Source organism: Polypterus senegalus, chromosome 10, assembly GCF_016835505.1.
Source record: "Polypterus senegalus isolate Bchr_013 chromosome 10, ASM1683550v1, whole genome shotgun sequence".
Lineage (NCBI taxonomy): Eukaryota > Metazoa > Chordata > Cladistia > Polypteriformes > Polypteridae > Polypterus > Polypterus senegalus.
This window is the reverse complement of record NC_053163.1, coordinates 6440467-6501414: the sequence shown is the minus strand read 5'-3', so window position 1 is coordinate 6501414 and position 60948 is coordinate 6440467. Positions and strand designations below refer to the sequence as shown.

The following is a 60948-nucleotide window of genomic DNA, read 5'->3' as shown; positions in this document are numbered from 1 at the left end:
ATGTTCCCAATGGCTTATGGGTAGTTCAAGCACACACCACACAGTACTCTGCAGTTACTCTAATTCAAGCTAAGGTCAAATGAACATGGAGGCTCCACTGATGAACGATGCACCATCGTGAGATTTCTTTGGGCAGGGGATGTTAACTTGTGCAGATCAGTAATCTGTTTGGGTACCCATCTTGTGCAAACTTTACGGCACCCCAAGTCATCATGCACTATGGCAGGTGTGGATCCGTAGCTGATACCCAAATGTGCAGCAACAACGGAGAACATAATCTGATGAAGGCGCTTACCATGTCGATGTGAGCTTGTGTGCGTGATGCTGATGGTCGACCAGATCGAGCTTCATCAATTCTATTTGTTCTTCCTTCTTTAAACCTTTCTAGCCATTTATAAACTTGTCGTTCAAGTCCTTCTGTACTGAGCCAACATCCTTGGGTGAATTTCTTCAGGTTTCACTCCCTCTGCCCAAAGAACTCTCACTACAGCTCGTTGTTCAGCAGTGGTGCAACCCCACAAACAATCGTCCATGTTCATCTGACCTTGGCTTCATCTAGACTGTCGGCAGAGTGCTGCACTGTGGGTGTTCGGACTACCCATAAGCCATCGAGGATGTGTCATATTGTGTCCGCTTCTATCCGTTGCGGACACCATGTAATTTTCAAATTGCTTTTACTTTTTGATATACCTTTGTATTGTTGTACTATTATCTTATTAGACTTGTGGATATTTGTAAGCTCTCTCGATGAAAAGCACTACACAAGAATAAAATTAAACTGAAAACAGCTGAATTGATATTATGTATCTTTCTGTCTTGCCAGGTAGCTGGAACTGAAGACACGAGAACGTGAGACCTAAGAAGACACGCCAGCCTCAGAACCTGAAAGAAGACTTTAGCGGAAACACATTTATGTATTTATGGACCCATAGAAAACACGTTTGTGCCTAAACTTACAATTCAGCAGCAAAATCCAAAATCTTGGATGCTGGGAGAAGCGTATCACCATCTTAAATGCTGTGATGATGCGATGATCCACAGCCGTATGGCTGCCAAGCCACGTAATGGTAGAATACATTACAAGCAACATTACGGTATACAAATAAATAAATGTCATGATAAAAAATGAACAGAAAATTTTAAAAAGTAGTAAAAATGGGTGCAAAATGTCACATCGATCATAACTACAGTAAATAAACCCCCCAGTACAGCAGTAAACATCCATTGGTACCCCAAATTCAGACCACATCTACAAAATGTATGCATTGTACAATAAACATTTTTACATTTAGTTGCAAAGCTTAAAAGAATATACTTTATTTTTAGAGGAAAGCAAGTGACTGTTGAAAATTGTTAAGTCCTGGTGGGTTTCCGTTAAACTCTGTGACATACTGCAATGTAAGCTTTGGGACTCAATAAAGAACATCTCAAGGTTTATAAAACGTTCACACTGCGCAGGTCTATGGTGACAATTTCAGATGGGAATAATTCAGTTTGTTTGATATTACATAATAAAAAATAAACTACTTGTTACTATAAAAAAAACATAATTTGTAGAACTCTTATTTTGAGGTCTCTGCACCTTTAGTTCCCCTTTCAGCTTCCCATAAGTTTTCAATTTGATCTTTAAAAGTACATAAAACACTACAAGCATTCAGATTATTAAAAAAAACCAAAGCCTTTCAGATATGTTTATGTTGTTGCACATTCCATTTGGTCTTCCATATCCTAACACGCAGTATTTACATGCGTCACGTAGCTTATAGAAAAGTAAACTTTCCCTGCTGAATTAGAACATTAAAACAATCGAGACAAGAACAGGCCCTTCAGCCCACCAAAGCTCGCCGTTCCTGTCCACTTAATTCTTCTAAGATAACATCAAGTGGAGTTTTGAAGGTCCCTAAGGTCCTCCTGCCTACCACACTACTGGTCACGTATCCTAAGTGTCTGAGCTTCTCTGTGTCAAGAAAAACTTTAATGTTTGTGTGAAATTTCCTCTTTAGCCCAAAAATAAGCAGTAGAACACTCAAAGGACTCGTACAGACACTCTGGAGAATTTTGGGTGCCAAAAGATGGACAGATGAAAAGGTGGCGTACAAAATAATAGTCTAATAAATCAAAATCAAATGTTTGAAAAGTTCACAAGAGCCAACGAATAAACAAAATGAAATAAAAAGTCCCCACACTAACCTGATGACTGCAGTCCCTTACTAATTCTTCAAATGAATGTTTGTTTCAATAAAGATCTGATTCTAGAACACCAGAAGCTTTTACTGTCGGGACAAGAGTCATGACTGACATTATCACATGAATCCTGTGACAGGCTTAGAAAACCACGAATAATATCGGCCAAATCAAAATGGTGCCGACCAGCCAAAACACAGAATAGAAAATTTCACTATGATGACGTAACTGCCATAACATTAACATAAATAAGCATATTTAAATTCCAAAAATATGAAAACACTACTTAACCCAGACTAAAACAGGAGAAATTAATCCGTTAGGGTCTGTTTAGGAAAAAAAAAAAGTGTAGTCGGCAGGATTGTATGTTTCTTTAAAAAAAAAAGAGAGTCAAAGAACAAAGCATAAACTAATCAGATCTTTCAGAGAAGTGTATTTCCGATTTCACTAAAAATGCATTTGCCTTAACATCCCCAGACATTTCTTAATGGTGTATTTCCTTTATTTTTTGTCATTATATCTCTGGAGTGGTTATGATTTTTTTCAAGGTGGACTGAATTGTCAATAACGGTTTTATAAAATCTAGGAATACTTTAGAACACAGGCCATCTAACACGTGTTCATTTTATTTTTTGACATTACCTTTAAGAATACTTTCCCTAAAATATTGGAGTGATTATGAAACTTTTTATTAAATGCTGTTAAAAGCAATGCTCAAACACCAATAAGAGAGTAATTTAAAGTAAATCGATGTTCCTGTGTTATTAGCATGACTATATTAACTTCTGCCCAAATGGTTATTATCAACTGAGATGCCAGATGTCACAGAAAATAATTCATTCAAAAGATTTGTACACCAAATTGCCCTTTGGCCTGCCGTCTGTAGCGTTATCTTGTTAAGAACATCTCACGAGAGCTGGAATATTAGATAATTATACGAGTAGCCAGAGTGTCTCTAATAGCCATGTTGTAGTTTGGCCATCTTTGTTTTTCTCCTTTATGACAGCAAAACTTCAAACGACTTTGTAACAGCGGTGATGTAGAAAAGTCATTCACTGATTAAGGTTTCCTTGACTCACAAATGTACGTTCACGTCAGTCCCGTGGAAATCACGAAAGAGACAGCAGTCAAATAAAACCACTTGATAAGTGCGGCATACATTTACATTTGTAGTAATTATGGCTATTGCTCCACAACTGCTAATAACTTTGACTTCTCAAGTTTAGCTTCAGAACAATAAATGGAGGGACAGGCCACCGATTTGTGTACCCTTAACGTACAGCTCTGCGTGCCTGATTGTGACACCAATTTTTTTGCATTGAAGAGCTTGAATACAACATGCACCTTCATAGTCCATGCAACTAAACAACATTTTTTTTATCGATTTTAAAACAGATAAATGAAAAATAACCATTGGTCTGCATATTAGTCATGAGAATTATTCACATGAATTAAATTTTCCTCAGATGTGTAGAAATTCCCAGTTGAAGAACTTTATCTGGTAATGGTTATGAAATTCAGAAGCCATCTAGCTGGACAATGTGGAAGAGTCATTCATTTTCTGGCCAGACTCTGAGATCCACTAGTGTCCGCTCTAGTCTGATAGTTCACACAATTCGATTGCCATTTGAAGTGGTTGTGTCCAAAGAATACAACTGGTTTAATCTCCAGTGTAGGCCAGAGTCCTTCTTGCAGAACCACCAGCCAGTCTCCTCCAGCCAAGCCCCGTTTCCCCTCCTATTGTTGTAGCTGTCAACTATTCACCATTGAATGGATTGTTTTCAGTCATTTCTATATTCTCAAAGTGCAAGGAGCTTTGTTGGTCTGATTCTTCTTCACAATCCATATTATCTCTTTGCTCATGTTCATCAAATTTCTTACGCTTGAAAAAGCCACACTAAAACACAAAGAAGACCTAGTAAGGAAAGGCTCATGTCTCCTTACTCTAAGCATGTAGAAGCCAACTAGTAGGTCCATGTAAAGACCCCAGCCAGACGCCCTCTTTAGTCGATGAGAAATTAGAGCAGCAATGGTGCACTGATGAACCAAATGTCCTTACCTTATAGAAAACAACGATGAGAAGTAATAGAAACAGAAGACCGCAACCAACTCCCACACCATAAACAAAAATCAGGTTCGGCTCAATGGTCAGGTTTACATGCGTCGAGATCTGGGAAAACAAAAGAATATTAAACAGAATTCAGCACTGAGGTGTTAATAGGGAAGTTTCCATATGTTGCTTTGCACAGAAGACCAGAAAGAAAGAGAGAGAGACATGATGGCAGACCAATAGGAAACACCATGAAGTGCCCACCTCAGCAATGTGGTACCGACCCAGTCTTTTGGAATCCTGGAACAGAAAAGAGGCCCGACATCAACAATATGTCAATGTTCAAGTACACTGATGGAGCAATGCTAAACATACACAACTATGGTGAAATGAATTTCACTTTATTGGCCATATACACTTACATGCAGGAATTTAACTTGATGCAACTGGTTCTACATGCACACATACATATATAAATAATAACATACTGTAAGAATAAATATTCCTAAAACTCTGTGACTAGCTAACACCTCAACGGGACCCACACTTGTTCATATGATGTACTGCAGTGGAAAAAAAGCTGTTTTTAGAATGTATGGTTTTTGTCATAAGAGACCTCATCCTCAAGCCAGAAGTGTCCTGAAGAGTCCATGACCAGGATGGTTTTGACCAACTATGATCTTAGGTGAATGCCTGGCAGTCCTGGTGGCATGTAAGTCTTGCAGTTATGGCAACTGCCAGACAACCACCTTCTCTGCATTTCGCATGATACACTCCAGTCTGTCCTTGTCATAAGACCATGAGATTATTTACAGTAGATAGTGTTTGATTATGGATGCTCTCATCATCATTTCTTTGTAATTCCTCATCGTAACATTGAGAAATGGGCACGGTTAAGCTGAGAGAGTCCATTGTTACATAAGAGGCATCCTTCTCCATTCGAAACCCAATAGACCGCTGGGCTGAGGGAGTTATGCTATAGAATGCCCAGGAGAAGATGGGAGGCCACTTGACCAGATTGGCTTTCCGCTGGTCATACCTCAATGGTAAGATTAATGGAAATAAACTGGTGGGTTCCATCCATGTACCGCCAGTCGCATCTTTAATCTGAAGGTCGAAAGGGACGTCGGCTGGTTTATGGTGTGGAATAGATTGCAGAAGAACCCAGAAGAACAGGACACCACCAATAGTGCCATTTGTTAAAGTTAAAAAGGTGATTTAAAATGGATTCATTCAATGTTAAAAGCTGCAAAAAAATCTCGACTCCGCGTTGGGGTAAAAGCTTAAAATCTGCAGCACCTTGGCATATGGTGGATTTGAATAAATGTCTACCAGCAAAAATCAATCAAAGGCTCACTCAGAATTGACGTCCTCTGTATTTCTGTCTCTATTACATTCTGGGAAACAGCAACTCCATCAGCTAGAGAACATATCGCAGTTCATTCAATTCCTTCACGGCTTAACTCCAGCACTTCATTTTCATTTGTTCTTTTTATTTCTTTTGTTTTTCTCTTACTTTAAAAGATGCTTAACACGGATTGTTAATTGGTGCCGTGAACTTAATGATGATCTGCAGTGGGACAGCAGTGTGGGCTTTTTCATGAATGCTGGGCTGTGCATTGTGGTGTAATCCTGTCGTTTCAGATGTTTTACCACGTGTGGTCTGCACAGTACATGAAGTGCACACATCACTGAGTGTGTCACGCTGCCACCGTCTCGCTGCCCAAATCGTGCTTTGTAGATGACATCAACACCACAGTATAGCACTGAGAAGCAACACAAATAGTAAATAGCGAAACTCCCCGAAAAACGGGTATTTGGGTTTGGGAGTTTTTTTTGAAAGAAAGGAAATATTGTTCCCTAAAGATTTAGCAAACATTGCATAAATTCCAAATTGGACCCATACATTTCAGATGAAAATAAACTCGCTGAAAGTGGTTGAGGAAGAAATCAGCAGTAGCTGCTATCTTTGATGACATCCCACTTTTGCCTGATGCTCCTATTTAAACTTCATGGATGCTGATCAAATCATCTTCCACAGCATACTCCTTCTGCCTGATGGGAATTGTAGTCCCCACATTGGCATTTCCACAAGGCTGCAGATGAGATGAATATGGGGGAATGGGGAGTAGGGGGGATTATTAATATTAGATGACTTCCTTCCTGGATCAGTTGTGCAAATTTAACTGGTCAAGAAACAGCATAGTTTAGTGGATTTTATTTTTCCATAAGTTTCCATGCAGAGTTGATTTCCCTAGAATCACTGACATATCACTATACCCTAAAAGTAGCCCAGGTTTTGTGGCCTGGTTCCCGCCATGCATTCATCTCTCCACCCTGGTGTCCATGTTGTGAAACATCAGCACCTCCATTTATGTTCCATTTCTCTTTATGAGTTTGTAACTCTTTTGTTTTCCTTGTAAACAATTCTATATCTGATATGATCCCGTCACTCTTGACTTACCTCCGTGCCAATCTGAACATAGAGGCTCTGGTCATACGTGAGATAGGCCTTGCTCTGAACCTTCACATTCTTGGTCTCAGATGAAAAGCCCAGTTTCTGAAAGACAATGAAGTAGACGCTGAAGAAAGATCTCATGCTTGAAATCTACCGCTACTCTCGTACACCCTGATGTCAGAGCTTGACGTGTTACAAAAGTGAAGTCAAATAAAGTCCCCTGCTGAATCACCTTTGGGTGCGCTGACATTTTAAAATACGCCTCCCCTTCAAACGTGAAGTAGACAGGTGTTGATTGGTTGAGAGATTTGATTTCGCAGTGGTACACGATACATCGGGCTGCAGGACATTCCTGAAGGGTACCAGGAAAAAAGAATGATGTGTTTGGATGGAAATGATGACTTCCTGAGTGAGTCGGGCCACATCTAGAACACCACAACCTACCTGTTTCATCTCATCTGTTTTCTTCTCGACTTTCTTTGGGGAACAGTTTGCATTCTAAAAAAGCAACACAAGAAAAATGTGTCATTAAAGCATCCGTATCTCCACCCTAAATGAGATACCATAGTCACAAAGCTCTGGAAGTTCCTTCTCTTTCCTGTTCACTCACTAATATCTTGTCCATGTTACTTTTCCCTGTTGTCACAAACCAACACTTAAACACTGAATTGATTAGACTTAGAGATCCATACAAAAATGTTAAAAGAGTGTAGTCCATCATAGTTTGAGAAATATTTCTCCCACCTTGCACGACTGCGTGTGTCTCCATTTTTGCATGTAGCTATTTATATTTGTGGGTCCCACTCTTTAATATGCCCAGACTCTAAGAACATTAGTGTGACCAGCTACCATTTCAGAATTAGGAATTACCTTCGTGAAAGGCTCGCCCGAGTTCCATGTGAAGGTCTCATCTAACTCAGCTGGCAGGTAGAAGGTGATGTTGACGGGAAGCGCATATTGCCCGATGTTCTTCACCTAATAAAAGTGACACACGTCACAGGCCACATTCAAGACCTTCATTCATTCCTGAGCTTTACAAACTCTTACCTGATACTTGTGGGTGAGAATCATCTTCTCCTGCATATTTGTGAAGGACTTCATGAGCGTGGTAGAGTCTTCACTATAGTTCGAAAGAAGAGAAATGCACTTGACATAAGATCATATGACTCAACTAAATGGAAAAGACGGAGAGATGACAGCCAATCTTCAAAGAAACAAACAATGACTTGGAACCAAAATGTATGTGAAGATGATCTGCATATGGACACAAGGAGGACAGGCCCTCTAACACTGCAAACATGAAGGTAGATGCTGAGATTGTCTGCAAGATTTACTGTAGCTTTTGTGGTCATAATGGAGTAGAGCTCCCATAGTCTAAAAATGTAATTTGTGTTACTCAAGATATTTGTTTAATTTCCTGAATTATTAATTGTTATTGATACTTTTGATATTTCAAATCGTTACTGTGGTAATATCAACATGTTGCCATTTTGTAAAATTGTTTTTATAGGCGTGCTGCTCTTTTGTAGCCCATGAGGCTGATCGTTCCCAACTATGTGCGTCCTTTGTGAGGCAACACGTCCACATTATAAAAAATGTCCACAATAGTGAAGAACATCTGAACTTCATGAAATCCTAGGGAAGAAGAATCAAAGGTCAGAGCAGACTATACTTTCTGAGAAGATTGGCATCCTTCAACATCTGCAGTAAGATGCTGCAGATGTTCTACCAGACGGTTGTGGCGAGTACCCTCTTCTACGCGGTGGTGTGCTGGAGTGGCAGCATAAAGATGAAAGACGCCTCACGCCTGGACAAACTTGTTAAGAAGGCAGGCTCTATTGTAGGAGTAAAGTTGGACAGTTTAACATCTGTGGCAGAGCGACGGGCACTAAGCAAACTCCTGTCAATCATGAAGAGTCCACTGCATCCACTTAACAGTGTCATCTCCAGACAGAGGAGTAGCTTCAGTGACAGACTTTTGTCACCGTCCTGCTCCACTGACAGACTGAGGAGATCGTTCCTCCACCACACTATGCGACTCTTCAATTCCACCCGGGGGAGTAAATGCTAACATTAATTTTATTTTAATTTTTTTCATTTTTATTACTATTTAATTTAATATTGTTTCTTTGTATCAGTATACTGCTGCTGGATTATGTGAATTTCCCCTTGGGATTAATAAAGTATCTATCTATCTATCTATCTATCTATCTATCTATCTATCTATCTATCTATCTATCTATCGAATTGAGAGACCAGCGGTTAAGCAAATTATAAACTATGCAGGCAAACCATTTCTTGTTAAGAATTCCTATTTTGTTTTGTTTTTTATTAATGGTGTTAGAGGAAAACACTGACAAGCAAATAAAAATATTTTTGGAGGGGTTAAAAACAAAAATCAAAAAATACGAATAGGATTTTATTACCAAAAAAGACAAAAGAGGGCCAACGGCTACAGCCAACGTTTTTTTTTAAGCAAAATCCTAACCAGAATTCAAAATATAAACACAAGGACACACCGTGAAATCGTATCAAAAATCATATTGATGCTGGCAACCGCTATAGCGACTGGTAAACAATAGGGCTGCCGCTGTAAGAAACCACCGCAGAATGGGGTTGCGAACAATAAAAGAGGCTGGCAAAATGGTAGCAATGATAGTAATGATCCAAATAAACAAATACGGCACTTTGACGTTTGAATGGCAAACAACTCTGGTTGATCGCAGCTAGGACACTGATGTCATTGTTTTGCAGTGTAAGTGGTTTTGTAACCCTGGCATTGTCTTTCCATACAATGCGCTTGTTTCTTTTTAATTCTTTAATAAACATTTATAAATCTAAAGAATTTTGATTATTTTCTTCTGCGACCTGAGGTTTTATGTTTTTTCTCTCCTTCTTCATGGACATTTTTTTAACTTCTGGGTCAATTTTGGGTCATTGATTGAGTGCGGGGCTAGGCTGCCTGGGGTGGGCTCATGTGATAATTAAGATGGTTTATACGTCTACGTTTTGGTTATTGTATATATTTTTTTATTACGTAGATTCTAATTTTGAAGCTTTTCTAATTGTTTTGATTTTATTTTAAGAAAGTTTATTTTTTATCCCTGTTTTGTTCTCCTCATCATCTGAACACAAATGTTACATTAGTTACATATCAGTAAATGATGATGTAAATATGGAGGTGGCTCCATTTCACTTTATTCCTCGGTTGATTTCTTTAGTAATAGTTTCAAAACAAGTAGGCCATAGCGCCAGGTTTCATTTTTGTTTTTCTGAACTTCTTTCTGCCTTCAGCTACTAAATTCTGTCATGTCCTTTGTGTTTTGGTTGCCTGAGCGTCTCTCTCTATTTCAGAAATGTCCCTGGCTTTCTCTCAGTTCTGTTCCTGTCTCATATTTATCATTTTCTGTCTCACAGTAATCTGCAGACTTTGTGTCCATCACAATAGCCCAGACCTGTGAAGAAGGTATTTGTTTCGGAGGTCTGCAGTCCACTTTTGAACTTCTCGTGACATGAATCACAACACTAGGTGACCAGCTGGAATTAGACTGTCACACATGTGCGACTGGGGATCATCCTCAGGTCTTGACTCAATTAAAGTAAGCGATGCCACTCCGGGGTGAGAGGTGGCACTGTGGCTAACGACATCGTCTCTTTCCGCCACAGCTCTGAGTAGACATCCAGTAAGGACACCCAGCCCGGGCTGTGACACCCAGAGCAGGCCCCGTCCCTTCCAGTCAAAACGCTATAAAAAGGGACAGTGGTGTTTTATTCACGGCCAGGAGTCGATATCAATGAGCTCCCGTGCGAGATTCAGAACCCAATAATTAAAGCGGAGGACTCTTAGTGTGGGCTGATTTTGTGGTTGGCATCTTTGTGTTGCGTCATTGTGTACCATTTTGGTTTTTATTTTAAGATAATGAAATGGGGATACCAGGTTGTTGCCCCAATGATTCTTACTGCTTGATCACAACTAACCCTACTCCCAACGCTAAGGAGCCCACTGAAATAATTATGCCTACCAGCGCTTTAGTGTTACTTTTTTCGTGATGCCAGCTTTTTCAAACTTTGCTAATTGAATTAATTTAAGAATTGTTGTAGCTATGCACGTATATGCGCAAGTGTAATTTGCACAGCAATTTTCTGATACTCTGGTGAAATTCATAACTGCTGCTTACATTTCCACTCAACAGTCCATATTCCAAGCAAAAATGTCCTTCTTACCCCCTGATCATCACGTTGATAGCAAACTGAATGGGAAGGCTTATCGTCACAGACGTGTTTCCAGCAGACGCGTTCCTGTTGTCACTGTAAGAGACAATAACTTTGTTTGAGATACGGCATTTTTATTTTTCAATCCTTCAAACATTTTTCAAACTGGCTAATTCCGATACAGGATCTCAGGTGGAGGCGTATTCCCTCAGTAATTGGCACAAGTTAAGAAGACGCCCTGGACATGATAGAACTCTTCTGCACACACTCAAACTCTCTCAAACTGGACCAGTTTAGAATCTCCAGTCAAACCAGCGTGTGTGTGTCATTGGGGTGTGGAAGGTGACCAACATGGAGAAGAGAGAATGTGCCAACTTCTTAAGGGCAGTGCCAGTGCCAGAATTTGAACCGGGTCTCTGGAGGTGTGTGAGGCAGCACAGGGTGCCACCATGTCAGCCTCACCAGTGCTATCATTATAGGGAAGACAAGGAACCACAAAAGAACTCGGCTATACTTAGAATGGCTGGCAGATATCAGGAATATGTGAACACTGATTCTCACCTTGTGACGCGGATGTTCATTTCTATCATTTCATTCCATGCGCTGTCAAAGTTGATGTCAAACATGTTGAGGTACACGGCCTGGGAAGTGAGAACATCACAAAAACAGGGGTGAGAAACAATAAAGGCCCGTAAGAAATGGAATCACAGGAGCAAATACATGAGATACTATGAAGGAGAAGGAAAGGAAACACATGGACGAGCATGAGTCGGGCTGTTAGGCACGGATATACGATAAGTAAACATGGGTTCACTTAGTCGAAATTAAACTTGGTGGCAGTGTGACATAAGAATGAACGTTGGTGATGGAGGACGTTTTAATCTGTTAATGTAACTGTCATAACCTGGTGCAATCTTCATGGCTATGTGGCTAACCCTAACACCTAATCCTAACCCTAACCTTATTTTGGTGGCTTTTAATGTTCATTTCTTGATGTCTGTCTGTTTTTTGTTATTTTTTTGTCAAACTATACCCTCTTTTATTCATTTTTGACATTGTGAGGGCCAGCCCAGTTAGACACAGTAGGACGTCTTCAGTTGTGGAGGGGACCCTGTTGTATATTTTGGACGGACTAACGTGGGGTGGCAGAGACAGCAGGTTCCACTTGTGAGTGCTCTCATCTGGTGTCTGTCACCAAAGGACAGGCTAACCCATGGCTGTCACCAACAAGAAATCAACTCCCTTCATTTCACATCTTCACACCATGAAGCCCGGGACCTCCACTAGCAGATCTCTGATGAGCTACCAAAATATCACTAAGGGACCCTACTCATTTGTAATTTGTAATTACAAGCCAATATGTCTTACTTCAGTGCCATGCAATATTATGGACACTATAATAAGAATTCATTAGAAAAGTACCTGCATGAAAGTAATACTTTAAGTAACAGCCACATGGATTTATGGGAAGCCATCATATGTTATTTATTGGATCTCTGTAGTGAGTTTGTTGGCTTTAGAGATGCATCAAGAGGATGTCCAAACATTGAAATTTAGGTGGTAGTAAGAAATGTGAGGTGCAATGCTTGCATGGCCTGGGTGTTGAGCAGGTTCATGGAGTCCAGTGGCTGTGGGGCATCTGTTGGTGAAGAGAGCTTCACTGATCTTGACTTTGCTGGCAATACTGTGATCTTCGCAGAGTCAAAGGAGGCTCTGATCGGGGCTCTCGAGAGACTGAGTGAGGAGTCTGAGTGTCTGGGCTTGTGAGGGTCCTGATTAAAACCAAAGATCTAGGCCTTTAATGACCTCTTAGGCACGGCCATCGGCAGTGTGTCTGTCTGTGGAGAGAGTGTCGACCTCATCGAGAGGTTTACTTACCTCGGCAGTGACATTCATGTCTCTGGTGACTCTTCCTATGAAGTCAGTAGACGGATTGGGAGAGCATGAAGAGGGTCATGAGGTCCCTGGAAAGGGGTGTGTGACGCTCCCGATATCTATGCAAAAGGACGAAGGTCCAAGTCTTTAGAGTCCTATATGGTTGCGAGATATGAACGCTATCCAGTGACCAGAGATGAAGACTGGACTCCTTCAGTACTGTGTCTCTTCAGAGAATCCTTGAGTACCACTGGTTTGACTTTGTGTTGATCACAGAGCCCTAAATGAAGCACATTACCCGCATTGTGAGGGAGCTTAACCCATTCCTCGAGGGTGGTCTGGCTCGCAGGATCCTCATTGTTGAGGGTCTGAGTGGCTGGACCAGGCCAAGGGGATGCCCACGTAACGCCTGGCTACGGCAGACAGACGGTCATTTACATACAAACATACACACCTACATATTTAGGAGATTACTGACTTATTTGAAATGCATTCTCATTCTACACACCATCTCGTTTCTACAAATCGCCATCAGGCATTCCACTTACCATTGTCTTACCAGGGAAAACTTGGGGGCTGACTTTGCATATGGTCTCCCCAATGGTTTCAATGTTTCTCCCATCATGGCAGTTAGCATTTGCTTTCCTGTTGAACTTAATAAGGTGTAAAATCCTCGTTAGTAATTGTCTTATTCACAATATAAAAATCCATTATTTCACTCCCCATTGGCGGTCACTTCATTTATCTGGTATCACATAGCAAATAAATGAAAGGTGACTTTGCTATCCGCTTAATGTAAAGTAAGAGCCCTACCTGGATTAGCTCATTCTTAGCGAAGGACAGCGCCGGGGGGTAGAAGAAGGAGAGGGTGGTGTTGTAGGAATCATCACCAACGTTCTCCAGCAGGACTGTCACATTCAGGCGATGCTGAGCCCCCACAATCAGAGAGCGCACACTTTGGTGGAGAGACACAGACACAGGAAGGAAGTTTTAGATCAAGTTCAAGTTTAACGCTTTTGTCAGCCATACATGGTACATTTTAACTTGTGTGTCTCGTTCACATTGAAATCTGCACATTTCTTTCAGATATCTACTTTTATTTCTACTTAAATATCTGCAAAATTATATTGCAGCTGAGTCTAATATTAAAATGAAAAAGTACTGTGGTTTACTGCAGCCAAGACAACTTCTTCTTTTGGCTGCTCCCATTAGGAATTGCCACAGCAGATCATCTTTTTCCATATCTTCCTGTCCTCATCATCTTGTTCTGTCACACCCGTCACCTCATCTCTCTCACCACATTCATAAACCTCCTCTTAGGCCTTCCTCTTTTCCTCTTCCCTGGCAGCTCTATCCTTAGCATCCTTCTCCCAATATACCCCTCATCTCTCCTCTGCACACGTCCAAACCAATGCAATCTCACCTTTCTGACTTTGTCTCTCAACCGTCCCACCTGAGCTGACCCTCTAATGTCCTCATTTCTAATCCTGTCCATCCTCGTCACCCCAATGCAAATCTTAGCATCTTTAATTCTGTCACCTCCAGCTCTGTCTCCTGTGCCACCATCACCAACCCATATTAAACAGCTGGTCTCACTACCATCCTGTAGACCTTCCCTTTCACTCTTGCTCATACCCGTCTGTCACAAATCACTCCTGTCATTCTTCTCCACCCACTCCACCCTTCCTGCACTCTCTTCTTCACTTCTCTTCCACAATCCCCATTACTCCATACTGTTGATCCCGAGTATTTAATCTCATCCACCTTCGTCAACTCTACTCCCCTCATCCTCACCATTCCACTGACCTCCCTCTCATTCACACACACGTATTCTGTCATGGTGGTCCTACTGACCTTCATTCCTCTCCTCTCTAGAACACATTTCCACCTCTCCAGGGTCTCCTCAACCTGCTCCCTACTCTCGCTACAGATCACAATGTTGTCAGCAAACATCACAGTCCACGGGGACTCCTGTCTAATCTCGTCTGTCAGCCTCTCCATCACCATTGCAAATTAGAAAGGGCTCAGCAACGATCCCTGATGTAATCCCACCTTCGTCACTCCTACCACAGGCCTCACCATGGTCACACTTCTCTCGTACATATCCTGTACAACTGTTATGTACCTCTCTGCCACTCCCGACTTCCTCATACAATACCACAACTCCTCTCAGTCACCCTGTCATTTGCTTTCTCCAGGTCCACAAAGATGCAATACATCTCCTTCTGGCCTCCTCTCTACTTCTCTATCAACATCCTCCGAGCAAACATCGCATCTGTGGTGCTCTTTCTTGGCATGAAACCATCCTGCTGCTCACTAATCATCACCTCTCTTCTTAACCTACCTTCCACTACTCTTTCCTATGACGTCATGCTGTGGCTCATCAATTTTATCCCCCTGTTGTTACTACAGTCCTGCACACCCCCTTTATTCTTAAATATCGGCATAAGTACACTTCCAGCCAAGACAACATTATAATTAATCGGTGGCAAAAGTAATTTTGAAGCCCATTTTCAGCCTGTTTGTCTACTTACTTGGAGAAGCTGGCACTCAGCTGCAAGTCTGCAATGCAATTGATGTTCTTTCCACACCTATTCTCAAATAGAATCTGAAAGAACAGGACATACAGTATGTGCTGGGCTGAGCCTAAAATGTTGGAGATCAGACAACCATATCAGCTGGAAGTGAAGTCTCTGAACATCACTTCTGTTTCACAGAACACCCCATAATGAACATTATGAGCCGCTGTCATATGTAAACTAACCGGAGCTGTACTATTCCACCTGAGATAATCAAAACCATAAAGAATGTTAAGGATGTGGCATACCTGAATCACAACAGAGTGTTGGGTTATAAGACATTTTTAAAGGCTGACATAGCGTAGTCAGCAGGAAGAACTTCATAGAGATGTGTATTCAATTTGCTAGCTAAAAGCAGAAAGAGAAAAGTGAGACTGTTGCAGTATCGGTGGGGTCAATAAGCATTCCCATAAAAAAAATAATTCAACAATAAAGTACAGATAAAAACTACAGGCAAAGTACAAGGTGGCCTTCAAATAGTGTCCTGAAATTCTTAATTAAGTAATGAACACAAATTAAAATCTCCCGGTGAATCACTGAATTTCCAAATGAAACCCTCACCACATTCTGACCAGGTCTGGATGGATCTGTCCGAGTCTTTTCAGCTGCCTGTGGTCAAGTGGCCAGTTTATTAGGTACACTGTTCTAGCTTGGGGTATGGCCTACTTTTGTCTCCTAACGAAGCAGATATTCATTAAAACATAAATTGAACAAGATACTTCAAATATTCCTTATTGATTTGGGTCCACAGTGACGCAATAGCGTTAAGCTCTCATTCATACTACAAATCTCACAAATCAGTGACTTTCAAGGGCTCTCTACTGGAATGATATCTGCGGCCATTTGGTGTTAAGAGACCTAACATGCACAAATTAAACATTCCTCACATTATTGCACTACCACCCGCAGTCTGAAGTGTTGGCACAACTAAGGATAAATTCATGGGTTGGCACCAATTCTGGCCCTAACATCTACTTTGAAGTTGAAATTCATCAGACTAGCATTATTCTGACCTTCAGTCGTCCAGTTTGGTGTTTGTGGTCCCCGGCCGGCCTCCTCCAGATCGCGAGGGGGCGTCCGTCCTGGTTATGTTGGGGGCCACGGGTAGAGGGCTTGGAAGCCCAACCCTGTAGGGGCCGTGGCCACCGCCAGGCGGCGCCCAGGTGCCTGAGGAACCCTGGAGCCCAGCACTTCCGCCACACCAGGAAGTGCTGGGGGGAAGACGACAGGGGACACCCGGATGGCTTCCGGGTGCGCAGCCGGCACTTCCGCCACACTGGGGTGTGGCTAGGACTGATTGCCAGGAAGCAGCTGGAGCCCATCCGGGTTCCTATAAAAGGGGCCGCCTCCCTCCAGTCATTGGCAGAAGTCGGGTGGAAGAGGACGGAGCTGGAGCGAGGACTGGAGGCGGCCAGGAGAAAGAGAGGCACAGGACTGTGTGGCCTGGACTTGAGGGAATCGGTGCTGGAGGCACTGGGGTTGTGAGTGCACGAAAATAATTTGTATATAGTTGTAAATAAACAGTGTGTTGGGTGGAACTATGTTGTCCGTCTGTCTGTGTCCGGGCCAGCGTCCACATGTTGAAGTGCAATGTTGGTGTAACCTCACTAACAGATGTCTACTCTGCCATTGTCTTGTGCTGTTGTCTCCCATCATCTTCAGTTTCTAACAGAGCCACTGTGTGTTCAGTGGGGGTCCTTCTCCACATCTGTTGTACAGAGCTGAGTTTTTGTGGCCTTCATGGAAGCCTGAATATGTCTGGCCATTCTCCTCTTAATTAATTAATAATTCTTTGCATTTATATAGCACTTTTCTCACTACTCAAACCGCTCTTATTAACCATAGGCTTTTATTCATAAAAACTATTCTCTGATGTAACTAAACAAAGGTGATGGCCAGACCACAAGATCAACAGTGTTAAAAGGACCAGGAGATGGACATCACAAGGCATGCAAAAGTTATTAAACTGTGGGATCAAAACACATTTTTCACCAAAAACCAAAATTCTAATCAAAAGTCAAAGTGTAAGTCGTTGTTAGTGGTTCATCAATCTAAATGTCAACAGCAGGTCAAAGACGCAGGGAAATTATTCTGGGTCTGAGGAAATTGACCAGGAGTTCAGTTTTATGGAAGTCTTAGCCAGGAAGAGCAAAAACAATACCAAATCATCTTAGTTGAAAAGAAATGCCCTGGAGTGTAAAATCATCATAGTCTGAAATTGCAGAATGCTTACGTTATGTTGAGACAATGTTGACAATATGTCAGCAAAAGAGGAAGAGAAAGAGAGGGAGACCAAAGAGGAGGTGGATGGATAAAATAACAGAAGATCTGAAGGAAAAGGGGCTTGACAGGTGAGTAGAGGCAGGACCGAGCTGTTTGGTCAAACACATTGAAGTGGGAAAAGATGAAGAGGAAGAAGAAGATGAGGACTTCTTATATTAAGGTTTAATTTTGCTCAAGCAAACAAAGGATGACTTGCATTGAACTTCTCAGGTAATTCATGTTGACAGCATTTCTCTCGTATACAGTCTACTTTACAACTTTAATGCAGCTGTTCCAGTCAGTTTATATGTTAATGGTAAGCAGCGTGGATGCACACATCATTACAGCTGTTCAGTTAGTTTAGTGCCAAGGCGCCAAAAGGATCAACAACTTTAAGCAGAGTCAATTGTTTACAAGAACAGCTAGCCAATCAAATGCGTGCAACGTCGCGAGAGCCTCATGGACCAGACGTGATGTTATTTTGGAAGAATTAAGAATTTAGGAGATTGGACTGATGAGCTTTGTTCGGCTGAAAGGTCTGTGCCTGTCCAGACTGTTCAAATGTTGACAATGCTGATTTTTAGTAGGTTTTTCTAAGTGCATATTCAGACATTAGCTCTTTTATTTTCTGTTACACTTTCCTTTTATTGGTATTGTTATACTTTAATAAATACCACTCTGCTTTTACATGTCTGTACTTTGTCTTTATCTCTTGACTGACTGAAGTGAATACTGGTACACCAGGTGTGGGAAGATTGCTGCTTTCTTGCCCTCAGGGTTATCGAGGCTGAGAGGTCACATCTCAACAGAATAGCAAAGGCAATAGAAGTAAGACCCCGATGGTGGGTAAGTGGCGTATAACCAAAGGGACACGGAGCCTTTGTGTGCCTTGAAGACAGCCATACTTTTGGAAGTGCTGGTGATTGTGAATCCCCTTTTGGAGTACTGAGAAGTGACAGGCTGGAGGCCTCATTCTTACGTACTTATTTGGAGGGATATTACAGTGAGACTGGCACGAGGGCATTGCTTTTGTGTAATTGTGTGACTAGGATCTGAGTATGTGAGTGTGTGTGTGTGTGTGTGTGCACATGTGTGTTAATCGTAAGGTGCGGGAGTAGACTAAACTAGCTATGAACTTGGAAAGTCTTAACCAGTCCTAATACAAGAAGCAAATAAGAATCAAACTTGCTGAGAAACTGAAGGTTCACTGTAAAAATGATTTATGATGCTAAACTCCTTGAACGCTAACTACTGCAAATTATTTTCAGAAATTATTCACAAAAGGATAACAAACATGCCGAATGACACTGTATTTATACAGGTATCCTCATTGTTGACAATTGTCTAACTGTGACAATTGCTATCCAGTGGCAGCTTCCAAGTACATTCAAAATAGCAACACCCAAAATGGTGTCATAATAAACAAAAAAAACAAGATGGTGTCACGCCTGCATATCAGAGTCCTTTCCAGGTATGTGCTACCATCCCGAGGCAAGAGGGGGCGCTGCCACTGTTTTATCTTAATTTTTTCCTGCCAATTACAGAGAAACTACCCAGTGAGGGCAACTGACTCTGCCCCTCCCAGACCTCCCCGAAGGAGGCATCACTTCTGGCTCAAGTGATCTATGGAGGAGAGCGACGCTGCCTGCTCATAACTGCTGTTAGTGTGTTGCAGGGCTGCCATTTTGTTTCTTTATTGAATGCCATTTTTCACGTAAACGGGTGCAGCCGGTTTGGCACCCCAAAAATTTGTTGTTGTATCAGTCTGTCATTTACCACAATGGTAAAATAAAACAACTACCGTATTTACTCGTGTAAGACGCGCACCCTAATTTTTACAAAGAAAATCGTTTTGCACCGTGTACAACGTGTGTTGTGATTGTATAGGAAGCGTTTAGAGAGAGAGAGCGCGAGTGAGAGAGAGATAACAAGAGCAAGAGAGCGCGAGTGCGCGAACAACCGAGCAAGAGAGAGAGAGAGAGAGAGAGCGAGCGAGCCCAAGCAGAAGAAGTAAACATTACGGAATTACATTTCCTTGTGTATGACGTGCACCTGATTTTCTAATGCTAATTTTCGGAAAAAAATGTGCGCGTGGTACACGCGTAAATACGGTAATTTAAAATCCCTTTTGACATGCGCAATAAAGAAATATTTGAAAATTACAAATTTTTCAAAAATGTATTGCATTAAAATATATACATAAATATATAACAGTAACGATCACAGTAGATCACTTTGTACAGCATGCCGCACCAACTTATCGTACCAATGACATCAAACATTGCAGCCTTCCGGGACACAACCCTTAGCAACCCATCTTTGCATCATAGCAACCAGTGCCACAGAATGTCGACACGGAAAATTTCAAACCCTATCATTAAATAGAATGAGCCACCTTCCAATCAAAACATAACATGCAAACAGTAATCTCATCAGATTCTCAGAATCTCAAAACCTTGGAAAAGGTGGAAGTAAGCAAAAAAATATATATAGGGCAATCCTTGCCCTTCTTGCTGGCTATTGTATCATTACATCTGAAAAAATTGTAGACCTTGTCGATCTGGTACCTCGCTTAGCACTGTGGTCTCACTTGCTTGATTCAGGATCGCTGTCAGACGACCATCCGTGTTGAGAAGTTCATTCTGAGTGAAGTTCAACTTAATTTTGACAGGTGAGTAAGTGTCCTCCACACATTTCTGTAGAAAAAGAAAAGGATCAAAACAGTCATGCCACGCCGACTACGCCAAAGTGATTAACAGATCGCAAAATGACAACATTAGCACCATGTTTGGTGCCATTGTTAGTTAGCTGCTGGCTGACTGCTGAGCCTGACTACCCAGCTACTGCTTTATAAGTGACTATGTTTAGAGAATAAAATGAACAAGGAACAATAAAATGTAAAGATAGTGGAATATAGAATCAATTCATGTATTTCTATCTTATATAGCATCATTCACTGAAGATGGCAGAATGCACTTCAAGATGACAAACTGCCCTGAGTAGGCAATGTCAGGTCATTTTCTGTGATCCGATACACTTTCACATACTGTAGACAAAGTAAGAACACATACTGGCATCTGGACATCATATGGAAAACAGTGTTCTCCTACAGACATCTCTGTCACTTCAAGTAGCAGCCTTTTGTTGTTCCCAAAGAAAGCTCTGCTGCGCAGACGAAAACTGTCCAGCTCCAGCCAGTAGGAGATATTGATAGCATTGTCTATAAATATTGAGAAAGTAAAGAGGATTGAAAAGAGCAGACATTGAGAGCCCATCATCATTACGTGCTCAGAGAAGGAACAAGAATCAAACTATGTCTGTGATCCATCTGTCACGATATGCATTTCCAGCCGTTGCCGCTCTTTGGCCTGGTTTCTCAATGTTCATATATATGAAGAAGGTTTGATGAAAGGTTTTGGTTCAAAGAAATCATAGAAAACCCCAGGATGATGTGGTAGCGCACCAGCCTGAAAACTCCTTACCTGAATTCCTTCCGTTTGCTCGACACACCCTGAAGCAAACAGTCACATTCCCCACAGATTCCTCCTTGCCTTTGGAGAGGCAGTCAAAGCTGATTTTAGCCGTGACATTCAAGACTGGCCTGGAACTGAAGACATGAAGAATGCTATTTAAATCTTGTGCTGGCTCACACTCAGCTAGCTCTACATTTTCCAGTCACATTACATATTCCTGCTACATATCCGTCCATGTGTCCCATTCAAAGACTGCAAAATAACGTAACATTCTGAAACTTCTCCACCCTTGGATCGTCAGAGTGGCAAGGAGGTCACTGTTTGTGAATGGAGAAAGATCATCAAAGTGAAGAAGAAGGTCAGAGAAAAATATCACACAGTCGGCCCACCGTGAACCACTGCCATAATAAATAACAGGAAATCACTGACAATGTCAAACTAGTGGTTGAGAAGCACTGCATTATGGGGCATGCTCATGCACACACTCACACTGAAGGTGCTTTGTAGATCTGGTCCCTCGGTTAGCACTGTGGTCTCACTTGCTTGATTCAGTATCACAGATTAACCTGACACACGTTTTTGGGGATGTGGGAGCAAACCTGAGTACCTGAAGGAAAACCAAAGTAGGTCGTGTTGTTTGATTGACGTCTTCTCTGAGCTCATCGACCTCCAAAAAAGATATTAGCCTTATTTCATTTGTCTACGTTCTTTCTAAGTAGCATAATATGAGTGTTTCTATCTCCTGTCATTGTGTTAGTAGCATTATGTAATAAACTGTTTAATTTACTTTAGGGTTACGTTTGTGACATCATTGTGAACATTGCTGGTCACGTGGTTTGGACATTACACGGTGCCTATTTTTAACTCAACTGATTGGTCAATGAGTTAATCACTTAAAATTACTTACTTAGTCAACCGTCTAATCACTCGTTTAAAATATGTTAGCTGGTCCATGATCTGCACAACTGACCAACCAGTCACTCAGTTTGTTGATAGCCAAGTGACATACAAGGCAACCAATCCAACAATTTAAATTAATGAGTGTAGTCCTCAGATTCTGGGCATGGGAATTCTAATCGTGGTGGTGCCATGTCAGAACTTCAGACTTCTCTGACGTCAATATGGACTCTCTCACCTAACTAATAATGTCGCTCTCCCTTTTACTACCATCTAGCGACACCTGCAAGGTCAAAGGCCATCAGTCGAACACCGTCATATTTATCAAGAGCCTCAGAATGACTGCTAGGAATTTGTGTCCAACCCCAGAGTAGGACATGAGAAGCAGTTAATGAAGCGTCCTACGCCCACTGCCAGCGAGGAGTTGGAGTTCACATTTGAGAATTGATGATGTCACGATTTTATGGCATCAAAATGGCACTCACAATGAGGTTTTTTGATACTAAGGCTCTGCCATAAAGATAATATAATAATAATTATTATAATTTTTAAATTATAATTCTAAATAATTAATATTATTATGGCGGCACAGTGCTGAAGTGCCTTGCAGTAAGGAGACCCAGGTCCTCCCTGCATGGAGTCTGCACATTCTCCCCATGTCTGCGGAGGTTTCCTCACACAATCCTCAATTGCCCCTAGTGTGTGTGCTTGGTGTGTGGGTTGTGTGTGTGCATGTCCTGCAGTGGGTTGGCACCCTGCCCTGGATTTGTTCCTGCCTTGCACCTTGTGCTGGCTGGGATTGGCTTCAGCCGACCCCCATTTACTGCCTGCATTACAAAATACAATCCCAATAGATGTTGCACTAAAAACGCTAATGCTGAATACACTTAGATGGTAACATAGGTAGTCAAGAACAGTACAGTAACGAGCACCGAGGTGGAAAGGCAGAGACAGACACACCAAATGAAAGTTAAGCCCAATAACAAGCCTGTGTTTTTTTTTGTTTTTTTTTTAACAATGAATAAATAAAAATATATAAAATATTGGCAGAGTTTCTTTGCAGCCTTTGTCGATTTTCGTAAAGCATTCAACTCAGTTGATCGAGCTGCCCTGTGGGACATCCTGAGGGTTCACAGGATCCCCTCAAGGTTGCTGGATTTCAGAACCTCACAGGACCTCTGCATTTTTCCCAGTTGATTCTGGGGTCCGTCAGCGGTGTGTTCTGCTCCTACTCTGTTCAATGTTTGTATGGACTGGGTGTTGGGCAAGGTCGTGGGGTCCTGCGGCTTGGGCGCATCTGTTGGTGAAGAAAGATTCACGGACCTTGACTTTGCTAATGATGCTGTGATCTTCACGGAGTCAATGGAGGCTCTGGTCGGGAGAGACTGAGTGAGGAGTCTGAGTGTCTGGGCTTGCGAGCGTCTTGATAAAAACCAAAGAGTCAGGCCTTTAATGACCTCTTAGGTACGGCCAATCGCAGTGTGTCTGTCTGCGGAGAGAGTGTCGACCTCGTCATTGAGAGGTTTACTTACCTCGGCAGTGACATTCATGATTCTGGTGACTCTTCCTATGAAGTCAGTAGACTGATTGGGAGAGCATGGGGGGTCATGAGGTCACTGGAAAGGGGTGTGTGGCGCTCCTGATATCTATGCAAAAGGACGAAGGTTCGAGTCTTTAGAGTCCTGGTGCTTCCTGTCTTGCTATATGGTTGTGAGACATGGACGATATCCAGTGATCTGAGATGAAGACTGGACTCCTTTGGTGCTGTGTCTCTCCGGAAAATCCTTGGGTCCCGTTGGTTTGACATTGTGTTGCTCATGGAGTCCCAATTGAAGCACATGACCTGCACTGTGAGGGAGCGTCAGTTACGGCACTACGGCCATGTGGCGTGTTTCCCCGAGGATGATCCGGCTCGTTTAAGATCCTCATTGTTTGGGACCCGAGTGGCTGGACCAGGCCAAGGGGTCGCCCATGTAACACCTGGCTGCTGCAGATAAGAGGGTCATTGCCAACCGGGATCCCAAGTTGTTTCACCGTGTAGTGGGTGCGGCAACGAGATGTACCAGTGCATGCTCCCCAACCTGAACCTAAACCTGAATGAATGATCCACATCTGTACTTTCTGAAGAATCTCATTGCTGCTGTTATGGCTACAGGGAAATGCCTTGTAATGTAAAAGCTACTGAAACTAATATTCTGGCGCTGTTTCTGAAGTCACATCCTCTCTTCTGTCTCCCAGAGTCGTGTGTCAAGCCTCTCCGTGACGTGGCCTTCTGTTCTCTGGGAGTCTCTGTCTGCCTTCTTGAACGTTTCCGAGCTTGTAAAGTAGAAAGTTCAGATTGAGCATGAACACACACAAAAGGACATAGAAAACACTGCAGGGCCAATCGGTCCAGTGCCGAAGCCAGAAACACAAGCTGGCACCACACGGCATGCTGGCAATTTCACAAACTATGAAAAGTGAAATTTTCTGCATAACAAATTACATGGAGCATGTGATGGAAAATATGGACAACCACATGAGAAGACGAAGCTGTGCATTGTTATAAAAACCCTAATGATAACTAAACCACTGTGGGACCGTGAAATGCTAATTCAGTCCTCTGAAATGTCTGCTTACCATGGCAATGGCTGCCCCTCTAATGCGGTTATTGTGCACAGAATCAGGCAGGTCCTTAATTCAGAAATGCCACAGCTTAGTCACCTTCAGTGCCCAGTGTCACTTTTCTGATGCGTGCCAGAAGTTTCCCAGGTACTTTCCATGTAGCAAAAAAATTTCAAATCTGTTACCCTTCCGCCAACTCAAACCTCTAAATACCTAATTATATGACATCTTATGTTGTCTCCTCATGACGTAGTAGATCATCATAGGATTATCCAGCAGGCCATCTCAGCTCCCTTTTGTCACATATTTTGCTCTGCCATAAATCTATTTTATTATTTCCTACTCTCTCTCACTAAATGTGTTGGTTATAATCATGGAGGAAGGCCACCTTCTAACTATCTACTTACCTAAGCAAGACGACTGTGCCGAGGGATCCCACTGCAATATCAGTGAGTGCGTCTCCATTTATGTCCATTGCTCCGTGAATCGACTGTCCAAAGAACTGTAGGTCCGGGGACAGAAAACGTCCCTCGATTCGCTGAGAGACAAAAAGATTTGCATTGTGAGACACAGGAGAGGAGAGCAGCACTGCCTCTGACCCACGGACTGGCCAAGACTACGGGATTTAAGAGGTCCCTGCTGCCGCCCGATTCTGGTCTCACCGATCTGCTGCCATTTAACCCATTCAACTCAGTCCCATTTTTGGGAACCCAACAATAATACATTTTTTAAAAATCGTTAAATCATTCATTTATTCAATGCTATAATTAAAGCAAAGTGTTTAGCCAGGATACTATGCTGAGATGTTTTTCTTTCTTCCCTCAAAGATGAACAAATTGCTGCACCACTTCAACACGTCCCCAACCTTGACTCCCACGGCTTTCTTGAACGTCCTGATTCAATTGTGTACAATTTGACACAAAGACTATTATCTACTAAATGAGAGGGGCGGGGGGGTCTCAACTCTGAAATGACACCACATCCCACTTTCTATGTTTCAGACTTTTGGTTTTGGGTAAAGATATCTTTACCAACTATACACATGCAGACAGCTGTGCCCTTCAGAATGATACATAGGCCAGGGGTCTTCAATAATGAAAAGTTATGTCATGGATGCTTATTTGAAAACAGTAAAAGTGTAAAAAAAGAATCCCGTTTTTTGTACTGCTACAAAACAGTAAAACTAGACATAGCACTTGCAGATTTTTCACAACATTATTTTTTCTGGGTGATACCAGGCTACACTTTTAAAATGTTCGAAGCTTATTCCAACACCTATAGAAGTACGAATAACATTCAAAGTGCATTTAGTAAAAACGTTACTAAATTTTGCAACGTATTCTGCGGTCATAAATGCGTACGACGTCAAAGATTCTCCTGCTGCAAAAAATCTGAAAGAGAAATGTCCGACCTTTATTTTAAGGAGTAGAACATAAATCTTGAGTGAAGGATAATGACGTCACAGCCAGTTAAATCAAAGGAGCATAAAAAAAGACAAAAATAAAGCAGAGTTTAAAGGGTTAAGGTTGAATGCCACCTGTTATGCAAGTTGTCAGAATTAGGACCACCCATCTCTTCACTTAATGTTTATAATTTAGTCATTCGGGCTGGTGGTACATCCTGTTACTGACCTGTGAGTACCGGGAGTTCATCCCAGTCGCTGAACCATGGAAAATGTACACACTGCCTCTGTTGTCATCTTCTAGCGGGGCACCAATGGCGATGTCCATCAGTCCGTCCTCAAACGGGCCGACTGAAACCCAGTTTCTCCACTCACGTTGAAAAGAAGCTGTGAGCAAAGGTAACCAGAGACAGAATTACTCAACATGGAACACAAAGTTATGGAAAGTCAGACACATCAATATGAGAAATGAGGGATTCGGCAAAGTTGCATTTTTCATAAATAAGGAGATACCACAGGAAACCTCAGGTTTAATCTGAAGGACAGAGGAGTGTTTAGTTTAGACCTTGTATGTTGTCAGAATCATCTCTTATGGAAAGGATCGATGATCAGCCTAAAGGAGGAAATGATTGGCCCTTTAAAGAAATGAAAGATAAAGGAATTATCATCAGGGACTAAATGGCCGACTAAATTAGTCTACTTACTGTAGCGATGGCAGCCTCTCCCAAGTGGTACACATAGACCATGCCTTCTGTTTCAGGCTTGTAATAGTTTGGCGCTCCCACTAGCAGTATGTCGGTGAAGCCGTCACTGTTCACGTCCACTGCGCACACTTCACCTCCAAAGTATGAGCCGATCTGGGAGTGGGAATAAAAACTCTACATTAACTTCTATGACAAGTATAAAAAATAAAGTTAACTGGATTAAGCTGTTAAAGGACAGTAAACAACAGTTAAAAACTCTTAGAGGGTATCTCATCAACCTTCCATTGCAGAACACAAGTAACAGAGCCTGAGGCATTGGTAACATGATGATGGTGTAATGAAATGGCTAAAGGTTACAGGAATAAAGCTCTTCATTAGAGCACAGTGTGGCCAGTGGCATTTGTAGGGATTCCGGGGGTTTAGCCCCAATCTCATGCCTGTAGCCCCTTATATTTGAAAGCCCTTAACCCTTCCTGTTCAAATGCATGTAGGCCTATAGCCCCTGATGATCCATGTGGCCAGTCCTGGTTTCTCCCATTTAGCACCCAGAAAATGGCCACCAACCGCATGAAAAGTTCAATGGGGAGTACACATAAATACAAACAAAATAAATAAACTGTCAATTAACTGGTAGGTGGAATCCTTATTGTTTACCTGATCTCCAATAAGATTCTGTACTCTCTCCCAGTCTTTCCCAGAGTTGTAAAAGATGTCCACTCTGCCCTTGTGCTTGTCTCTTGGAGCTCCAGCTATGACCAGGGACGCCTTCCCAAGATGGCCTACGGCTATGGAGTATCCTGCAATACAGAAGATATGCAGACACGCTAAGACACTGAGGCCAAACACGTCTGGGTTTCCAGCCACCAATGGCCACTTAAATGCACCATTAAAACCTCCTTAGTTCCTGTAATCTAATGTATAATCCATAATGTGACGTCCGCAGAATTAGTGCTGTCCCATGATGAAGAACGAAGGGGGCAGAGGAGGACTGTGTGTAAGTTGAGACTGAGGGTGAAGCCCCAGCTCACTCACGACCAGTCGTTTTTGAGAAGTGGAAAAAAACATCATAACACCTGCTGAATCACTTCAATTGACAATCCTCCATACTAATATTATGGTTTTAGTAATTTATTTGACTATTGCTTTGACATCATTTTAATGTCTTTGTTTATAACAATAATAATAATTCTTTACATTTATGTAGCATTTTCTCAATTCTCACATCAACCACCATTAATGTGTAGAATCCACCTGGATGATACGACGGCAGCCATTTTTGTGCCGGTACGCTCATCACAGATTAGCTGTTAGGTGGCAAAGTGGTGAGAGAGATGTAGCCAATCAGGGACAGGGGATGACTAGGGGACCAGAATGACTAGGCCATGGAGGGCGCTTTAGCCAGGACATCAGGGTACCCGCTGCTTTTTATGAAGGATGCCCAGGGATCTTTTAAGACCACAGAGAGTCAGGACCCCGTTTTTACTTCCAATTCGAAGGATGGCGCCACGTTTACAGCACAGGTTCCCCATCACTGCGCTGAGACATTAGGATCCACATTCAGACCACAGGGTAGGCACACCCTGCTGGCCTCACCAACACCTCTTCCAGAAACAATGAATGTGCTTAGCTTCAGGTGGATGACCTCTTCTGAAGACCATGTGCTATGGCTGCAAATATGTTTATGATAATAACTGGTCACATGGGCATTGTTGTTTTACTGATGATTCACTTGGCGTTTTGTCTCCATGTTCTGGCTTTAACATTCTGTCTATCTGGACAGGCCTGTTTCACACTCAAAACTAGATCCAACAATTTAAAAGTTAAACAGGAGGAAAGCAAAGATCAAAAGTGAACACAGAAAGTCCTAACCAAAAATATTTGAGAAAGAAGCATTGCAATTCCCTTGTGATGGCTTTTATAGCCATTGTGTGATGATGTCACGTGTTATGTTTGTAAGGTTAGCGATGTCGTCGGTAATCACATGACTAACAAGAGCAAACTGGCAGCACTTACAGTGAAAGTCCGATTTGAAATGTCTGACATGATTAAAATAAAAATGCAGACCATAGAAATGAATTAAAACCACGTAGAAATGTGCAGAAACCAATGAGCAACTGTCAAAAACAATAGCAATGGAAAGCCGTTCAACATGCGACGTCTCTAAGACAATTAGTAACAAGAAGGCACATGACATCTAACTGTGAGACTGTGACAAGACTTGTCAAAGGTTATTAAACGTCCCAAAGCCGTTTTTTTAAGTCAAACTCCTTTTGCTGATGGAATGAACTCACCAAGGTAGGCATTCTTGTCAGATGCCATGGGAAGCATGATTGGAGTTTTCATGTCAGGCTTCATCTCAATAACTGAGCCAGCCCAGTGCGACGTCCCAACAGCTCCCAGAAACAGGCGGTCCTGCGGGTAAGAAACCTCCTTTTAGTCAAAGTGTCTAAAGTTAGTAGGGGAAGATGAGGTTGGAGGAGATGCAAGCAACAACAACAACAACATTTGTTTAAGTAGCACATTTTCATACAAACAGTAGCTCAAAGTGCTTTACATAATAAAGAATAGAAAAATAAAAGACACAATAAGAAAACAAAATAAATCAACATTAATCAACATCGAATAAGAGTAAAGTTCAATGACCAGGGGGGACAGAAAAAACAAACAAACTCCAGACGGCGGGAGAAAAAATAAAATCTGTAGGGATTCCAGACCACGAGACCGCCCAGTCCCCTCTGGGCATTCTACCTAACATAAATGAAACAGTCCTCTTTGGATTTAGGGTTCTCACGGAAGGGCTTGATGAAGATGGTCACGTAGAGTTCTGCCTTTTAATCCTTCCATCATTGTTGGCATACACATAATCATCTGAATTGTTACATTTTGATTTGGTTTGATATCATAACCTGCTGTAGTGCCGGTGGATCCCATTAGAGGGCAGCAGTTCATCATTGTAGCCTCATATTTCAAAATACCTTCTAAGGCTTCATTTTACTGTACAGGAAAGTCATGTCATGTCGTTTTCTAATCTCCTTAATCATTGGAGCCTATCCCAGCCAGCATGGTGCTCAAGACTGCAACAAACCAGGATAGGATGCCAGTCCATTGCAGGGCAAACACACACACACACACCAAAACATACTAGAGTCAATTTAGATAGATAGATAGATAGATAGATAGATAGATAGATAGATAGATAGATAGATAGATAGATAGATAGATAGATAGATAGATAGATAGATAGATAGATAGATACTTTATTAATCCCAAGGGGAAATTCTCAAAATTTAGCGTAGCCAATTCACCTAACCTGCCTGTCTTTGAACAGTGGGAGGAAACCCACACAGACATGGAGTGAACATGCAAACTCTGTGCAGGGAGGACCCCTGGTTTGCACTCGGGATGCAAACCTGAGTCTTCTTACTGGGAGACAGCAGCCCTACCACTGCACCATGTTCTGCTCTTTATACAGAAAAGTGGAACATAAAATGGATATGTTCGATTCTCGTAGTTTCAAAAGAGTACAATCTCCAAAGAGAATAACTTTACTGAAGTGACGTTTATAGTCACGGGGAGCCTGTCCATTGTATGCATTGTATATATATATACACACACATATATAAGCATATATATAAATATATATATATATATATATATACATATCCATACATATATACATATATATTGTGGCCCCGGCGCTGGAGCCGGCGGGGGCAGGAGGACGTGAGGAGGGCTTGTGCCTCCTCCAGACCATGAGGCGTCCGTCCTGGTTCTGTTGGGGCCACGGGTTGAGGGCATGGAAGCCCTTCCCTGTAGGGGCCCGTGGTCACCACCAGGCGCGCCCGATGCGGTTTATCCCGTGCGGTTGCCGGTCGGGGCGGGAGCCCGGTCGGGGCGCTTGGAGGACCGGAGGAGGCGAGTGCCTCCTCCAGACAGAGTGGGGCGTCCGTCCTGGTTAGGCAGGGGCCTGGGTACAGGGCTTTGAAGCCCAGCCCTGTAGGGACCCGTGGCCACCGCCAGGCGGCGCCCGGTGCCTAATATCCGGGAGCCCGGCACTTCCGCCACACCAGGAAGTGCGGGGAAGACTTTGTGTGGCACCGGAGAGCTGCCAGGAAGACAGCCGACACTTCCGCCACGCTTGGCGTGGCTAAAGACGGAACACCTGGGGCTCATCCGGGAGCCTTATTTAAGGGGCCGCCTCCCTCCAGTCAGTGGTGGAAGTCGGGAGGAAGCAGACTGAGCTGGAGAGCGAGGACAGGAGGCGGCCAGGACAAAGGCACAGAGACTGTGGGGCCCTGGACTTTGGGGATTCAGTGCCAAGGGCGCTGGGGTTGTGAGTGCACGTGATTTGAACTTGTCATTGTAAATAGTGTAAATAAACAGTGTGTTGGGCAAAAATATGCTGTCCGTCTGTCTGTGCCGGGGCCAGCGTTCACAATATATACACACACACATATAAACATACATATATCTGTACTAATAAAAGGCAAAGCCCTCACTGACTGACTCACTGACTCACTGACTCATCACTAATTCTCCAACTTCCCGTGTAGGTAGAAGGCTGAAATTTGGCAGGCTTATTCCTTACAGCTTACTTACAAAAGTTGGGCAGGTTTCATTTCGAAATTCTACGCATAAGGGTCATAACTGGAAGCTATTTTTTCCCATATAATGTAATGGAGTCTTGAGTTGGAGATGGCGGGGGGAGTTTCATGTGACATCATCACGCCTCCTACGTAAGTACGTAGAGAACAAGGGAGAACTCCAAACAGCGATGAGCACAAAACGCCATTTCACGATTGAGAAGGCAGAAAAACATTATGAAGCAAATGATGCATACAAGCATATTCATAAGTACAGCTACTGCGGAAACAAAGCACGGCGTGAACCGTAAGTTTATATTAAATTAAGTTCATAGACAGGCTGCCACTAGCGTTTGTAATTTAGTGCCTGCCCATATAAGGCCGTCCATCAGCGGCAATCCAATACAAACACTGCGGTAAATATTCACGTGAAGGACTGTGCTTATGCAGAGGAAGATGAGATGGTCAGGGTGGTGTTTGGCACAAACTCATTGAAACTGCGAGAGAAACTTTTAAGTGCCGGGTCTTAGCTGACATTACGAGATGGCACCAGTACAGCTGGGAACCTTCGATGCAAGAACACCAAGCGGCTCCGTGAACTGGCGCAATGCGCAGACAAAAGCAACAGTTCCAAAGAGTGCTGAACAAAACCGAATTACACAATTGAGAAGGCAGCAAAAAATATGAAGCGTCTTATACATACAATCATATTCATAAGTGCAGCTACTGCGGAAACAAAGCACACGGTGGAAAAAGTGAATGTCCTGCTAAAGGAAGACAGTGTAAAAAAAACCCGTGCATGCAGTTTGTCACATCACAGATAAAGAGGAAGACAGCTGTTTATTGATGCAGTAAGGAACTAATCGATGAATGAAACCTCTTATCTTTACAGCGATTGACAAACACGGAATGTAACTTGAACACATCCTACAAATACGAGCCTGATTGAAAGAAATAATGATAATCAAATCCTTGATGACAGCAACATTCAATAACACTCACAAAACAATTACTGTATATTGACAATCATGTTACGTTATTTTTAAAATGTTCCCTTTTCTTTTCATAACTTCTACTTCTCCACTGCGATACGGGTATATATATAAATGTATATATATACCCGATCTACAATACATACTTTAGCATAGACAAGCCACACGCTGTGGCTAATTGTAGAGTCTTAAGCCTCTAACGCCGACATTGAGGTTCGATTCGAGAGGGTGTACTGACTATGTACGCTACTACCGATTCATTTTACCTTCGCATCTCCTTGGTTTGGGGCGTATGAAAAATATTAGGTTAGCGCAGAATCATGTTACGTTATTTTAAAATTTTCCCTTTCTTAGCACAAGCACAGCTGAGAAGCTTCGATGCATGTACTCCATAAGCGTTAAAAATAACGCATTTAATCACACTTTCAATTCCAAGCAAGCGGGAACTTTTGTCAATGCATGATTTCCTGGTACATCCATTACACTGATGCACACATCACAGCTACAAAAATGTTAGAGTCGGAATAAAGCGTTCCTACGACTGATCATTTCGACTACCCGAAAGCCTTGATAAAAGCATGGTTTTGTGCACACTGAAAAGCAAGCAAAATTAGATGCATTACAGAAAGCGGACTTTGTGGCTCTTACTGGGGATCATTGGACTTCCGTGACCGTTAGTAATTCTAAATACATCTAATTACAAAATGTTCAATGATCACACTGTTTTAGCCTAATGTACAAAATAATTTTGGCTAATGTTACTCAGAGTTTAAAGAGTAAGCTGGTCAAATTACCTTTTATGTTTCTGACTTATTTTTTAAGAAGAAAAACTGCACTTTATGGTGAAATTTTGGTTATTATTATTTAAAGACAATACTATTCTGAAAATGTACTTAAAGTACTTAAACTACCACTTTATTTTTAAGTCTGCCCAATTTTAACCAGGGATGATATTTTTGTTTCTGTTTTGAATTCAAATGCAGTTTAAAGGCTTTTTTTCAGAAATTAAAACAGCTTCAGTTTACAATATTCATGTCCATGTCTATTATTTGATTCTGTAAGCCCACTAAAACCGTTTTAAATAAAAAAAAACATTTGCGATTTGGGGCAAATTTACGTGTCGATTACATACGATTAATCAAGATTAATTCTTACACAGCCTCTAATTAATTGGATTAATTTTTTTAATCGAGTCCCACCCCTAATATATATATATGTAGATTTGTATATATATGTGTATATACAGTATATATGTAGATATGTATATGTTGTATATACAGTATGTATATATGTGTGTGTGTGTATATATATATAACTGTATATATATATGTGTATAGATGTGTATATATATATATATATCTATCTATATTTGTATATATGTATATATATGTTTATATATGTGTCTGTGTGTGTATATGTATATATATATATATATATATATATATATATATATATATATACCAGCAACACTCATGACAATGACAAAACAATTACAAATTAAAATGTATAAAAGTTTTCTTTTTACTTCTCGCTGCCAAGCGCAGGTATTTTGCTATATTATTTATATATATTATATATATATATATATATATATATATATATATATATATATATATACAAACACAGATATATATAAATAGATAGATATAAATAGATAGATATGACAGATATGACAACAACACTTATATCAATGACAAACCAATTACATTAACAATCATCTTACGTTATTTTTAAAATGTTTGCTTTTCTTTTCATAACTTCTTTAACACACTACTTCTCATGGCCTTGGTATTCTGCTAGTATATATATATATATACATATATACACATATATAAACATATATATATATACATATACATACATATCTACATATACACACACACATATATACATACATATATATATACACATATATAAACATATATATACATATACATACATATCTACATATATATATATATATATATATATATATATATATACAGTGGTGTGAAAAACTATTTGCCCCCTTCCTGATTTCTTCTTCTTTTGCATGTTTGTCACACAAAATGTTTCTGATCATCAAACACATTTAACCATTAGTCAAATATAACACAAAATGCAGTTTTTAAATGATGGTTTTTATTATTTAGGGAGAAAAAAAATCCAAACCTACATGGCCCTGTGTGAAAAAGTAATTGCCCCTTGTTAAAAAATGACCTAACTGTGGTGTATCACACCTGAGTTCAATTTCCTGATTACTGCCACACCTGTTTCAATCAAGAAATCACTTCAATAGGAGCTGCCTGACACAGAGAAGTCGACCAAAAGCACCTCAAAAGCTAGACATCATGCCAAGATCCAAAGAAATTCAGGAACAAATGAGAACAGAAGTAATTGAGATCTATCAGTCTGGTAAAGGTTATAAAGCCATTTCTAAAGCTTTGGGACTCCAGCGAACCACAGTGAGAGCCATTATCCACAAATGGCAAAAACATGGAACAGTGGTGAACCTTCCCAGGAGTGGCCGGCCGACCAAAATTACCCCAAGAGCGCAGAGACAACTCATCCGAGAGGTCACAAAGACCCCAGGACAACGTCTAAAGAACTGCAGGCCTCACTTGCCTCAATTAAGGTCAGTGTTCACGACTCCACCATAAGAAAGAGACTGGGCAAAAACGGCCTGCATGGCAAATTTCCAAGACGCAAACCACTGTTAAGCAAAAAGAACATTAGGGCTCGTCTCAATTTTGCTAAGAAACATCTCAATGATGGCCAAGACATTTGGGAAAATACCTTGTGGACTGATGAGACAAAAGTTGAACTTTTTGGAAGACAAATGTCCCGTTACATCTGGCATAAAAAGAACACAGCATTTCAGAAAAAGAACATCATACTAACAGTAAAATATGGTGGTGGTAGTGTGATGGTCTGGGGTTGTTCTGCTGCTTCAGGACCTGGAAGGCTTGCTGTGATAGATGGAACCATGAATTCTACTGTCTACCAAAAAATCCTGAAGGAGAATGTCCGGCCATCTGTTCGTCAACTCAGGCTGAAGCGATCTTGGGTGCTGCAACAGGACAATGACCCAAAACACACCAGCAAATCCACCTCTGAATGGCTGAAGAAAAACAAAATGAAGACTTTGGAGTGGCCTAGTCAAAGTCCTGACCTGAATCCAACTGAGATGCTATGGCATGACCTTAAAAAGGCGGTTCATGCTAGAAAACCCTCAAATAAAGCTGAATTACAACAATTCTGCAAAGATGAGTGGGCCAAAACTCCTCCAGAGCGCTGTAAAAGACTCATTGCAAGTTATCGCAAACGCTTGATTGCAGTTATTGCTGCTAAGGGTGGCCCAACCAGTTATTAGGTTCAGGGGGCAATTACTTTTTCACACAGGGCCATGTAGGTTTGGATTTTTTTTTCTCCCTAAATGATAAAAACCATCATTTAAAAACTGCATTTTGTGTTTACTTGTGTTATATTTGACTAATGGTTAAATGAGTTTGATGATCAGAAACATTTTGTGTGACAAAAATGCAAAAGAATAAGAAATCAGGAAGGGGGCAAATAGTTTTTCACACCACTGTATATATACATACTCTTTGGGGTGCGAGCAACCGGGGAAGCTGCTGGCCAAATGGGTGCCCTAAGCAGAAATTTACTTTTGTGCCCCCTCCCCCAAATATTACGGAAGTAAAAATAAAATAATAAAAAAAACACCTACTTAATGATATCATATGGTCATTATTAATCAATAATCATAATTGCCTCTGTGTTTTAATATAACGCATTTTAAGTCATTTTGTTTATTTAGATCTGCTTGTATTCATATTAAGAAAGATGCGTTAGTCGTGAAATTATTACCGACATTAAAACACATTATTAACGTCGACAGAATAAAATAAAGTTTCACAGGATTATGAATGTACCTGAAAGTGATGCACGGGCTTCATCTTGGCCTTTTTTTTTCTTTCGTTTCTTGGCACCGGACTGTTGATGTCTCTTTCCAGGACCAGGCATATTGTTCCATTATTATCATTTTTGGCCAAATAGGCAGCCGTAACAGAGGTGAAGGCGTGCCGTGTGCGTCATCACGTGTGCTTAGCCTACTCTGCGTTCACCGTAAAATGCAATATATACATTTATATTTTTGTTTATTTGTATATGTATATTATTAATATTAATTTATTATTATAATATATAAAAACGATTTTTTTGAGCAGCTGGGATGGTGCCCCCCTGGGAGTTGGTGCCCTACGCAGACTGCGTACTCTGCGATATAGGGAGCGGCGGTACTGCGAGCAGCTGTTGCTGGGGGTGCCAGAATCCCTCAAGGAAGAAAAATGAAAAACATTATTTGTACAAAATCTTAATTTATTTATCCATTCCTAAATAAATAAATGGGCAGGCTATTTCGTATCAGTGCAATACGCTGTTTGTTAAAATGGATGACTCCCGCTCTTACGTGCAAGTCTGTGTAGATATTATGAACTATCATATCTGTTCTATTTAAATTTTAAAAAAGAAGGACTTTTTATTTAGTTGACAGAAATATATTTGGTAGGAATGTAAGTTAAATGTAGGCATCATTGCATACATTTTTCTTCACCATACAAATGTAAAGAGTAAATTCGCCTTACATTTCAACCAAAGATATTTGTGTCGACTAAATAGAACTTGAAAAGATATATTTTTTCGAATGTGATCACTCAATTCAGATCGAGTTGATGCGCACTACAGTACATCGAGCCCGCGTGTTATTGTGTTTTCGCCTGTGTGCCTCAATAAGTCATCCTCCCCTCGCTCTTACTTTTTTACCGTTCATCTAATGATTGCACTGAGTATGGCTTTACCAAAACAATCATTGATGGCGAATAAAGTATCCATTATTCATGAAGCTTCAATTGGTGATCTGTCTTTCTGCGTTAACCGCATATTTTTACATACGTCTCAAACCAAGGGGATGTGAGGGTAAAATAAATCGGGAAGCGCGCATACATACTCAGTGCACCCCCCCTCGGGAATCGAACCTCGGCGCTAGAGGCGAAGCCTCTACCATTGCGCCATGGCGTGTAGTTGTTTCTTACTGCATCAGTAAACAGCTCGTCTTCCTCTTTATCTGAGACGTGACACACTGCATGCACGGTTTTTTTTTTTACACTGTCTTCCTTTAGTGTGACATTGACTTTTTCCACCCCACGGCTGTATTTAATGTTAGCTAAGACCCGGCACTTAAAAGTTTCTCTCGCAGTTTCGCTGAGTTTGTGCCAAACACCACCCTGACCATCTCATCTTCCTCTGCATAAGCACAGTCCTTCACCCGTGAATATTTAGCGGCAGTGTTTCTATTGGATTGCCGCCTACGGACGGCCTTATATGGGCAGGCACTAAATTATGTGGGAGGCGTAACTCCGCCTCCCACGGGCATCGAGCTGAAGTCCATTACAGTATATGGACGAAAAAATAGGTTCCAGTTATGACTGTTACGCGTAGAATTTCGAAATGAAACCTGCCCAACTTTTGTAAGTAAGCTGTAAGGAATGAGCCTGCCAAATTTCAGTCTTCTACCCACACGGGAAGTTGGAGAATTAGTGATGAGTGAGTGAGTCAGTGAGGGCTTTGCCTTTTATTAGTATAGATTATTATTAAAAAAACATTAAATGTATTAAATCCTTCTCAGACCCCCCTTCACGATTTACCTCGGCATATGCCACGCTGAACCCGCTCTGTGACATCTCGTTTACAAAGGACCTGCGTTTTGCCTTCTCCTCATCTGCACAAAATGAAAATGTCACCGTCATCACTCTGCCGAGCCCATCTTTCTGCTTTCACTCATTTCTGTTTTCCCCTCCATGACTGCCAATCAGAGCACTGGTTAGCCAGCTACATGCTGAAAACGTAGAGGCCTTGCCCAGTTTACAACTGCAGACAGGAGCGAGGTGGTCAATGGACATTCATTAGTTGATCAAATTGAGGGGGCAAAGTAGTGACCCCCACACACTCCAACTTAAATGACTGCTTTCTGTTTGTTTTGCCCACACCAAGGCAGTGGACCAATCAGGTGTTCGTGAATGTTTTGACCATCCCATCTTTCATAAAACTTTCCTGCTGAAATTACATGTAGGGAAACTTATCAGAGACGTCTCCTACCTTCCATGTTGTAGACTTTAGCCTGCAGGTTGTCCAGGATACCTTTGAGCCCTTGGTAGTCGTTAATGTAGAAGGTGTTTTTGTCTTTGGGTTCAGAAGCCAGGCTCTTCAGATTTTCGATCTTCCCGTTCCCAATCTGTAAAGGAAGAAGTACAGTTTTCTCACTCCTGTAAAGACTCAAAGGATGGTAAGTGGGCACCTGGAGCCCAGTTATTATGATGAGGACATCTTAAATGATTTTTACCCCAATGACATATCTGATGATGTGTTTTTCATCCAGACGTTTGGTCACGTAATTGTAATCATCATCATAATCAGTGTGGTCCCCGTCTGTGATGATCAGCAGCACTTTGGTTGCATTCTCTTTTGCTCCATATTGGGTGTTGTACAGCAGATTTCCACTGAGGAAATAAAAAACAGAAAGTGGTAGGAGGTCTTAAACTGGTCCACCATCTTCTGGCCATCTACAGGCTGAACCTTCATCTTTACTCACATTGTGTAATCCAAGGCTTTATGTGTGTTGGTCAACTTCCTCATATGCTGTATATTACCCAGGAGTTTCTCCGGATCTCTAATTGCCTGATAGCTGGAAAAATTGAACTCTGTGCGAACATCCGAAGAGAACTGCACTGCAGCAAACTGCATGAAGACACAACACGAGAAATCTGTCATGGTGAGTAGGTCAGAAAAAGCAGCTGAGACATGGATGGCGATCAACGCCCTCCCCAGCTGTAGTAGTGGGGCGACTGTATAACTCAATAAAGTGTAACATCACCTGTATGGAAGTGTTGGTCAAGTTCTTCATGATGTCAATGATGAAATTCTTGTTGTTTGTGAAATCATGACCTTTACGACTTTCAGAGCCATCAAACAGAAATACAAGGTCAATGTTGCATTTGGTGCATTCTGGGAAAAAGACAAGTCAAGGGAAAGCGTGTAAGAAGAGCCAACACTCTATGTATAATAGTATTAGAAATCCTCACACTGAGGACATGCTCATGTTTGAACATTGGGTGAGTCTGGTTTGGTAAAAATACATTACCATCTCGTAAGGTGAATCTCTACGGAAGCTATGAACTGCACAGTGAAAAAAATTATGGGATAACCCTTACCTCATACATACGTGAAAATATCTTGTACGTTCAAGATATTTTCACGTATGTACGAGATACTTTCACGTACGTATGAGATATTTTCACGTATGTACGAGATACTTTCATGTATGTATGAGATGTTTTCATGTATGTACAAAATATTTTCATGTACGTACGAGATAGTTTTACGTACGTATGAGATGTTTTCATGTACGTACAAGATTAACTTAGATTAAAATATTACAAAAGTGCGCTTCAGGGCTACCTAATTACTCCTTTGCCAAGGCCATGGTGCTTCAGTTTGATGTCACTTCCAGCTCTTGTAGCGCGGTGATATAAAAAAGCAGACTGGTGGGCTTTTATTTATTAAAGGAGTGCCGGATGGTTAGAGATGGGTTTAACAGCAGCTTGCAATACCTATGACGTAAGTCAGGTAATGTCTAGAACATCAGTCATGAAATGCCCATCGCACTATGCCTGTTACACTATGGTTAAGATTAGGCTTGTGGGAGGGTAAGGGTTTAGTTACGTGTTTTATGTTTACAGGTATTCGTCTGCACACTCATACGGAGCCCCTGAGGAGATATAGCATTTTTTTTCCTTCCTGGGAAACAATTTGGTGCGTACAACTTACTATCTCATGTCCACCATGTATATATCTCGTGCCCACCACTTACCATAGCCTACGCACCAGCCAATACTGCGTGTGCGCCACATACTTCACCATCACGTGCTATTGTACATCATTTTCTGGAAACAGGACATATCACTGAACAGTCTGATGTTTTCCTCACACAGTTACAGTCCACAGAAATGGATATTGGCAAGTTTATAAAAGCAGGCTATGCATTTAAGCCTAGATCGTTAAATCCGTGAAGCAGCACCACTAACCACTGCACTAATTTATAGTAAAAGGAAATGACATTAGTTAGCCATCTACTGTACTTACTAGCCCTCAGCTTCTTATTCACACAAGTTACAAAAGGAATTCATATTTCACGTATTTAGTGCATGTGAAGTTTACCCAGTCCAATGCGGGTTCACTAATTTAATGCACTGGTAAACCTGGCACACTCGATCGCTTATCTGCACCAATGAACTGTGAGTTTATAATGTGCATCTAAAGAGTTCAATCCAAATTGGGCCACTTTAACCTCTGCCGTTTTCATACAAGAAATGTGCCCCTTTTTAAAAAGCCAAACTTGAATATCCGAGTCAAATCCACTGGCACACTGGGTCATCTGTTGCACTGTGCAAAATGAATTGCGACCTTTAAAGGATCAGCAGAGATCTAAATCATGTTGCTGCCGTTTTTATTGTCACGTTTTTGAGAGGATAGATTACTACGTTAAATTGAAGAGGAAGACTTCATGTTCTTTTGACCTGGAGGCGGAGCCGAGGTAGCAGAGTTGGCGGTTGTCCCTAGTGCAGGCGGATCGCTCCTAATAGAGACTTGAGTTTGTTCTGCCTGTTCTGGAGTAAAGTTTCTGTCTCTTGGAAAACCCTGGTTTGTGACTCAAGCGTGACAATATATATATACTAGCGAATGGGAGCCGGATCAAATCGGGCTACAAATTCTACGTTTGTGAAATCAATACTCTCTCTGCAAAGAATTATTTGTTTTTTTAAGTCCTTGAAATGATTTTGTTATCATGGCACTGATTTGTGCTTAAAATAGAGCTTGTCGGCAGATGTAATGAAGAGCTTCCTGTTTAAACGGGGCTGCGAGATGTGAACTGAGCCTTTCGGCGTACCTCATTTGATTTCTTTCGGCAAACAAGTTTTCCAAAACAAACTGTATTTTACGACTCTAATCAGAGTTGGAGTAATAATTATGTTGGCATGGCAGATTATGTCCTGCCAGTCCCCGACTGGTGCATGGTTGATTAACGTCAAACACAATTCATCCTCAATAATATCTGTGTGATTGCACATGGCAATGCCGTGCCGCTGAGCATTTTCACGCCACAAGGCATGGGCTGCTCGATTTCTTTCGACCCGTGCTGCATTTGTGGCTGCTCGAGCTTCATCAGTCGCTTGTGCACAGCTAGCATGATTTCTTTCAGCGTTAGTAGCATTCTGTAGCCGCACAGTGCTCATCAATTTATTGTGCACGTTGTGTACGTCTGGTCGCATTAGCAAGTCTATGTTCCTCCTCAGTCATGTGCCTTCGTTTCCTATGCATCCTTTCCGCGGCCGCTGCTCTTATGGCTGAATTGTGATCGTCACTCATTTTAGATCTGAGTTCGGCTAAAATTTAAACAATGACCGTTGTTAATACTCAGCCGTCATTACTCAGTTTGCCAATAGATGTCAGAACGACGGATGCCAAATTGCATGGTTCTAACTTGTATTGAGTCGAGGTATTGACGCGAACACCATACTTACGGATAGTATCAAATTATTTATAAGGATATAAAACTATAACAAAATGAATCATTAAACATAAGGAAAATGATTGAATGTAACTCAGGGCTTAATTAAATGTAACTTAAGGCTTAGTGAAGCCACCAATGTCTTTTCCCAAGGTTAGAATGAGGTAAATGAGTACTGAACACCCCTCCAGACAATGGAGATAAACTGATGGGAAAGCCCACACATGCCTCCCACAAAGTGGTGCTAAGATCAATTCAAAAATCCACTGAACACCCCTCTTAAATAATGATAGAATCGACATGAATGAGAAATTTTCGGTGGCTTTAGTTGATTGGAGAAGGTGATAAAGTTCTGCATATTGAGAGTCAGAATACGTGATGTATTACATGAGGTGATATAATTAAAAAAAAGAGTATAAAAACAGATGAACTGTTGAATTGATGGCTCACTCCATGGACTGAGACATTTGTGCATAACAAATAAAGAAATGTTCTGTGTTCTCATCTGAACTCCGTAACTTTGTTCTGTGAAAATAAAGTTTTCTTCCACAACATGTCCAGTTCATACACAGAGCTCACCTTGATAAAGGGGTTTAACCGTGTAGTTCTCTATGAGATTGAGCCCCTTGTCATAGGTGTAACAGATCCCATTGAAGTACACAACCGTGTTACACTTGTGGGCCAATACAGGGCTGCAGGCCTGAAATTGCAAATTAGAGGTTATCGATTAAAAAATGAAGTTCTTTATTTGCTTGTGAAATGGCTATTTCCAGGCTGGAGTCACCATTTGCATTACAATGATTGTAGAAAATAATAAAATGGTGGACCATACTTACAGTCAAAAGAGACGAGCTACTACTAGACAAGGCCAGGCCCATTTGCAGATTCTGTTCAGACTCTAAAATCGAGAAAACGAGAAGTTAGTTAGTCAAGAAGGTGTTCATGTTGGCATGTGAAATGGAGTGAGAACAATGCCTGGCATTGATGGAGCATCTTGCATATAAACTAAGTAAGAACAGCAAGGCTTGTTCTTATCTATAGAGGAGGGCCCATCCAATCCAGGAGATTAAGCAACATACTTAGAAGTGAGGAGAAACCTGGACATCGTCCTTCACACGGCAAAGTTGCAAAAAATAATCAAAGTTGCTTCATACCCCACCCTTCTTTTCCAGTTGTTAGGTAACACTTACTATGTGGCCTTCACACAAAGGAGACATTTTGGAAATGAAAGATAAACAAAGACCTTCCACCCGTATAGCTTCTCGCATTCTCCTCTTACAGAAGTCTGTGAACGTCTCTAAAACATTTTGTGTTTCCTGGAGTTCTGTTTTTGTGATTATTGTTGCTGTCTTTTGGATTCCACCTTATTGCTTAGGGCTTTTGGACACATTTGCTTGGGCTTAACTACCTACCTATATTTGGGCTACTGGCTGATTTTCACAATTCATTGCTTTATGGACAAATAAAGTGCCCTCTCTAAAGCAGCAATGGCGGGTGTATTAAAGCCATTGTCATATTTTGGACTTTGTCACGTATCCGTTGCATGCAACGACTGCTTGGAGTCTGCGATTCATCAACATCTCCAGGTGCTTCTTTCGTGAGGCTCTGCCAAGCTTCTCGTGCAGCCATCTTCAGGACCTGCTGGTTTCAGTGGGGGGCTTGTCTCCAAAAGTTTTCTGTTCAGCATATGGAAGGCCTGCTCAATTGGACTGTAATCAGGTGACTGGCTTGGCCATTACAGAATTTTCCATTTCTTAGCTTTGATAAACTCCTGTGTCACCTCAGCAGTATGTTTGGCTCATCATCTTGTTGTAGGATGAAGTGCCCTCCAATGAGTTTCAGGCATCTACTGGAACTTCAGATCAGAAGATTCTACACACCTCAGAACTGATCGTGCCACTGCAGTCAGCAGTTCCAACATCCATGAAGAGAAGTGTGCCAGGACCTGTGGCAGCCATAACACCCCCAGTACCATGTTTAACAGATGAGGTAGTCTTCTTCGGATCTCGACAGTTCCTTGTCTTCTCCACACTTTGCTCTTGCCATCACTCTGACGCAGGTTCATCTTTATCTCATCTGTCCTCAAGACATTTTCCCGAAATTCTTCAGGCTCTTTGAAGTTCTTTTTCACAAACTGAAATCTGCTTGATTTGTTTTTGTGGTCATCATCTTGCAGTGTGGCCTCTGTGTTTCTGTTCATGAAGTCTTCCGCTGATAGTCATCTCTGACACACACACACATTGGCTACCTGAAGTCTGTCACACAGGCGTTGGGGGCTTTTTTTTTGACCATAGTGAGGATTCTTCTGTCATCAGCAGTGGAGGTCTTCCTTGGCCTACAAGTCCCTTTGTGATTATTGAGTTCACTAGTGCATTCTTTCTTCTTCATGATGTTCCAGGCAGTTGATTTTTGTCCTCCTAAGTTTTTACTGAAGTCTCCAATGGTTTGATTCTTGTCTTTCAGCCTCATGATTGCTTCTTTGACTTCCACTGGCACAGCTCTTGAGCTCATGTTGAACAAAGGGTAGAAGCAAGCCGAGGTAACTTATGAAACAATGAAACCCACCTGAGGAATCGCAAACACCTGTGACATTAATTGTCCCAAAGGTTATGGTGCTCTGAAACGGGAGGACCACGTAGAAAAAGTGCTATGTGACCGAAATGTCTGCCAATCCCCTTCAACGAAAGTCTGCAGTGTGCTCTTCATTCACAATGTCTGAATTGGCTGATTTGTAATTTTTAACTGTGGAGCAGAGGGGGAAATCAAGAAGAAAGGGGGTCTTTGTCTCAAACAATTATGGAGAGCACTGTTAAAGTTGATTTTTCTTTAACTTGTTCTTCATTATGGTTGCTCTGCTCAAAAGGCCTCCTAAATCCACTTTCTGAACGTGTTCAGCTTTGCAACAGGGGGACACTTTGCCCTCGATCTACAAAAAGAGACACCCGGACTGCAGAGTCTTGTGGATAAATCTTCAGAAAAAACCGAGTCTTCAGAAAGGCAGTCAGAATGTAAGACTTTATTGCACAGCAGAGAAAACAATTGCAGAGCACGTAAAGCCTGTCTCAGTTCATGAAGTGAGCCCGGTGGTTCGGGCACGTTTCGTTTTTATTTCAATTCTAAATACAAAAACATCACCATTTCGCACAGAATTCTCATCATTCACTTTACCAGTCATCTTCGTAATAATGACCTCGTGCTGTACCTCTTTTTAAAACAATTACCTCGACTTGTAAACTTCTTTCCCCTAATAGTACAGTACAATCCCTCTTAACTGGCCTCGCATTAAACGGCCTGTTAAAATAAAATATATATATATTTTTTAATCCTGACTTCTTCTTTATATTATATGTATGCACTTCCAGCGGCCAAGGCACTCACACTGGGGCTAAACCAGCCCAAAGCCTCCACAATTGCTGCTGCCTTTCGACAGCCAGTCATCTTCAATATCAGTCACTCCGGCTCCATGATCGCTCAGCTGGAGCGACCGCTTTCTTCAGCCCCACCGAGTGTTGGCCAAACACTCCTCTGCAGGGGTTCACCTCCCAGCTGCCTGCCTTTGCTCCATCGAATCTGCTCGCTCGCTCTCCTGCACCAGCTTTCCTCTACCTGCTTCCTTCCTACCTGCAGCAAAAACGGCCCACTAATTAAGAAGATGATTTGAATGAAAACCTGCAGCCACTGCGGCCCACCAGAATCAGGGTTGGACACCCCTGTGTTAGCGTGTCAGTTTACTTAGTTTCCTTTAAGTTTGGGGGTGTTGAAGGTTTTTCCAAAAACTTCTTTAGACTCTGGTGAGTCAAAAGGGCCAAGCAGAGCCGCCATGTCCCAAAACATTAACTTGTTTCCTCAGCGTCCCTGGTTCTTAAAAACAGGCAAGCAACTAGGCCACATTAAAGACCAAAGCAACGGCCTGTACTTAATAGTGCCTCACTAAGCCACTTAAAAACATGTCAAGCAACTTCTTTTCATAATCAATAGTTCTAAAACCAATAACAAGGTATATAAACGTAAATGCTGCCTGAATTAAATATAAGTGTGCATGCTAATATAAGAGCCCAGCGCCGTTAAGTCGCGGCACACAGCTGCCCATTGGGCTGACGAAGGCCAAGCCACTGCTTATGTCACTGGCACATGTTCAAGAAGTACTCCCTAACTTTCAACAGTCAACTCTTAAGTCCCTATAGAGCTCAAACTAACTAATATCATAAAATATTGCATTTTAATCTTATTGCTTAAGGTACTGAAGTGCCATTTGAGTGCTTCTGTGTTTAATGCGCTAGCTTGAGAGCTCACCCTTTACTCACACAGGCAAAGGTCCTACGCTTGCATCCTTAAACAAAATCTGCCTGCTTGCTTCCTCAGAGAAGATGATGACCTCGGCTCACAGCTCGACTCGCAGAAACTCCAAACAAAGCAAGTGAGAAGGACAAGCGGCCTCCCTAACAAAGTAAACGGGGTCTTTCTAACAGCTGTTCCAGGCCTGGACTTTTCATAGCTAAAAACACTAAAACTAATAATAAAGCATATCGATACTTAATAAAAATTCTCAATAAGGGCCAGGCCACAAAAGACACAATTAACAAAACATAAAGAGCGCGGCCTGCCAGTACATGTCTGAACATCCAACCTGTAACACAGCAAGAACACACACTGACCCCTACTGGCCATCAGGAACTCGGAAGTATTTCGATTTCCTTTAGTGTGTGTGTGAGTGTGTGTGTGTGTGTGTGTGTGTGTGTGTGTGTGAGAGTGTGTGTGTGCATATGTAAGGCTTTGTGTCTTCATTGGAAACAAACACAAAGGTAACACTTAGTTTTAAGAATGTCCAGTGCCACCGAGTCCTCAGCAGCCCTTGCATTTTCAGTTTTTCAGTTCAATACAACTCAGTGACCTACCTGGAATTTTTATGGACTGACACTCTGCTCTTCCATTCATACACTTGAAGATTCCTCCAGATCTGTCATCGGGGCTCTGCTTCTTCTTGGGGGCACTGACAATAATCCTGCCATGAGATAAGAGACACAAAGTTAGGGCTTGTCACGTGGACATATTTTAGAATTCACCTCAAATGCTGATGAGGTTTAGCAGAGCCAAGTCGCCAACTCATGGAGCTTACGATCCAGGACAAAAAATGTGGGTTCCTTCCAGGCCATGGAATGGTAGACCAGCTCTTTACCCTCAAGAGGATTCTGGAGGGGGCATGGGAGTACAACCAATCAGTCTACGTGTGTTTTGGTATGACCAACAACAACAACATTTATTTATATAGCACATTTTCAATGTAGCTCAAAGTGCTTGTTCCTTGAGGGATGCTGGGAGAGTATGGGGTTCGGGACCCTTAATTAGGGCTCTTTGGTCCCTGTAAAATCCCAGTGAGAGCTCTCTGAAAAAACATCAGCACCACATCCGGTGTGTGTGGGACTCCCCCAGTGCTTTGTCTCCTGTTCTGTCCGTGATTTTCCCTAAGCTCGTTAAGTGCCGAAAATGATTAAAACAATACTCAGTAGAGAAGAGGGGGATTATCAAACCTTGGATAATAATGAAAAAGGCAAATGTAGAATCTTTAAAAATAAAAAGATTTTTTTTAACAAAACTTATCTGTGGCACAAGAAATGTTGAGGAGCCCAAAAAGGCACAAAAGGCAATGCCCAAAAGAAAACAAAGAGATTGGTAAGAAAAAACAAAAAACAGAGCAAAATGTCACAAAAATACAGAAAATCAAAAATAAGCAAAAAGAGCAAACAACACAAGAGAACTCAACAAACTCCGAGTCCACTCAATGAACCGCAGGGGACTGTTGGATTTCCCTCAGCCTTTATAAGGCTAAGGACAGCGTCTTGTCGCTGATGGGCAGGTAGCCCTGCCTCACGTGGGACCATCCACAAAACAACACAATACATTGAAAAAGATATCTGGACATAAAAATAAAGTAAATGATCAACATAAAAAATGAACAAAAATAAATCTAAAAGAGACAACTGGCAATGGAGCACCAATACCCAAAATGGCGGTGCTCATGATAAACAAAAAAACAAAATGGTGTTGCATGAAGATGTGAAATATGGTTTAGACATTTAAATAGCTTTATTCCCACCAGATGAATGAATTCCACCCCTGCTCCAAAACCCTAGAAGGGAAGAACAAAAATAATAACAAGAATTCCTAACATTGAGCCACAGAAAAAGTAAAACAAAAGCCAAATTATGGGAAAATAAAATGTGTTTAGTCTTTAGCAGAGAAGACTGCATGGGGTCAATTAAACAGATCGACCCAAATCCTTTAAAATTTGAAAGTGGTTTGCCTACCTTAAGACACCTCAGTGAGACTAAAGGGAACGGCTTTGGGACTGGCGGCCTGGAAGAATTACTTATACACAAAGAGTCATGGCGTTGAAGCGAACCCCTCATTCTTTTTAAAAAGTGTCCAGCTCTGCTGCTCCTCTACTCACCATTTCCCATCGCTGGAGTCAAATTGCCGCACTCTGTATCCAAACTGTTCTGCGCCATTCTTGTGAAACATCTGGGGCTGTCGCACATCGATATTAAAACCGTGAGATACCTGGGGTACTGCCAGAGAAGAAGAAATGGAGACGAGTTGCACAAAACAGACACGTCAATCCTTACTCAGTGGGAGGAGACATTGGCAGGGACAGCTGGGAAGGTATAGCATAATGACAGGAGCCCCCTGGAGGGAGTGTGCGTATGTATTTGTACTGCGGAGTCCTTGTGGTGTTGTTCTGTCCTACCATGAAAATAAAACGTTTACTTACTTTCCTACCTTTTTATGTACCGTATATACTAGTCGATAAGTTCTCCTGCGGATAAGTCGGAACTTGATTTTATTGTATAGTTTCTGGTATTTTATAATGTCACTCGTATAAGTTGAATGTGGAAAACTGATGCTATTGGTCAAAAGTCATTGGGCAATTGACTCAAAGGCTATTTCATGGTCAGGTGTGTTCAAGTCCGTCATGATGTCTTATCAATTAAGCAGATAAAACGCCTGGAGTTGATTTGAGGTGTGGTGCTTGCATGTGGAAGATTTTGCTGTGAACAGACAACATGCGGTCAAAGGAGCTCTCCATGCAGGTGAAAGAAGCGAAAACAGAAAAAACCCATTCAAGAAATTGCTACAATATTACGAGCGGCAAAATCTACAGTTTGGTACATCCTGAGAAAGAAAGCAAGCACTGGTGAACTCAGCAACGCAAAAAGACCTGGACGTCCACGGAAGACAACAGTGGTAGATGATCGCAGAATCAAGAGAAACCCCTTCACAACAGCCAGCCAAGTGAACGACACTCTCCAGGGCTTGGTCGGCGTATCGATATCTAAGTCTACCATAAAGAGAAGACTGCATGAAAGGAAATCCAGAGGGTGCACTGCAAGGTGCCAGCCACTCATAATCCTCAAGAATAGAAAGGCTAGATTGGACTTTGCTGAAGAACATCTAAAAAAGCCAGCAGAGTTCTGGAAAAACATTCTTTGGACAGTTGACATCAAGATCAACGTCTACCAGAATGATGGCAAGAAAAAAGGATGGAGAAGGCGTGGAAGAGCTCATTATCCAAAGCATAGCACATCATCTGTAAAACACGGTGGAGTCAGGCAGTGTGATGGCGTGGGCGTGCATGGCTGCCAGTGGCACTGGGACACTCGTGTTTATTGAGGAGGTGACACAGGACAGAAGCAGCCGAATGAATTCTGAGGTGTTCAGAGACATACTGTCTGCTCAAATCCAGCTAAATGACGTCAAATTGATTGGGCGGCGGGTGTTTCATGATACAGATGGACAATGACCCAAAACATACAGCCAAAGCAACCCAGGGGTTTAATAAAGCAGAGAAGTGGAAAATTCTTGAATGGCCAAGTCAGTCACCTGATCTTAACCCATCTGAGCTGGCATTTCAATTGTTGAAGACTAAACTTCAGACAGAAAGGCCACCAAACAAACAGCAACTGAAAGTAAAGGCCTGGCAGAGCATTAAAAAGGAGGAAACCCAGCATCTGGTGATGTCCAGGAGCTCAAGACTTCAGGCTGGCATTGCCAGCAAAGGGTTTTCAACCAAGTATTAGAAATGAACATTTTATTTCCAGTTATTTAAATTGTCCAATTACTTTTGAGCCCCTGAAATGAAGGGATTGTGTTCAAAATGCTTTAGTTGCCTCACATTTTTATGTAATCGTTTTGTTCAACCCACTGAATTAAAGCTGAAAGTCTGCACTTCAACTGCATCTGAGTTGTTTCATTTAAAATTCATTGTGGTGATGTACGGAACCAAAATGAGAAAAAAGTTGTCTCTGTCCAAATATTTATGGACCTAACTGTATATAAGGGGTCTCTCTTTGAAATGCCATTCCAGAGCTTTCTTCCATTGTTTTTCCTTACAAAGGTTTTTTTTTTGGACCATCTCGGGGGGAGGACAGTCAAAAGGCAGGGCCTGTTAAAGCCCATTACAACACTCCTTGTGTGATTTTGGGCTATACAATAATAAATTGTATTGTAGTATAAATTGTATGTGGGCTCACCGTATTTGACCTCCCTGCTCAAACGCTCGTCCTCACTTGATACCCCTTATGTCCCTTAGATTCCCCCTCCACACAGTCCATCCTCTACCCACTCCATATCCTTGCCCCCTTCAATTATATACCTCTCTTCTCTTAATATGCCCGCTACCATTTTAACTCAAGCCTCAGCAAATCCTGCCCTGACTAAGCTGGCATTGTGTCACTTTTGTTGTGGCTGGAATATGGAAAGTTAAAGAGAAAGAGAAGAAGAAGAGCATTTGGTCCCTGAAATTTGGGTGCAGGAGATGTCGGTTTGAGGGTCAGCTCATGTGTTAAGCCTCGTAGTCCAACCCTTAAATCTCTTTATCAGACTTAGTGGTGCCCGATAGTCACATTAATTATCAAGCCGTCCCACGGTCATGCCCGCTCTGAAGGGTACTTACCTTGCAGGAGCTGAGTGAAGAACAGGACAGTAACAGCCTCCAGAGACATGCTGGAAAACAGATGTGGCTGCAGAAGCAGCTGTGAAAGTTTTTGAAAAAAACAAAATGACGTTAATTTCCTCTTTAAATCGGCAGGAAATATACAGAAATTAAACAATGAGAGGCTCCTCACGTAGTGCAGGCAGAAGGATGTGGCACTCCTCTGATTTTAATCTCTCTGGCCATTCACTTCCAGCTGCCTTTACAGAATCGCAAGCCTGTGGGTCAGCTGACTAAGTGGGCAGCGGGCCTGCGCTTGAGTTTGGGGGCCGGAGAAGAGGGGCTCTCCTTACAACAACGCAGAGGAGTAGTACAGTGTCCTGTACGACGTATGAGGGACTGGCGCTCGGACCCCAAACCCGGGATGTCACGGCACCTGTTGCCAGATTTTAGGAAGAGGCACTGGGGGCTCGTGACTGTTTTTAGAAGAAGAACCTGCCTGGGATTTTTAACGAAGTTTCTAGTGGATTATTTATTAAACATTTTAACCCCCGCATTTTCACATCTTATTGGACTGTTTATGTATTCATGGACTGTTTGATGCAACGGACTGTTTGTCTGTTGGATTTTAATGAAAGCACCGGACACTTTGCTCCAACTCCTTGCTGACTGTGTGTGTGTCCTCGGTTAGCGAGTATCGACGGTTCTGGGTTCAAGAGGCTGCCGGGGCCAACCAGGTAACGTGGAGTCAACCCGGACTGTCACTGTGACGTATCACAATCGAGTAATCGAGTGAACAACATTCTTGGTGGGCACCATCTGACTGGGCACAAGCCGGTTAACGTGAGCAACAGCAGCGTTTTCTGCTTCAGGTTTCTAAGAGGACTTGTGGGAGATGAACAAACTGCAGAAGGCAGTCGGAAGTGCTTTCCAACATCTAAGTCTACCAGTCCAGCTGCTTCTCTTTTCGTAAAATGAAGTTTACCTCTCAGTAGTAAACATCATCTGCGTTTTGGCTTTCCTTCTTCAGACTCGCACGCACACAATAAATATCTGCTGGTTGTCTGACATGATAAGTTAACAGAGTTAACAGATAGAAGGCTAATGGAGACATGGAGGCACACGTCAGACCTACAGAAGGAACCTCGCAGGACAATCTCTATATATATAAAAAATCCAACGTCTGTCTGTCTGTCTGTCCACTTTTCACGAGAGATCTACTAAACGGATTTAGATTTTTTTTTTTTCTAGAATTTGCTTGAACATTCTGGTTGATTTTCCGACTTCTCTCATCATGCTAAGTATCGTAGTTCGTTTGTGGTACCAATTTATTCACTCAAATCAGAGAGAGCTGCGGTAGACTGGCGCCCTGCCCGGGGTTTGTTTCCTGCCTTGCACCCTATGCTGGCTGGGATTGGCTCCAGCAGCCCCAGTAACCCTGTAGTTTGGATATAGCGGGGTGGATAATGGATGGATGGATGGAAATCAGAGAGAGACAGGCTGTGGGTCGAGGGGAAGGGGAGGCGGACCTCAGGATTAGGGAGATGCGCGGGGCCCTCCTCACTCACACACGAGCCTCCATTCGAGTCGCTCTACCTCTCGCCACATGTTGGAATGCACCTTGTCTCCGCTCAGCTGGCGATACCTTTCTGTTCAGCAGACTTTATCATCTACAGACTGTTGAGAAGTAACGTTTGACGTTTTTCAGAGAGAGATCAGAGCGCCGTGTGCTTAAGAGGGTAGCTACTCATTGGCAGAGATATCACGGCCATGTGTTCTTCTCCCCACACGGGGGGACTCTCTCCCTACAGAGCCGAACACCATCAGATACAGTGGCGACATTTGACATTAGAGCGTACCGACCTTCCGCTTGGCCAGAGATACTCTGCCAACTTTTTACATTTTTGGCAAAGAGATCTCAGCTACATTCTCACCCCGATAGCAAAACCAAAAATATTGTACATCAAGAGGCCCTCGGATATGAGAACTATCAGTATAAATTCTTCTCAACACAAATTATTATGTTATTTTTTTTATTTTTTAAATGATTTTTAAAGTTTGTCCTCTTTCACTACTATGAGTACGGAGCTGCGAGGGACAACTAGTAACTAATAAATGGGAGTCAGTTTGTGCCACTGTGAAATATTCTTATGTAACGTGCAATTATTTTTTTACCTCAGATTGTCTATTGGACTTTACATATTTTCAGTCTGTTTATGCTGCCTATTATGTTGTATATCGTGCAGCTCTCTTTAGGTTTGTGTTCGCACACTGAGCCTGCACAAAAGCAAACTCATTCAGCTGTGCACCTCCTGTTGTGTGGTGTGAATGACAATAAAGTCGATTCGATTCAACTCGTCTTTTCTGTTTTAATGCGACCTTTTTCTCTTGTAAGGATGTCGCCCCCATGTGGATCTGCTTTGTAATGACCTTTCACATTTCTTTCTGTTGTACGCTTGAATGATGTCAAGATAAGTCATTTTAAAACACTCCCTTATATATTACAGTTTAAGTTTACTTATTGTAAATTGGCGATACTCCCTAGAATATTAAGGAAAGGGACTAGATATGTGGCTGACCTGTAAGTGAAGCACTTGATAATTCCATCCATCCATTTTCCAACCCGTTGAATCCAAACACAGGGTCACGGGGGTCTGCTGGAGCCAATCCCAGCCAACACAGGGCGCATGGCAGGAAACAATCCCCAGGCAGGGCGCCAGCCCACCACAGGGCACACACACACCCACACGCCAAGCACAATTTAGGATCGCTAATGCACTTGACCTGCATGTCTTTGGACTGTGGGAGGAAACCCACGCAGACACGGGGAGAACATGCAACCTCCACGCAGGGAGGACCCAGGAAGCGAACCCAGACGGGTCTCCTAACTGCAAGGCAGCAGCGCTACCCACTGTGCCACCCTCACTTGATAGTTTCATTAGTAAAGTTTTCTTTAAATCAGCGTTTCTCAACCTTTAAGTATTTGCAACCCGAGTTTTCAGAACAGTTTTAATCGTGCCCCCCTAACGTTTTTTTTGAAATCTTAATAAAATGTATTCCTATATGTTTGGTGCCGATACACTGCTACAAGATGTATTATACCTACTTAACTTTTATCGCATTTATCTAACTCTATATTTATTTTTCTAGTATCAGAATCCATCCATCCATTTTCCAACCCGTTCAATCCGAACACAGGGTCACGGGGGTCTGCTGGAGCCAATCCCAGCCAACACAGGGCACAAGGCAGGAACCAATCCTGGGCAGGGCGCCAACCCACCGCAGAGTATCAGAATGCAGTTTAAGTCAATTTGTTTTGTTTTCCATGGATGTATTTTTCTTCGCACCCCCACATGTTCATATTCATATGCAGTTCGCATACCAGGAGAAGGTGGGCGCGGAGGATGCCATCATCTATATGTTACATCGATCTCTCTCCCACCTGGACAGAGGCAGTGGTGCTGTAAGAATTATGTTTTTGGACTTCTCTAGTGCCTTCAACACCATCCAACCTCTGCTCCTTAGAGACAAGCTGACTGAAATAGGAGTAGATTCACACCTGGTGCCATGGATTGTGGACTATCTTACTGACAGACCTCAGTATGTGCGTCTAGGGAACTGCAGGTCTGACATTGTGTGCAGCAACACAGGGGCGCCGCAGGGGACTGGACTTTCTCCGGTCCTGTTCAATCTATATACATCAGACTTCCAATATGACTCGGAGTCCTGCCACGTGCAAAAGTTCGCTGACGACACTGCAATCGTGGGCTGCATCAGGAGTGGGCAGGAGGAGGAGTACAGGAAGCTAATCAAAGACTTTGTTAAATGGTGCGACTCAAACCACTTACACCTGAACACCAGCAAGACCAAGGAGCTGGTGGTGGATTTTAGGAGGCCTAGGCCCCTCATGGACCCTGTGATCATCAGAGGTGACTGTGCAGAGGGTGCATACCTTTAAACACCTGGGAGTGCAGCTGGATGACAAATTGGACTGGACTGCCAATACTGATGCTCTATGTAGGAGAGGACAGAGCTGACTATACTTTCTGAGAAGGTTGGCATCCTTCAACATCTGCAGTAAGATGCTGCAGATGTTCTACCAAACGGTTGTGGCGAGTGCCCTCTTCTACGTGGTGGTGAGCTGGGGTGGCAGCATAAAGATGAAAGACGCCTCACGCCTGAACAAACTTGTTAAGAAGGCAGGCTCTATTGTAGGAGTAAAGTTGGACAGTTTAACATCTGTGGCAGAGCGACGGGCACTAAGCAAACTCCTGTCAATCATGAAGAATCCACTACATCCACTGAACTGGATCATCTCCAGGCAGAGGAGTAGCTTCAGTGACAGACTTTTGTCACCGTCCTGTTCCACTGACAGACTGAGGAGATCGTTCCTCCCCCACACTATGCGACTCTTCAATTCCACCCGGGGGAGTAAATGCTAACATTAATTTTATTTTAATTCTTTTCATTTTTATTACTAATTAATTTAATATTGTTTCTTTGTATCAGTATACTGCTGCTGGATTATGTGAATATTCCCTTGGGATTAATAAAGTATCTATCTATCTATCTATCTATCTATCTATCTATCTATCTATCTATCTATCTATCTATCTATCTATCTATCTATCTATTATATAGTGCCTTTCATATCTATCTATCTATCTATCTATCTATCTATCTATCTATCTATCTATCTATCTATCTATCTATCTATCTATGTTGAGAACCGCCACTTTAAATAACTCTTTCTGTGTTACGTTCAACTGTATTGGAATTATACATCACAGAACCCAAAGAACATGACAAATGTTGAAGGAATAGAAATGAGGAACGCCCCTGTGATTTTTGGGGTTCTCTCGATATTATTGAAATACCAAAAGCAAGTGCCACCCTCTTATATTGTGTCTATTGTTTTATTTCCTCAGAACAAATAGAGCAGACAATTTGCCTGTTGATGTTTTGTCTTTTACCAATTGGATCACATAATGATGCAACCTCATGGCAGTTAGGAAATTTGAAATACATTGGAAAGTCGTGAGGGAGTTGTGGACAACAACATCAACAACAATTGATTTCTTGTATCGCTCCAAAACACACAGGCCCGGTATTTTAAAAGAACTCCAGCCTTGACTCTCTAAGAAGAGAAGAAAAGATTCACCAAAAGAAAACAAATCTTGGGAAGTGCAATTCAGAGAGAGACCCCCTTCCTGGTAGGTTGGGTGTACAATGATTATTGAAAAATGCTTGCTTGTATTGAATGTTACTTGCTTTTAATAAATTCAATAAAATGTAAAACACAAAAGAATGGGGTAAGTACAACACAGAAAACAGAGCACGAGTGACCCTCTTCACAGAGCCTGATGGCTAATCTGTCACGGCCATTTCAGAAATGCAATACAGTAATACAAAATGCTCTTACACATCGCTCCTCACAAATGAGCCCCGTCATCACCTGTGATCCCCAGTCGTGAAATCTGACGCTCTCGAGGCAACAGGATCCAGGAATACTTCAGTCGTTAATTGTGACATGGCCACCAACTCAAAGTCACACAGTGTCATGTCACCCTAACAACATCATTTATTTCTAATATTTTCATTTTCATACAAATGGTGGAGCTCAAAGTGCTTTACAGGATGAAGAAAGAGAAAAAAGATAAAATATATAAGAAAATAAAATTAGGCAATACTAATTAACATAGAATAAAGTAAGATCTGAGGGCCATGGACGACAGAAAAAACAAAAAAAAAAAAACTCCAGATGGCTGGAGAAAAAAACAAAATCTGCAGGGGGTCCAAGGACATGAGACCACCCAGCCAGCCCCCTCTAGGCATTCTACCCAACATAAATTACCTCAATCTGTCCTCATGGTATTCAGTGTTCATACGGAAGAACTTGATGATATCGGTCATGTGGACTTCTGGCCTTCAATCCATCAGTGGAGGGACATCACGGTGCCATGATCAGGTGGTGGGGCGCAGGTCACCACAACAGAAAAACGGAAAAAGAGCAGAAGAGAAAGTAGGGGTTGGTACAGATTTTGGAGCCACCATGAATAATAATGATAATTAATTGGATATACAGAGCATCAGGATTAGATTAAAATGACGCTATAAGAAAGCCATGTTAACATAATGAGTTTTATCAGTTTTATTTAAAATGCTCCACCATATTAGCCTGGTGAATTCCTATTGGCAGACTATTCCAGATTTGAGGTGCATAACAGCAGATGGCCGCCCACCTCACCACTTCTTTTAAGTTTAGCTCTTGGAATTCGAAGCAGACACTCATTTGAAGATCTAAGGTTACGATTTGGAGTGTAAGGTGTCAGACATTCTGAAATATAAGATGATTTAAGACTTTTTAAACCATCAACAGGATTTTAAAGTCAATTCTAAATGACACAGGTAACCAGTGTAACGACGCTCAGACTGGGGTGATGTGTTCAGATTTTCCTTTCCTAGTTAAGATTCTGGCAGCTCCATTCTACACTCGTTACAATCGATTGATGTCTTTTTTTGGTGGTCCTGAGAGGAGTGCGTTACATTAATCAAGTCGGCTGAAAACAAAAGTGTGAACTCATTTTTCAGCATCTTTCAATGTTATAAGAGATATAAGTTTGCTATATTTCTTATGTGAATAAATGCTGTTCTAGTAATCTGATTAATGTGTGATTTAAAATTTAGTCAGAGTCGATTGTTACCCCTAAATTCTTTACCTCTGTCTTGACTTTTAATCCTAATGAATCAAGTTTATTTCTAATACCCTCGTTATATCCATTAGTGCCAATCACTAAAATTTCTGTTTTCTCCTTATTTAGTTTGAGAAAATGACTATTCATCCATTCAGAAACACAAGTAAGACATTGGGGTCAGTGAATCAAGAGAGTCGAGGTCATCAGGCGCTATTGAGAAGTACAGCTGTGTGTCATCAGCATAGCTGCAATCGCTCACGTTATGTCTTGAGATAATCGGACCTCATGGAAGACCAGGGGAGATCCTTGTGGACCACCATATAGAATATCGTGTGTCTTTGAAGTATAATCACCACGACTAACAAAGAATATTCTACTTGCCAGGACCAGTCGAGGGTGAACTTCTGACTTGGACTTGAGGATACCAGGATAGGCTTTAGCTTTCTGTGACCCTCTATTGGGTTCAATAAAATGACCGAAAGAGGGAAATACGGCAGGCTGAGTGGTGCGGTGGTTAAGACTTTGGGCCTGGGGCTTCAGACACTGAGGTTGTTGGTTCGGATCCTGCTACCCACACTGTGTGACCACAAACAAGCCGCTTTGTCTGCTTGCCCCCCAATTGGAAAAGGAAATGGAACTGTGAAAGAAACATTGAATTGCTTGCAAGCTACTAAGGATTTAAAGCTGTTTTATCATAAGAGCAGGTTATTCATACAGGCGTCTGCCATAAGATAAGGTGAAGTAAGCTGAACTCGGCTAACTTCCTGTAGGAACGCGTCCGTTAGACACAGGAAAGATGACCTGTCCTTCTTTGTGGCCCCATTTGACACGAACATAAAAAAGAAATGGTTGGCCAAACTGACGAAATACTTAGATGCTGTTTCATAAGTAAGGGGGAAGGAGAAAAATGAATATTAAAGCCCACTGAAACTGGAAAACTTTGCTCTTCTGCTTTCAATCCACGTCCTCACCTGTGACTGAATAAAGACTGATTGATTGAACTGTTCCTGTCTTCCTCGGGTGTTACTTCCACAGACCCAACTGCATCTCAGATGTTGTAAGTCACGTTGGCTAAAGGTGTCAGCCTAATAATTAAAGATTCTGAGCACACAATTGGAGTTTGAGAGGATGAAACTTTATTTTTATTTGAAATTCAAACAGTATTGACTAACAAATAACCAATTAACCTGCTGATTTCTTTTTAAACAATTAACATCAATTAAAAAGTAAAGAAAAAAAATGGCATCAGAAAAAAAAAATGATAGGTCATCGCAAATGATCCGAATCAGTCCAAAATACTTAGCAGTTCTAATGAATTACAACGACACAAACAACTCACAATGTGCTGCCATGTTGGAAAAGACAGCAAGAAAAAGGCAACGCGATAAGGAACAGGAAGAAAGGAAAAGTCAAAATGGCGTTGGTCGAATGCCAGGGAGAAAAATCAAACCTGAAGTATCAAAGCACAATTCATAAGAACATAAGAAATGTGACAAACGAGAGGAGACCATTCAGGCCAGGATGCCCATTTGTTTAGCTGATTGCTAAGCCGCCCTGGACGTTCTGCTCAGACTATGCAACTAATGAGACCACATCTGGAGTGCTGTGTGAAGTTCTGGTCTCCACACCACCAAAGTGACATAACAGCACTTGAATCCGTGCACAGGCCTGCCACCAAGGGGGACAAACGGGACTCTGGTCTGGGGTCCTAATGGAAGGGGGCCCCTTCACGCTTGATTTTTATTATGCTGATGTTGTACGCGTAGATATACAGTATATTTGGACAATTATTCAAGTTACATGTAATAGTAAAGTTAAATCATTTAGCTTACAACAATACAAGTGAGTGTTTTAATAGCCGTACGCTTCACGCAAGTAGATATCGTGCTCGTGTCGTGTGAAGAACGCTTGTCAAAGGGGGCCGGCAGCGGCGCGCTTCTCAAAGACAAAGGAGAGCCAACGCCGACGTCCTAGAGCTTGACGTTGAGTCGTATGTTTGTTGTACAGGCCACACGATGTCTAACTGTGAGACTGTGACAAGACTTGTCAAGGGGTATTAAACATCCCCAAGCCCTTCTTTTTGGGAGGCATGATTGGAGTTTTCATGTCAGGCTTCATCTCAACATCTGAGCCAGCCCGTTCCGAGGTCCCAACAGCTTCCAGAATCAGGCGGTCCTGTGGGTAAGAAACCTCTTTTTAGTCAAAGCGTCTAAAGTCAGTAGTGGAAGATGGGGTTGGAGGAGATGCAAGCAGACACATAATCATCAGAATTGTTACATTTTGATTTGGTTTGATATCATAACCTGCTGTAGTGCCGGTGGCTCCCACTAGAGGGCAGCAGTTCATCATTGTAGCCTCATATGACAAAATACCTTCTAAGGCTTCATTTCACTATACAGGAAAGTCATGTCATGTCGTTATCTAATCTCCTTAATCCAAACCAGGGGTGTGTTTAGGGCACTGGAGCCTATCCCAGCCAGCATGGTGCTCAAGGAAGCAACAAACCCAGGACAGGATGCCAGTCCATTGCAGGACAAACACACAGACACACACACCAAACACATACTAGAGCCAGTTTAGCATCGCCAGTTCACTTAACCTGCCTGTCTTTTTAAAGTGAGAGGAAACCCACTCAGACATGGGGTGAACATGCAAACTCCATACAGGGAGGACCCCGGGTGTGGACCTGGGATGCAAACCTGGGTCTTCTTACTGTGAGGCAGCAGCCCTACCACTGCGCCATGTGCTGCCCTTCATACAGAACAGTGGAATATAAAATGGATACGTTCCATACTCCTGGTTTCAAAAGAGAAGTAACAGCCCCAAAGGGAATAACTTTACTGAAGTGACGTTTACAGTCACGGGTAGCCTGTCCATTGTACGCTGCACCAACACGCCAATCCCCGCTCACTCATACAGGCCCGATTCAGAGTTTGAGATGTGGGTTACTCCTAACTGGACCAGCGTGTGTGTGTGCATATGTCTGTTTTATTATACCTTGTGATAAACTGGAGTTCAGTGACAGCTGTTTTATTTTATAATTATGATTAAAAAAATATTAAATGTATTAAATCCCTCTCAGTTCCCCCCTTCACGATTTACCTTGGCATATGCCATGCTGAACCCACTCTGCGACATCTCGTTTACAAAGGACCAGCATTTTGTCTTCTCATCTGCACAAAAAATGAAAATGTCACCGTCATCACTTTGCCGAGCCCATCTTTCTGCTTTCACTCATTTCTGTTTTCCCCTCCATGACTGCCAATCAGAGCACTGGTTAGCCAGCTACATGCTGAAAACGTAGAGGCCTTGCCCAGTTTACAACTGCAGACAGGAGCGAGGTGTTCAATGGACATTCATCAGTTGATCAAATTGAGGGGGCAAAGTAGTGACCCCCCCCAGCCCCAACTTAAATGATTGCTTTCTGTTCGTTTTGCCCACATCG

At 42.0% G+C, this 60948-nt stretch overlaps 3 protein-coding genes across 3 annotated transcripts in view; all 3 read right to left on the bottom strand.

Moving 5' to 3' along the window:
• Window positions 1-833: 833 nt before the first annotated feature.
• On the bottom strand, window positions 834-26788 carry LOC120536628 (integrin alpha-M-like). The gene is made up of 19 exons (XM_039765040.1): window positions 26701-26788; window positions 26226-26383; window positions 25002-25132; window positions 21103-21227; window positions 20692-20840; window positions 20188-20316; window positions 15314-15387; window positions 13593-13734; window positions 13328-13432; window positions 11466-11545; window positions 10917-11000; window positions 7740-7812; window positions 7563-7667; window positions 7137-7190; window positions 6925-7044; window positions 6699-6794; window positions 4499-4534; window positions 4244-4354; window positions 834-4081 (listed from the first exon to the last, which is right to left on the bottom strand). Exons 2-19 carry the CDS (start codon window positions 26322-26324, stop codon window positions 3941-3943), a joined length of 1854 nt encoding a protein of 617 aa, XP_039620974.1. The 5' UTR covers window positions 26325-26383; window positions 26701-26788; the 3' UTR covers window positions 834-3940.
• Window positions 26789-27389: 601 nt separating this feature from the next.
• On the bottom strand, window positions 27390-50878 carry LOC120536360 (integrin alpha-L-like). The gene is made up of 11 exons (XM_039764686.1): window positions 50830-50878; window positions 48328-48445; window positions 46775-46881; window positions 42716-42777; window positions 42459-42579; window positions 39186-39316; window positions 38904-39049; window positions 38655-38811; window positions 38411-38546; window positions 28992-29112; window positions 27390-27497 (listed from the first exon to the last, which is right to left on the bottom strand). The coding sequence occupies exons 1-10, from the start codon at window positions 50876-50878 to the stop codon at window positions 29057-29059; spliced, it is 1083 nt and encodes a 360-aa protein (XP_039620620.1). The 3' UTR covers window positions 27390-27497; window positions 28992-29056.
• Window positions 50879-59549: 8671 nt separating this feature from the next.
• Window positions 59550-60948, bottom strand: part of LOC120536359 (integrin alpha-X-like) — a 2025-nt gene continuing 626 nt past the window's right edge. The window contains exons 4-5 of the mRNA XM_039764685.1: window positions 60606-60676; window positions 59550-59678 (exon numbers count right to left, since the gene is read on the bottom strand). Coding sequence (XP_039620619.1) covers window positions 59550-59678; window positions 60606-60676 — 200 coding nt within the window. The remainder of the gene's footprint in view (window positions 59679-60605; window positions 60677-60948) is intronic.

Bases quoted from the DNA above. Each gene is read 5' to 3' on its own strand.
- LOC120536628 (XM_039765040.1), bottom strand. From the start codon at position 26,324: ATGGACATCGCCATTGGTGCCCCGCTAGAAGATGACAACAGAGGCAGT. The intron at 21,228-25,001 runs GTAAGTAGATAG...TCATGTCTTCAG, and splicing joins GGCACAGTCGTCTTGCTTAG to TTCCAGGCCAGTCTTGAATG. The intron at 7,813-10,916 runs GTAAGAAGGACA...TTCGAACTATAG, and splicing joins ATCAACGTGATGATCAGGGG to TGAAGACTCTACCACGCTCA.
- LOC120536360 (XM_039764686.1), bottom strand. From the start codon at position 50,878: ATGTCTCTGGAGGCTGTTACTGTCCTGTTCTTCACTCAGCTCCTGCAA. The intron at 42,778-46,774 runs GTAGGTCACTGA...TCTCGATTTTAG, and splicing joins TCAGTCCATAAAAATTCCAG to AGTCTGAACAGAATCTGCAA. The intron at 29,113-38,410 runs GTAGGAGACGTC...TCTTACCCGCAG, and splicing joins TAAAGTCTACAACATGGAAG to GACCGCCTGTTTCTGGGAGC.